At 34.7% G+C, this 70,699-nt stretch overlaps 7 protein-coding genes, 1 long non-coding RNA gene, 1 other non-coding gene and 1 pseudogene across 13 annotated transcripts in view; 4 read left to right on the top strand and 6 right to left on the bottom strand.

The window, feature by feature from the left end:
- The window catches only part of LOC144548315 (alpha-1,3-arabinosyltransferase XAT3 pseudogene), a 2,129-nt pseudogene extending 1,748 nt beyond the window's left edge, over positions 1-381 (top strand). The window contains exon 3 of the transcript XR_013509339.1: positions 1-381. This exon is cut by the window's left edge and continues 854 nt beyond it. The product of XR_013509339.1 is annotated as an alpha-1,3-arabinosyltransferase XAT3 pseudogene (transcript).
- Positions 382-1,021: 640 nt separating this feature from the next.
- On the bottom strand, positions 1,022-6,727 carry LOC144548407 (WD-40 repeat family protein / notchless protein). The gene is made up of 14 exons (XM_078297066.1): positions 6,586-6,727; positions 6,157-6,316; positions 5,885-5,966; positions 5,713-5,802; positions 5,031-5,156; positions 4,359-4,486; positions 3,500-3,699; positions 3,233-3,296; positions 2,981-3,091; positions 2,156-2,293; positions 1,833-1,975; positions 1,688-1,742; positions 1,427-1,483; positions 1,022-1,266 (listed from the first exon to the last, which is right to left on the bottom strand). The coding sequence occupies exons 2-14, from the start codon at positions 6,298-6,300 to the stop codon at positions 1,183-1,185; spliced, it is 1,422 nt and encodes a 473-aa protein (XP_078153192.1). The 5' UTR covers positions 6,301-6,316; positions 6,586-6,727; the 3' UTR covers positions 1,022-1,182.
- A 2,703-nt stretch (positions 6,728-9,430) lies between these two features.
- Positions 9,431-10,763, top strand: LOC144548406 (uncharacterized). Its single transcript, XR_013509347.1, has 2 exons — positions 9,431-9,582; positions 10,527-10,763. It is a non-coding gene; the product is annotated as an uncharacterized LOC144548406 (long non-coding RNA).
- A 5,312-nt stretch (positions 10,764-16,075) lies between these two features.
- Positions 16,076-19,203, bottom strand: LOC144548405 (uncharacterized). Its single transcript, XM_078297065.1, has 8 exons — positions 18,949-19,203; positions 18,295-18,400; positions 17,939-17,981; positions 17,740-17,812; positions 17,236-17,323; positions 16,574-16,630; positions 16,363-16,441; positions 16,076-16,229 (listed from the first exon to the last, which is right to left on the bottom strand). Exons 1-8 carry the CDS (start codon positions 19,083-19,085, stop codon positions 16,216-16,218), a joined length of 597 nt encoding a protein of 198 aa, XP_078153191.1. The 5' UTR covers positions 19,086-19,203; the 3' UTR covers positions 16,076-16,215.
- Positions 19,204-34,734: 15,531 nt separating this feature from the next.
- On the bottom strand, positions 34,735-34,806 carry TRNAN-GUU (transfer RNA asparagine (anticodon GUU)). Its single transcript has one exon. It is a non-coding gene; the product is annotated as a tRNA-Asn (tRNA).
- Positions 34,807-36,290: 1,484 nt separating this feature from the next.
- LOC144548679 (2-oxoglutarate and iron-dependent oxygenase domain-containing protein CP2-like) lies at positions 36,291-40,564 on the bottom strand. 4 transcript variants are annotated; one of them, XR_013509423.1, is made up of 10 exons: positions 40,185-40,493; positions 39,206-39,253; positions 38,613-38,789; positions 38,008-38,158; positions 37,649-37,735; positions 37,206-37,330; positions 36,899-37,017; positions 36,687-36,798; positions 36,493-36,587; positions 36,291-36,459 (listed from the first exon to the last, which is right to left on the bottom strand). XR_013509423.1 is itself a non-coding variant. In XM_078297395.1 (9 exons), the coding sequence occupies exons 1-9, from the start codon at positions 40,464-40,466 to the stop codon at positions 36,549-36,551; spliced, it is 1,137 nt and encodes a 378-aa protein (XP_078153521.1). In that variant the 5' UTR covers positions 40,467-40,564; the 3' UTR covers positions 36,291-36,548. The 4 variants fall into 4 exon arrangements, 2 of the variants coding, with proteins under 2 accessions (XP_078153521.1, XP_078153520.1); XR_013509424.1 differs by having other exon boundaries at positions 36,493-36,584; XM_078297395.1 differs by having other exon boundaries at positions 36,291-36,584; positions 40,185-40,564.
- Positions 40,565-42,238: 1,674 nt separating this feature from the next.
- LOC144548313 (uncharacterized) lies at positions 42,239-43,870 on the bottom strand. Its single transcript, XM_078296989.1, has 3 exons — positions 43,478-43,870; positions 42,554-43,370; positions 42,239-42,482 (listed from the first exon to the last, which is right to left on the bottom strand). Exons 1-3 carry the CDS (start codon positions 43,868-43,870, stop codon positions 42,295-42,297), a joined length of 1,398 nt encoding a protein of 465 aa, XP_078153115.1. The 3' UTR covers positions 42,239-42,294.
- A 2,350-nt stretch (positions 43,871-46,220) lies between these two features.
- LSM8 (Small nuclear ribonucleoprotein family protein) lies at positions 46,221-49,450 on the top strand. Its single transcript, XM_078297269.1, has 7 exons — positions 46,221-46,362; positions 46,413-46,433; positions 46,692-46,789; positions 47,102-47,142; positions 47,636-47,710; positions 48,229-48,281; positions 49,061-49,450. Exons 3-7 carry the CDS (start codon positions 46,753-46,755, stop codon positions 49,149-49,151), a joined length of 297 nt encoding a protein of 98 aa, XP_078153395.1. The 5' UTR covers positions 46,221-46,362; positions 46,413-46,433; positions 46,692-46,752; the 3' UTR covers positions 49,152-49,450.
- An 831-nt stretch (positions 49,451-50,281) lies between these two features.
- LOC144548561 (F-box/LRR-repeat protein At3g26922-like) lies at positions 50,282-59,705 on the top strand. Its single transcript, XM_078297267.1, has 5 exons — positions 50,282-50,294; positions 50,805-51,140; positions 57,811-58,347; positions 58,742-58,900; positions 59,230-59,705. Exons 2-5 carry the CDS (start codon positions 50,817-50,819, stop codon positions 59,431-59,433), a joined length of 1,224 nt encoding a protein of 407 aa, XP_078153393.1. The 5' UTR covers positions 50,282-50,294; positions 50,805-50,816; the 3' UTR covers positions 59,434-59,705.
- Positions 59,706-63,292: 3,587 nt separating this feature from the next.
- LOC144548312 (F-box/FBD/LRR-repeat protein At1g16930-like) lies at positions 63,293-64,255 on the bottom strand. The gene has a single exon (XM_078296988.1). The coding sequence runs from the start codon at positions 64,253-64,255 to the stop codon at positions 63,293-63,295; it is 963 nt and encodes a 320-aa protein (XP_078153114.1).
- Between the last annotated feature and the right edge of the window lie 6,444 nt (positions 64,256-70,699).

Raw genomic sequence — 70,699 nt, 5'->3', positions numbered from 1 at the left:
CCACAAAATGCTGTTGTGGTACAAATTATACCTTGGGGGAGACTTGAAGGGCTGTGTTGGTGTGATTATGCCTTTACGGCACCGAAAGCGAAGCTCAAGTACCTGGAGTACCAGGTGAGCTTGGAGGAGAGCACAATTTTAAACAAGTATCCAAGAGACCATCCTTATATTAAGGACCCCTTTTCGGTGCATGAGAAAGGTTTTTTTGAGATGAAGGATGTGTACATGAATCATGATGTAACAGTTGATTTGCAGAGGTTTAGGAGTACTTTAGTTGAGGCGCTCGAGCATGTCAAGAAATACAAGTGAAATTTTTGTTAGGAGGTTATAAACAAATAGGCTAGATGCCTTTGTATTCGTCTCTTTTTGTTAGAATGGTATGTTTCCCTAGTATATATTGTTTTAGAACTTTATTTCGATAGTGCATTACCAAGGTTTATCAAAAGTGGCAATCATGTACACGTTTCAGTGAAATCACTGCCACATCAAAATGAATCAGTACCTCAATGTACTACCAATCACAGTTACCCGTCCGTTATCTTTGCAAATTGCAACAGCCGGCTATACCGGTAATTTCTTCCACGATTTAAGTGACATAATGCTTCCCCTTTTCTTAACCACCCGCCGGTCGTACAATCAAAAATGCTGTTCTAGTACAAATTATACCCTGGGGGGAAATGGAAGGGTTGTCATGGTGTGAATAGGTGGGGGGGAATGGAAGGAGAGCACAATTTTAAACAAGTATCCAAGAGACCATCCTTATATTCAGGACCCCTTTTCGGTGCATGTGAAAGGTTGGTTTCTTTTGAAGGATGTGTACATGAGCCAGGATGTAATAGTTGATTTGCAGAGGTTTAAGGGTACTTTAGTTGAGGTTCTTGAACATGTGAAGAAATACAAGTAAAATTCTGTTTGGAGGTTATACAGAACAGGCTAGAAGCTTTTGTGTATCTCTATTTTTTAGAATGTATGTTTTCCGATTACTGTTTTAGAACTTTGTTTTGTTAGTATATTTCTACGGTTTATCAACAGTTGTAATTGTATAAAACTAGCAATTAAACTCTTCTATAATATAAATAGCCCTCAATAAAGCATCTTTATGTGATTCCTCTCCAAAATAATACAAATAAATTACAGAGGATGCAAATAAATAAAGCATGACAAAAAGCTTGGCCTGTTAAATTAATTCATCCACAACTTCAGAACTCTGTCCTTGCCACCAGATACAACCTTTTCGCCATCAGGACTCCAATCCACAGAAAATACCTGACAAATCAACAAATAAATTTATACTTCTCTCGAAATACCAAACTTTTATTTAGACTTGCATTAATCACCAGTCTGTGTTTCCATGTGGAATGAAATTGACTAACTATTAGATTCAAACTTCACATCCTAATAAGAACCTTGGAAAACAAAATTTTACCTCATCAGCATGGCCAGGAAGGTCTTGCTTCAATTTATGTGTCCTAATATCCCAAACCTACAAATGAAAAAAGTTGAAACAAATGAAATTGAGGAGAAAATCCATGCTGCAACTTGTATTACAATTTACAAGAAACTGTGTAGATTATGCACGGAAGTTACTTCAACAAAAAATACACTATCTAAATATCTAAATGTTATTAATAAAGAAAACCATAAGTTTGTTGTTTGAATTTTTTTTCTAAAATAAAGTACTACTAACCTTCAGTGTGGAGTCCTTGCTTCCACTCAGAAGAAGCCTACTGTCAGCAGACCAGCTAGGAACAAAAATAGAAGAGTTTAGCAAGTCGGAAAGTAGGGGGTGGTGTTTAAAAAAAGAGAGTAGGGGAATATAACAATAGGTATACCTGATTTGGTACACGGGACCCACATGACCTCTAAAAGTGGCAACAAATGCCCCAGTGATGCCATTCCATAACTTCACTGATTTGTCAAATGAGGCACTAGCCAGCCACTGGCCATCTGGTGAAAAGTAGACATGATTTACAAGCTGAAAAATCAACAACAAATTAGATAACAAATGTAAAAATATTATCAACTGATCGAGATCCTAGAATTTTGCAATTGCAAAGAAATTATAGCCAAAATAAAGGTCAAAATTATTGCAAAAGTACAGAAAAAAAGAAAGAGATTGCATGAATAATTTATTAACGAGAGAGTCAGAAATAACCTGTTGATGACCGGTCAGGCGCGCCTTATGGTTCTTATTTAAGGCTGGTTCCCAAAGAAACATAGTGAAGTCGTCAGAACCAGAAACCAACCTCTCTGGCGCATTACCTCTCATTTTATTGTATCTAGCAAGTGCTGCCTGAGAATGAGACAAATAGAATGCACATTTATTTCCTCACAGATTACTGACATGGAGAAATGTCTCCTTCTAAAAAAGATTATTTCCCATTAACATGTTTTCCTTTTGCATTCATATCACTTATCTATTTATATTTATCATAATAGAGTAGGGTTAAAATGCCCCATTGTTTTTATACCCCAATCATTGTCCCCACATCCTTATCTCCGTTTTCAAAGTTCAAACAGTCAATTCAAATGATTCAACATGATCCCTATATTAAAATGTGCTTGGAGAGCAAATTTTATATTTTTTTTACTATTTTTTTAATAGGTACAAAATAAGAACATTTTGGACCATCCACAAACTGTAATTTTGTACCTCTCTAAAAAATTAGTAAAAAAAAGTCTAAAAAAATATAAAATTTGGTCTCCAAGTACATTTTAATATGGGATCATGTTGAGCGGCTCGGATCAACCGTTTGGAGAGCATGTGGGGCATCATTGGGGCACAGAAAGATGGGGCATTTTAACCCACTCTTCTGTTTAATAGGCACAGTTTAATAAAGTGCTATTTTTTGTTTGCTATTTTTATTTTCATTTTCGCTAAGGACTAAAACGTAAGCATTTATGATAACTATGATGCCTGCAACATTGACTAAATAACATAAAGAAAAAGGCAAGGAATGAATCGAAAGAAAAAGAGCACCTCCTTCATTTCCTCGGGAGATGAATAAGTTTTCCCTGTATGGTCGTAGGCTCCTGTTCTAAGAACATACTCAGTGCTCAAAGCAAGGGAATTAACCCAGTGTCCATGCCCCTAAGTAACAATACAAAGCATCAATGAGGAAAAAAAAAATGTGACATTGTTTGCTTAGAAGATGCAGTCTGTCTAAGAAAAACACTAATCCTGGACAGATTGTATATATGAATCTAACAATATTCGGCATAACATGAATACCTTTAATTCACGAATTAATTTTCCTTGAGTAGTTTCCCAAACTTTGATTGTACAATCTTGCGAGCTGTATTAAATTAAAAAGTAAGTTCAATAGTTTATTCAATTATGAAGAGAAAACGCCACAATTAACTACATGAAAATTCAATCTTGACCACTATCTCACTTTCTTTGCTGTTCTTCGCACACGAGAGAAGAAGATGATAGCAATTTTAGTACTCAAAATAAAAAAGGCAGAAATAAAACTTATAAATTTCACAATGGACTCACCCGGTATAGATATGTCCATCACCTCCCCACTTTACACAGGTAACAGCAAGAGTGTGACCCGTAAGAGAAATCACACATTTCCTCAGTGAAATATCCCAAATTCGTGCATCACCATCCTTGCTGGCGCTTACAAAGCGTCTAGAAGGGGCTTGCAAGTGCACCGGCTCCCAAGATATGGCAGTGATCCATTTTTTGTGGCCCTAAATGAATGAAGTTTACACAACGAAGAGAAAATATCCAGGTCAACTTTTGCATCTCATACTAAGGTTTTATAAAAATGATATCCACTAGACATCTTGCAGAGTTGCAGTGAGCACATAACGTTTTTCAATATTGCACATTTCATGGTATGGATATATTAGATTTTGCTCCAAGAAACTAAAATGAGTTGCAAAGGAGAAAACATTCACTCTTTCTCTTTATTTTGCAAAAGACAACAAATATTTAGGTGTTAATAGGAAAAAAAACATTCTTAAAAGGACAGGGTCATGCCATCAGAATATTTCATTCGAATGGATTCATTTTTCTTATAGTTGCCACTGACACATTTGCAAGCTCATATTATTTAACTTTGATTTGTCTCTCATTTGATACTATAAACTAAGAAATTGATAACAAACTAAAAATTTAGTAGATTAGAGAATCGGTGATGGTGATCCTGTGTATTGGTAAAAGTGAGGGTCTATCAAATTATGCGGATTAAGTAATCAGATTTTATCTAATTTTAGATTAATTTTTTTAACATTATTTTTTCAAATAAGATGTGGGTTTTCTTTTCAAAAACAGAACTATTTTTATTGATGTCACATCAACAAAAGATACACAGAACATTTTTTGTTACTTAAAAGGAAGGCCTTACAGTTAGGGGACCACCCAATTGCTTTCCGGTTTGTGGGTCCCACGATATCAGTTCTCCTGATTTGCTCCCACTCACAAGGTGTTTTCCATCGGGTGACCATCCAATGCAAAGCACCCAATTTTTATGACCTAAAGAGATGCAATTGTATATCACCATAAAGATCTTAAGGAGCTACAACCATTGTAGAGAGAATACCTAACCAGTTAAAAAAATATTCTGGAATATACTGGTAAAAAAAATCATTTTTATCAGAAAAATGAAATTAAGAAATGGCAGAAGCTAGCAGCCAGAAATACATCTCTTGTGAACAATAGAATAAAAAGGAGATACCCAAATGAGTACTCGTCAGTGCCATGCTGGCAACAACCAGCACTCCCGTGTGCTCAGTACCGAGCAATCCACCTCTTGCTGTACAGCTTTCATGTTTTCAACTTTTGTGGTTGTTTGGGTTTTAACAAAACCCTAAAATTAAAGCTCTCAGGAATAACCACAAGCTAACTTATTTTTATACAAAGTAATCATGGCAACTGACCAAGTACCAATCAGATTCCAGTTTCAAGTAAATAAATTCACCTGAGCTTGATGCCTTCATTCCTTAGGAAATCAATTCATCAATGGATAATCCAAATTTATCTACATTTTAATATAAATATTAGAAAAGTGATATAGTACCAGTGCAAGTGAAAAGAGGGGTTTGTGTATTAAGATCCCATAATCGCACAGTGGTGTCACCAGATCCACTAGCTAAATTCTTCCCATCAGGGCTGAAAGAAACAGAAAGAACTGCTTCTGTATGACCTATTGAAATAAGGAAAACCAATAAATAGATTGTATGCTGTTACAAATTTAAAACTTCAAAGATTGGGATAAGAACAAATTTTATCTCACGGATAAAGCACATCATATTCCTTCAGGGCAGCAATACCAGTAAATTTGCACTTTTAGCCCTTCCCCATTTCATGCTGAGTTATACACTTATACTAACAGATTCAAACAGGTAATAAATTGGTCTTCTTAGCACAGTACCAGCACAAGATGGGTACAAAATGTTCTTACTAGTATATCAACAACACTTGGTGAAAAAATAAATACACTTATACAAACAGATTCAAACAGGTAATAAATTGTTCTTCTTAGCACAGTACCAGCACAAGATGGGTACAAAATGTTCTTACTAGTATATCAACAACACTTGGTGAAAAAATAAACTACTTTTGGTTCGGAAAATTTCTAAGACTATATAATGAATAAGAAAGCAAACAAAAAAGGTACAAACCAACTAATATAACATTGACTCTTGGTAGTGTAAATTTAAATCCTAATTGCATTAATAAGAAATCAAGACGAAACATACCAGCAATAGTTGCAGAGCAACGATTAACGGGCCGAATTCGAAATATTGCCTGGGGTTGGTAAACTATCTTCAGAACCTTTTCCACAGAAACTGTATACATGAAGTAATTTTACAGCAGGCATTTGAAACAAAAACAAATTGGATAAAATGTAGAATAAATATATAAACTCACCCTTCTTTGTCTCTAAGTAAGATCCAAGCTGTACCGCGAGCTCTTGGTCTGATATGTAAAATGCATAAGGAAGCTTTTCTTCCTGAAATATGACACAGAAACCCAATTGCAAATTGCAACCCATTCAATAGAAAATTATTACCTATTAAGACAGTATAAAACAAAGGTGCCAAAAAAAAAAAAAAAAAAAAAAATAGTGTGCCGAATGAGATAGCCCGAGGAGTTACCGTGATTATAGAAATTTAATAAACAAAAGACACTTAGAATAATACATTGTCAAGAAGCTTGTTGACAATTTCTTGCAGCTGAGGGGGTCCGATATTTTGCGGGAGATAAAGGGGAGCGCCAAGTGGTTCTCCCTCAGGGTTTGTCAGAAGACACATCACGCTCGCATCTCTCCCTTCCTCGACCGCCATCTCTGTCTGCAATTCTCTGTATAAAAGCGTAAGGTGAATATCTTCAGTCAGAAACAAGAAACACAAATTTTCAATTCAATTCAATAGAGATGGCTACAATAGAAACGAATTAGAACTGAAATTTTCTGATTGGAATGAATGTTTTCAACGAGAAGAATTAATTTGGTAAAACTCAAAATAAGTCAGCTTATTATTGTAATTTACCATTTGTGCCATCAACTAGGTTTATACCTTGAGCAGAAATAACAGAAAAGAAAAAAAAATATAGAACTAAACAGAGACCACCTTAGAGTAGTTTAGTCCAGTCGGCGTTTTAGTTCTTCTCTACCAACAACTAAAAGCTCTAAACAAGAAAAACAACCTAGCGGAGAACAAGAAGAAGAAGGGGTTTTCGGTCCCGTCGCTTAGTTCCGTGCGATTCTCCTCCCTGATATCGTTTCTCGTCACTTCTCTGCTTCCGATAAGCCGCACGTTTTGGCGCCGCTGCGGTGTTTATAGGGTTTATAGGGTTTAGAATGGAGATGTTTTGTTGTCTCCGGTAATGCGTATATTATGAATTCGCATTCTCTAAGATATCTCATATTTTGAGCGACTTTTTTGATAATCTCAACCGTTAAAATACGCTCTACACAAATCTCAATGCTTAAACAACACTGGCCCCGCGCTATCTGAAATCAGATCCTCGCCGTTACCGTAATAGGGAATCTTTGAGAATTATTGGATCTGGACTTTTCTTTTTAACTTGGAACGAATCATAAAGTCCAATAATACTACTCATGCGCTAATACGAATCTCAAAGTGGCTGAGAATAAAGTGAAGAGAACCTTTCACAACATTTAGAGAGAATACATGTCCGCCCGAGTTTTTTTATTAATATCCAAATTTAATATTAAATTTAAAAAAATACCCAACTCAGCAGGGATTTTCGAAAACTACCCTTTCCGAAATTTTTTTTTTCCGGAAATGGCCTCTAAATCCGGAAATTTTTTTTCCGAAAATGGCCTCTAAATCCGGAAATTTTTTTTCCGGAAATAGCATGGCGTACAAAACCCCTGCCCCCTTTACCCCGTCCCCATCTCTTCCTGAGGTAAATTTTTTTTTTAATTTAATTAATTTATTTAATTTAATTAATTTAATTTATTTTATTTTAAATGGTTTAAAATAATGTCCAAATAATTTAGAAAATACCAAAATAGTGTACAATAATTTAGAAAATATAAAAATAGTGTAGAATAATTTAGAAAATACCGAAATAGTATATAATTGTTTAGAAAATACCGAAATGGTGTAGAATAATTTAAAAAATATCAAAAATAGTCCCGAATAATTTAGAAAAATACCAAAATAGTGTAGAATAATTTAGAAAATACCAAAATAGTGTAGAATAATTTAGAAAATACCAAACGGTGTAGAATAATTTAGAAAATACCGAAATGGTCTAGAATTGTTTAGAAATTATCGAAATGGAGTAGAATAATTTAAAAAATACCAAATGGTGTCTAGAATAATTTATATTTTTTTAGGAATCTCTTTTCCTTTCGGGTCCCTTTCGGAGCTCTGATTGTCTGATCGATCGGATCTACGATTCAGGTTTTTACATTTATATTTTTTTAATTTTAATTTAAAATATAATTAATTAGTTCATTTTAATGGTTTAGAATATTGTCTGATTAATTTAGAAAATACCAAAATGATGCACAATAATTTAGAAAATACCAAAATAGTGTAGAATAATTTAGAAAATACCAAATGGTGTAGAATAATTTAGAAAATACCGAAATGGTCTAGAATTGTTTAGAAATTACCGAAATGGTGTAGAATAATTTAAAAAAATACCAAAATAGTATAGAATAATTTAGAAAATACCCAAATAGTCTAAGAATAATTTAGAAAATACCAAATGGTGTAGAAAATTACCTTAGTAATGTAGATGTCACGTTAAGAAATTTTCAAGAATAAAAAAATAAAATAAAAATTTGAATGTTAAAACATAATCAAAACTTTTATTTTCAAACTAGGAGTCAAAAATATAAAACAAACATAACCTTGGTCTGAATTCTCGAAATAGTCAGACTTAATCGAATTTTGAAATTTATATCTTGAAATTATATCTTATAACTTAAATTACATATATATATATGTGTGTGTGTGTGTGTGTGTGTGTGTGGAGTTATATATATAATTTCTTCTTTTACTAATATCAAACAATTGGAGGGTCCTTTTTGCAAATTTCCAAAAAAAGAAGAAGAAAAAAATCACACCAACTCTCTCTCTCTCTCCCTCCGTCCCTTCTCTGCCTCCCTTGTGTGTGTGTCCGCCAAAACAAAGAGAAAGAGAGGGGTCTCCCTTCTCCCTCACAAATCCATCAAAATACTTGGAAAATTTAAGAAATGAATGGAAATGATTGATCATCTCTCTCTCTAGTAGCAAGCTTGTTCTCCATTTGGTATTTCCCTTCTCTCCTCTCTTCTTAAAAATCTGAAATTTTCTCCATTGTTTAGGGTTTTGCCAAAATCCGAAATTTGTGTATAAATTGTAAGTAATCTACCTCCATTAACCGTCTATGTTGTTGATTTGGTAATTCATTCCTCGATTTCATCTCAATCTCGATTTTCTATTTTAGGGTTGGTATCAAATCTGAAAATTGGGGAAGAATTGTGATTTGTTTAGTCTAATTCAACCAAATAGAAGTGTACTCGGTAAGTTCCTCTCTCATTCTCTTAAGATCTGAAATTATTTCGATGTTGATCGATTTAGAGTTTGCACAGTTGAGAAAATTGTAAAATCTGAAATTTATTTCGGTTTTGAATAATCTAGGGTTTGGGTAATTGGAAAAATTGATTTGTTACCTCTTAAATCTTTTCTATGATTAACCACCAAATTTGTATGTGAATAAATTGATTAAATTGGTATAAGTTGACAACCCTTGATTCTCTCATGTATATTTCGGCCTTGGGATAGGCAAGGGCTAAATGGGTATTTTTGTAAATTATTTCTATGCGTGGAAATGTATATGGTTTGTAGGACCAAGTTGCAAGTTGTGTAAATTGTTATGGATGTTAAGTGGTAAAGATGAATAAAGAAAGTTGATACAAAAATATATGGTTCATGTTAAGAAAAGTATAAAGGAATTAATATAACTCAAGTAAGCATTATCAATTGTCGAACAAAGATTAAATCAATTATATATGTTGACATAGGTGTAGGCTCGGTTGAGCAAGATTTTGCGGAACCTTTCGAGACGTCCGAACCATAGGTGCGCTATACGCTTTTCGCAATCAGGTGCGAAGTTCTTGGACTTGTTTGATACTTTATTTTCATAAATTAAATTCTTTTTTTCGTTTGTCATGTTGTTTGTTTGATTGTTGCATATTTGTTGGTTGCATAATCGTAATTGTGTGAATTGTTTTCATAACTCAATTTAGTTAAGACCGAATTGTTGTGATATGGTGGATTTGTATATTTGTATGGTTGTCATTTTGATTGTTCTCTTATGCTGTGATTATGGATAAAGTCACCACAAATTGCTGTGATTATGGAATTATATGTGAATGAAATTGAATGAATTTGCAAAGTCTGGCTAGCTGACTTTGATCCCATGATCCTAATGGCCTTAGGTGAACGGCCCTCGAGGTTTCCCAGTACCGGTTGGGACGAGGGGTGGGTGACTATATATATATGTTGATTGTGATTGTGGGTGACTTATGTGTGACGTCTGTGGCTCGGGGGCATTACCCTACGTGGTAATGCATTTGGACGGTCAATTGACTATGACGACATTCTGAATTATTTCATGTGAATTTTCATTTTATGACTTGCTACCAGACTTTAGTTAATGGTTTAAGCCAAAACATTTACAGATGGGTGTCAGATAAAGGGTCCAGCTCGGTGGAACATTTGTAGGTGTCTGTAACCCTACAGATGAGGGTCAGATAAAGGGTCCAGCTCGGTGGAACATCTGTAGATGCTACCAGCCCTAATAAAATGAGTTAGGCCAAATATGTGTTTGATTGAACTTTACCTTGGAAATTCCGTAAGTTGTATTTCATTTGATTACTTGTTGTCGAGCATATGCATTCACTTATATATTGTTATAGAACTGCTAATGTGGTTTTGTATGTATTTTATTTTTGAACATGGAGTCTGATTGCAAGTCCAATAACCTTATTGTGGCAAATTCGCACTGAGAATTTTATTCTCACCCCACCCTTTGGGTTCTTTTTCAGGTTTTGGTGCGGCTGATCCTGGAAAGGCACGCGAGTAGTAGGCCATTGGTATATGACACCATATTACCTTAGTTGTTATTTTGTTATTCGACTAGAGGCATATTTTCTTTTGTGTATAGTGCTCTCTACGTCATACCTTATGGTTGGTATCCGTATGAGATACATTTTGTATGTTCTACTTTTATCAGACATTTTGTACTTGGACTATTATATATAAACTTGTTTATGTCTTTTATTGTGATGTGATGAGTATATTGTAATTGCCTTGTAAGCATACATGAAGTTGTATGCTTACGGCGGGGCCCTGTCACGCCTCGTGGCTGCGGGGTGTGACAGTAGAAAATTGTTCGATTAATTTAGAATTATTTTAGGAATCTCTTTTCCTTTCAGGTCCCTTTCGGAGCTCTGATTATCTGATCGATCGGATCTGCGATTCAGGTTTTTATATTTGTATTTTAAATAATAAAAAATTTAAATAACTTACTGTGAGAGAGCGAGCGCTGAGTGGGTGAAAGTCACAGACCAAACTTCAATGGAAGAACCGATCGATCAGACAGTCAAAACTCCGTAAGAGATTCGAAAAGGAAAAATGTTCCTAAAACAATTCTAAATCATTTTAGAATTAATAAAATTAAATAATTATATATTAAGTAATTAAAAATTAAATACTTCTAAATTTAAATTAAATTATTATATATTTAAATTATAAATTGTAAAATAAAAATTTTAATTAAAAATTTAAATAATTATAAATTTAAATAATAAAAAATTAAATAACTTACTGTGAGAGAGTGACGCTGAGTGAGTGAAAGCCACAGACCGAGCTGGGTTGTTTTTATAAACTGCAATTTCAGAAAAAAAAAATTCCGAAAATTGAATTGCTGTTTCCGGAAAAAAAAATTCCGGACTCTATTTCCGGAAAAAGAATTTCCGGAAAGGGTAGTTTTCGAAAATCCCTGCTGAGTTGGATATTTTTTTAAATTTAATATTAAATTTGGATATTAATAAAAAACTCGGTGTCCGCGCTATCTCCGAATGGGCACGGTGCCACGGTCACACAAAATATGAGATATCTCAGAGGATAGGGCACTCGTATATTACATGGTCTGATCCTGATCAGATGATCGAAATGCATTAAACTCAAAAGATTTCCTTTTGAATTAACGAGGATACGCATTCCAATCTTTGGCGATAAAAGTTTTAACAAAAAAAACTAAGCCCATTCTAGCTTCTAAACGACAAACAGATGAGTTGATAATACAAGTTAATAAAAAAAAGTTTCCTCAAATTATATTTGTTATACACACGTCAATTGTCGATCTTTTTATTAATAGAAAAATAAAAAATATCAAAAAAATATAGAATCACAAAATTTTTAAATATAGAAATAATGTTATAGAGTATAACGACTAGAGCATTATAATTGAACGTTATAGTCTATAACATCTAGTTAATCCGATCACTAATTAACTCGCATAAAAAATGTTAATAATAATTATTCAAATTATAGGAATCTTATTCAAGCATAATTCGGAATTCATATTATTCTAATTGTTATTATCGACAATTTTTCTAGAATAACAAAGTTATATCATTACATAAAAGAAATTTAAAAATTTAAACCAAAAAAATACTGTAGTTATTATGGGGACTATAATGTCCAACTACAGTGTTTTTTCGGAGTTAATTAGCGATCGGATTCACTGAACATTATAGACTATAACATTCAACTACAGTGCTTTCGACAAAATTTTTATGATTTTGTACCTCATTTTTGATATATTTTTATTTTATTATCCATTAATAAAAAGAACGGCATTAATTGACCTGGGCTGGAGTGAGGGCTGGCTAAATATATTAGATTGGGTAAACATTATGTATATCATGGTGAGATCATTTTTAAATTCAAATTTTCAATTTGAAATACGTAAGCAAGATTTTGTGTAGAAAACGGAAAATCTACTTGAGAAAAATGTATTTTGTATGATATGTGTGATATGTTGATACGTTCAATTAAAACAATGCAATTTGTGTGTTACAAAATGTATTTTGTATGAATTTTTTTTTTACTGTTTTTAAAAAATTTTCTTTCTTATATGTCGATCAAGTTCCAAAATATGGAAATTTCTTATTTAATATTATAAACCATGATATATAATATAATTCATTCAATTGTCTTCTATTAAGATATTAGAGAATATCAAATAATTGTAATTGCAATTGCACAACTTTTTTAATTACATATTATTTTAAATTAGAACTATCTTTGTTCATAATTAAATTACAACTTTTTAAATCACAATATTGCTATTGCTCGCTACTCTCCTTTACCCGACCGCTATTTCTGTCTAAAATCCTTCGTGAAATTTAAATTTTTAATTTTTAATTTTTTTTGTCTACCTAGATTTAACCACCATGGACAATTCGTTGCCGCAATCACCATTGTGGAAAATTCGCTGCTACAAGCGCCATTGTGGAGCAAAAAGAAAAGAAAGGGACGTATTTATTTAGAAACTATAAACAGAGATAATGGTTTTATCGTTTTTTGGAGCTCATCTAGCTCTAAAAATAAACTTTCTCGCATTACATCGGATGTCTCATGTGTCTTGTGTTATGTGTCATGTGCTTAATTAATAATATAAGTTAATGGAAGTTTTTTTTATTGATTCTTGTTATATAATTTGTTATTATTGAATGAAACTATGCACGTGTTTTTGATGTGAAACAAAAATAGAAAATGTACATATAATATGTAGATATGTATAATCGATAGAATATTATAAAAAGAAATAACGACATATAAGTAATAATTAGAGAGAAATATGTTAGAACGATAACTAATAATAAATTTATAATAAACATGATTAAGAAGAACATGAAATTTTAGTTTGTAATTTTTATCATACTTGAAAGACACAATAAAAAATTAGCATTAATGTAGTAGAACGCATAAGTTTAGGTGATTGAGAATAAAAAAAAAATATGATACATCAAATATTATGCACAAATTCTGCTAAATGTATTTGTAGTAGGGATGGCAAAAAAATTCATAGTTCGTGATTCGATTAGGGTTTGATTCGGGTTTGATTCGAGTTTAATTCGATTCGAAATGAGTTCGAATTGAAACAAATCAAACCAGGTTCGGTTCGAAATTAATTCAAACCAAACTCAAACCTAGCTTGGTTCGATCGAAATGGGTTCGCGAACTTTTATGGTTCGAATCTCATAATAACATCGGCCGTTCATTTACCTGGTGAAATTAAAACCTAAGATAGAGAGTCATAATTTAACTTAGCCGACGCTCCATCGCTCTCAAATTTCAATAACCTAGTTCTCTCTCCGCCTCTCCCTAACTCACTCTCCCTCTCGCTCTAAAACCTAGCCGACACTCTCGGCAACTGACTGTCTCTCCGGCCGTCACTCCTCTCTCCGGCCTAGACAGTTGTCTCTCCTCTCTCTTCGACCGTCTCTCCTCCACCTTCTCTACCTTTCAGATTCTCACTTCATTAGATGGTCCGATCGAGGGTTTGATCGAGTGAGCACTCGAGGTACAATTACTTGTTTTACTGCATATTTCAGTTCTTATACTTAATCATCTTTTTACGATTATTTGTTGTGATGTATTTTTTCATGAACAATTTTTCAACTTAAAAACACTAATTTCATACCGGTAAAAGGAAGCCATGTGAATTTTGTCCCGTGAGAAAAAATTAATGTATAAACTACTGGTATAACTAGGGCTGCTAAAAAATAATTTAGTTCGTGATTCGATTTGGTTTCGATTCGAAAAATGTGTAGTTCGCAATTAATTCGATTCGAAACGAATCAAACCAGGTTTGGTTCAAATCTAATTCAAACCAAACTCAAACCTAGGATAAGTTCGATTCGGTTCGATTCGTTGCCACCCCTAATTTGTAGTGTGCGGTGTGCCTATTTTATTTGAAACAATTTAGCCAACACAAACCAAACACATATAACATTTATTATGCCTGTCCATAATGAATTTACTGTGCATTCCTATGTGTTTGTTCATAATTTGAAACAATTTAGGTCTCTGTTGTGATCATAAAATTTTCAAAACTCATTGATATGCTCCAACTTATGTCTTTGACATGTGAATAAATTTCTTTGGCTTGAATAAAATAGATAGAACAAATATTATGTTTAATACTCTGCTAGAATGCATTTTACAGTGTGTTTGAAAATATTTGTATATGTTTATAATCAATTTATGCCTCATTGCAATTATAGTATCATCAAAACACACTCATATGCTCCAACTTGTGTCTTTACATTTGCATAAATTTACCTAGCTAAATAAATGATATGCAATAAATTTATGCATAAAATTATGACAGAATGTATGTAAAATGTGTTTGGAGTTTTCTGTTCATATTTTTAATCAATATATATAGGCCTAGTTGTAAAATCTCGAGAACTCACACCGCACGCCTCTAAAGAACAATTCACCGCTAATAAATTGCTTCCCTAAGCAAACATTTAAAGTAACTTCAGAATCATCTACATGAAAACCTATAATTGAACAATAACATACAAGAGTAAAGTCAGAGTGTGATGTGCTCATCAAGAGAGTTTGTTGAGCACAACTCCAAAAATTTATTTGATCGGCTTCAAACGACGAATCTAAACCGTTCAAATCTATCTATTTCATGAATGATGCATGTACATAATTTTTTTTTACAGTTTCGAATTCATTTAGTACAAGATGAAGCAGTAAAAAAGAAATATTTTATAAGTTATTTTATAATTTGTTCTATATATTCATTTTTCATCATTTTTTTACCGCTTAATCTTGTACCAAATGAATTCGAAACTTCAAAAAATTTGCATCTATGTGCATCACTCATGAAGTAGATGAATTTCAATAATTTAGATTCATCGTTTGCAGTCAATCTGATATACTTTTGAAGTTATACTCACCAAACCCTTAATATGCACGCCACAATTAGGTTTCCAAAAACTCTAAACCCTAAAAATAACAAGGATCTCATACATTATTTTCCTCTCAAGAACCAAAACCTTTCAAAAGCACACGATCCAATTTCATTTCGATTAAAACAAACATTTAGACAAAAACCAAGAGCAAAAAAGTTTGGACCCAAGGAAATACAAAAGAAATATAGATAAAATAAGAGCATCGTGAAGCAGCATGTGAGGCATCTTTTCACATTTAGAAGCTGAAATTTCTGGTCAAGGACGTGTCTTTTAAGACTGAAATGCTGTAATCTACATTATTTTCTTATATACGTAAAATATTTGAAAAATTCGATACTATGAATTTAATTTTTTAATGCTAGAGATAAAAATTAGGTGAAAACTTTCACAGGAATTTCTCTTAAAACTTCAAAGTTGCATATCAATATCATTTCTCCTTAATATTTCCGGTCCATTAGTGAGTGAGCTCAACTATCAATTCTTTAAAAAAAAACAGTTGCATATCAGATTTGCATAGTGATTCTAATATTATTTTTTTTCTTTATTTCCCTGGAGCAATAAAAATGTAAGTTGCATTTGTTGAAATCCAGATAGAAACGCACATTCACAAGTACAACTACTAAGAAATGAATAAATAACATACAGAAAAGGATTCAAGCTACATCGCTACAAAAAATTTATATAATTTTGTATCACATGATAAATGATAAGGCCTCTTGGTAATTCATGTCGATCACATTCTTGGTGCTGCATAAAGAAACAAATTAACACATTAAACAACAATTGTAATTTGCCATATGCTTAACATTATTTATATGCATTATCTTTGCAATAAATGAAAAACAAATACCAAAGCACAAAAATGAAACAAAACAAATACCTCCACCAATGGTCGCTTCAGGAAGTCGTTCAATAGAGTATCTGTGCCGAGTGATATACATTATAGGGATCCCAGGTATCTGTCAAACACATGAAAATAATTAGGGTCCAATTACATACTGACAATAAAGATTGATTTAAAAGAAAACGGAAACCATACTAAAGGTTGCTTTAACAAAATAAGTACATAAGATGGTCAATTTCAAGTGTACCTTTCGAATACGCCGCTTCAGATCTCTGTCGCATGTGGCAACAATGTAGCACTTGTGCTGTTTAATGAGGAATATTATTACCAATTGCAAGTAGCAGCAGATATTTTTGCATATAAGATGTTATTTTACTGTACTCGCAAACCGAATTTTTTTAATATTTACAATTGACATCCATTATTCTATGGGTTAATTAAGAACAATATACCGACCCATTGAACAAACGTTAAGTCAGAGCAAAAAATTGACATTAATATTGACATCGCTTATTAAATTAATCAAATTCATTCATGAGTCATAACACATTCATAGTTTCTTATAAACTTGTTCAACAATCAAATTCGTTTTGCACTACAAAAGTTCAATTAACAAAATATAAAAAGGCTTAGTAAAAATCGGGGCAAATTTGACAACAATTAAATGTACTTATAATTCATACTAACCAGAAGTTTAGGTCTAAGCTGCACACATGTTGGGTGTAAATATGAGAATATTCAGGAGTTTTTGTAAAGTATATGCTAATGGAAGTTATTTGAAAAAAAAGTGAAATCAATGTGAACAAAATGTCAGCAGTAGCGTCCCTTCTAAACAAATGTCATGTACATCTTTTCCTTTTCATTTACAAATAAATGCAGAGAATCAAATAGAGATAAAAAAGAATGCACCTGAGTAACACGTTCTACAATGCAATCATCAGCATAAGTTCCCTTGTGCGTGCATGGTAACCTGTCAAATCTTGGGTCCTTTGCGATCCTGCAATTAGAAAACAATAAAGTGAAATATAAACACAGAAATAATACATGTCATCAAAAAAAAAAAAACAGCCTTTTCCCATAAGGGGTTAGGACCTTCAACGATCTTCACAATAATTGTAGGCAAAATTTCAAATTCAAAATCCAATATATTGGACATGATCAAACAAAGAGCGTAAAATTGCATATCATGAAGTTTATGCAAAAGGTCTACACAACTTTTGAATTAGATTGAAAGAGTGACTGCATAACATTTTACAATCAAAAGAAGATCAGCATTTTTTGCAATAAGTCCATTCTGGTAAAATAATTATAGTAAACTGATACCGGATCTTGAAGCTTATAGGCCTTAAAAATTTCAGACAGATTTTTTTTTTTTTTTTTTATAAATAAATTTAACAAGGGCAGAAGGATAACCTCAAAGCAACACGATACTTTTGACCCAATTTCTCCAGCTCAGCCATGACACAATCAGTTATGCATGGTGTGCCTACAAAACCCAAACAAGTATGGGTAATGAAATAACTAACAAAATTAAACAAAAAGAAAATCAGATTAAATGTAAAATTAGGTGTTGAAATAAAAAGAACATCAAAAGTAATATACTAGCACTAACATTTTGCATAAAGGCAGTCCATCATTCCCTTTTCCAAATCCAACTGCATAACATAAGCAAACAGGGTTTTTAAATACACACCGTACTACATGCAAAATTTTCTTCTCATGTCATCCGAATTCTACACATAATGTTTTCATTTTTAACAATAATTATGCAACAAGGATGTGGCTAATTACTTGCACTTAACTGCAAATACCTAATAAAGAGACAATTTCAGCTAATCCATAATTCTAAAATAATCTTATATCTAAAATTGTTACCAATAATTCTTATGTAAATTTTGTCCAACAAACCCACCTCATCCTCAAAGCATCCATAATGAAATTTAAAATAAATACAAATAGTTTCAGCACCTTATTCTGAATAGAGAAGTTGATAAAGTTGGTATCCACAATGACTCTGTAAGGTGGGCCCAGTGCAGTGTTATACTTGAAGAATAATGCTGAAGAAACTTGTGGCCTACACATCAAAATCCACAAAAGAGAAAAGATAAAGTCTGGTATAAGACCTTTTTTCAGAGTAGAAAAAAGTTTTCATAGAAGGCTCAAATTTTGATACACTGTATATTTCATAATAATGTGAAAGTATCTCAGAAACAGCCGAATTTTAATGAAGCTTGATTGATCTAGTTCTCTGACCTGTACAGGAATTGGAATTTAGAAGTAATTTATATCCAGGATCAACTTGTACCGATAATCTAACACTACCTGAAATTAGTTCACTCAATCCCTCACAAAAGACCTGACTTACTAGGCTATATACCAGTCTCGAGATTTCAGAAATCAAGTGCACAACTGGAGCACATTAACAAAATTCCATAATATCTAACAATTGATTAATTAAATGGGTTATTTGGGTTTAGGAGCCAGCAATAGCCAATAAGTGGGTACAAAACTTAGCTAATTGAAATTAAGTAACTAATGCTCCAATTCACACAACAATATCCTCCAAAATTATGTATACAGCAGAAATTCTACATGGACAGAGAGAGAGAGAGAGAGACTCACACATTACGAGGCAAATTCTCCTTCTCCAGATCCTTCTTTTTAGGGTTTAAGACCTCCTCCTTGTACTTCTTTATGGTTTTCGAGCTCACAATCTTCTTCACTGTGGCAAACTTCAGCCCCTTTTTTGCCTTCCCCATAGCTGCTATTTTCAGCTAAAACATCTCAAATAAAAGAGAAAGCAGGAAGATCGAGAGAGACGCCTTAATATAATTGAAGCAGTCAGCGGTGGATGGAGTGCGAAGGAAAATTTGGAATCTGATACACATGTAGAAATCATTAGATATGCAAACTGATAGAAAGAGTGTAACAGTTCAGGAATGAACGCAAATAAAGCAGGACAAATGAATATAAAAAATAAGGATACCATCGGAAATAAAATACTAATTAAGTCCACATGACGGAGGGAATGACCGAACTGTTACACTTTTGCTATCAGTTTGCAAAAAGTGTTCTGTCATTCCCTCCCTCATCTATTGCTGCCTTTAAACTATTTCATCTATTGTTGCCTTATAAATAAATATCTATATACAATTAGATAATTGGTACCAGAGAGGTGGTACCAACAGACAATGTAATAGTTTTCATATTATGAAAATCAGTGGAATATCCCACCTTTTATCAAAAAAAAAAAAAAAAACAATTAGAAGACAACACACTTAGAAGAAGGCTTCCCAAAAATTCAGTACCATCAATTCATCATCAATACCACAAACAGAAATTCAATTGATCTTATTGGAGTAAATGACACAAATTTCACCACTTAACATCCTTATATATACTTACTGTCTCTTTATAAGGATGTTGGTACAAATTTCAGCACAATTCAATTGATATACTTACTTCATCAACAAAATTAAAATCTATACTTACTGCAGGTACCAAGACGGACCTGATGGAAGAGCCGAGAGCGAGGCAGATCGGTGCGAGGAAGAGCGAGACAGGTCGGAAGTGAAGGCGGAAGACTGATGGCACCGTGGCGGAGGTGGAAAGAGCGGCTAAGAGAGAGAGAGGGAGGGGTTTTCGGTGAGGCGGAAAGAGAGGGAGAAGGGTTTATGAGTACGATCTCCCAGAAGTATCCCACATTTTGAGTTTCGATCTGTACAGTCCGATCATAAATTCGGCCAATCCGTTCCGTGGGTGGGCACACGGAACCCAGATCAGACGGTCTAGATCGATACTAAAAAATTGCGTTACTTTAGGGAATTCGAATTCAGAGTGTTACATATGTCCCTGAGGTACATTTTATATACCCGGACCGGTCTTTTAACCTTGCACGAATCTTAAAGCTGACCGATGTAGTTTCTCAGGCATCGGATTGAGTTTAGTCCGGCTGGCATTAATCTGGGCCGTCCGTTTGTACGTGAAATAAAAATAAAAAATGTACATGACCCGTATCTTTGATTTTTTTATTATGCTGTAATGCTCTTAGAGTGCGTTAGTGTAATTTCATCAAAACTCATATATACGAGTTACGACCCAATTTACGGCTTTTACATGTTCATAGAATTATCCAACCTAAACCAAACACATATACCAAATAACATTTATTAAGCCTTAAAGTTCGTCCAGAATGCATTCAGATTTTTTTTATATATGCGAATAAATTTATCTAATTAAAATAAAAAAGATCGAACAAATATTTACATAATACTCTACTAAAATGCATTCAGATTTTCAGTGTGTGCTTGAATGTGTTTGTTCATGTTTATAATCAATTTAGCAAGGTTCTAAATAGCGTTTATCTCATCATAGCGGGGAGCCTCTAAAAAAAGCTATAGCGAATAGCGTCGCTATAGCGAAAGCTATGCCACATAGCGTTTTTTTATTTTTATAAAAATTATATTATATATTTGTACTAAATATCAACATTATCTAGTCTTATAGAATAATAAATAATACCAAATTGATTAAAAAATTATAATATTCATATTGAACCAATACAAAGTCCAAATTGCGACTCAAAATATCCATAGTAATACTAATATCATAAACTATCGATCTTTTTCTATTCAAAATATCTTCAACATCATAACATAATTTATCTTTTTTTCTATTTAAATTTCAAAATAACCTAGAAATTGAAAAGAAAAAAAAATCATACTTCTAGTAAAATAAACAGATGATCCTTGAAGAAATTATTGTTAGTCCCTAAAATTTCAATAATTTACCAATTATTTATTTGATTTATCATCAGGTAAAAAAAAAACCAAGGACAAAATGAAAAATTTATTATAGCGGACTTGAATTTGATATAATGTAATATTCATCAAAATAAAACAATATCTTCAACATCTATTTATTTTAAAGTCCATATAAATTGAAAAAAGAAGCTCATGCTGCATAGTGCGCGCTATTTGCACTATAGCATCCGTAGCTCAAATAACATGTTTTAATGCTATACCTTAGCGCCGCTATAGCGCGCTATTTAGAACACTGCAATTTAGTCATGATTGCAGTATATAAAAAAAACACATATGCTCCAACTTATTTTCTTACATGTGCATAAATTTACAGAGGTAAATAAATAAGATACAATAATTATTATGCACGTATTTATGCTAAATGAATATAAAGTGATCTTGGAGTTTTCTATTTTTTAATCAATATCATGGTGTTTGGGTGTGGCATAAGATTAATGAGGCTTAAGTTGGTTATTTCAACTTTAGCTGACAAAGTTATTCATGTTTGGTTGAGATCTAAAATTAAGTCATAACTTAAGCTATTTTTTGTTTGGTTAGAGTTTGTGGTTTAAGTTATGGCCGATCAAAATTAATCATATTACATTTTATATAATTGTTTGATTTAGTAATTTACGATAAATTTAATTTATCCAACATTTTATGCAGATTTTTAATTAGCATTTTATGACAAAATTGATTTATACAATATTTTACAACTTGCAATTGCAGATTTTTAATGCATTACAGCATATAGTATATAGTAATTGTGTTGTGATGCAATTGCAAGTCGTTTGAATAAAAGCACATTTCAAAAATTATATTGTAATGCAATTGCAAGTCGTTTGAATAACATCACGACGACTCATGGATATGCTCCAACTTATTTCTTTTACATGTGCATAAATTTATTCGAGCTAAATCATATACATACAGTAAATAATTAAATATTGACAATTCATTCAAATGTGCTTATTTATATTTTGAATAAATTTATGACTCATTCTGACCATAATATCACCAAAACTAGTAAAATGATAGATTATATCAAGGTTCATGCAAATATATATTTCTGAACATCATTAGCTCACTTTGCATATACCACCAGTAGATTTTAATTAGTAATCTGGAACTTCCAAAATTTATATTATGACAAGTATTTTGAAATGGAAAGGGGCTAATTTCTAGATTGATCTTGATCAAAACTCATGGACCAAAAACTGTTAGACTTGTTAAATCTTAAGAAATGCACTAGTTGCTAATAAAATTTCAGTTGTCCTGAGAATTAATTGTGTTAAATTAGATAAATATTATTTCAACAAATTAATAAGGTCATGAAGCCGGAAATATAAACAAGAGATAGAAGATAATTGCAGTTAATTAGTTGAATAGTTTCCTTGGACAATCCAAACATACTCGAAGAATTGCTGAATTAAATATTAATTTTGTTTGACCAATATGAAAATGAATAGTTAATTAGTTTGGTTCACTTTCAATTATTTTGGAATAGTTTATTGTTTCTTTAATTACTGAATGTGTAATTTGTGGTCACCACTACTAATACCTTTACCAATGCCACACTACTCATAATTAATTGAGATTATTTACATTACAGGCGTGCTCTCTGTCTCACTTTCTTTCTCTTTTACTTTCTTGTTTTAGCACCAAAAATCACACGTGTCTTGGAGTGTCCACCGCTTTGGAAAGTTTTGATTGCAGAGTAGGTCTTTGGCTGGGCTGGGCTGGGCTTTTGATTTTGGATTTACCATGCATTTCTTTATTTCAGAAAAGATGTATATAAAAAAAACAACGACATAATGTCAAAAATAAGCTAATTGAGAATATAAACCATTACAAAATAATTCAGGATAATAATCCCTTTTGCAAGTTAAAGAATTAGGAAATTGTTCAAAATTGATGGACAACCGGCAGCGGAGCCACATTGAACTAGAGGTAGGTTGTCTATTTTTGGATTTTAAAAATTGGTTATAGTTATTTGTATAATTCGACTGTTCCTTATTCTGAAATTTTTTTGTCTACTTTTGAACAATTTACATACAGTCTGAATTAGTTAATTAACAGTTGTTCGCACCTCATTAATTGTACCAGTAAAAACTCTACTCCTCACAAAAATCATAGCTAGGCCCCTTTGAACAACACTTCGTCGTATGGTGAAATCCATCGGCCAATGCATGAGAGAGAGAAACAACTTTAATTTTCAAAGTGAGATAATATTATATAGGAATGGAATCAGCTGCTTTTTAAATCTATGTTATTTCATGCTCTTCTTTATATCTCTCTCCTCTCTCTCTCCTATTTGAAGTGAGAGATAGACAGTAAAAATGACATCAGAGTTATTTTTCCTTTGAGAAAAGTAGCGGATTCTGATCCTACAATAAAAGCAGCGGCTTCTGATCAAATCATAGCGGATTCTAATCACAATTTTGAAAATTAGGGGCGCCTCGGATCTGGAGAATAATTTTTCGGATTTGAATTTTCGGTTAATTATTCTCCGAATTTGATTTTTTTTTTAGATTTTTTTAAATTAAAATAGAAAATGTTATGATCTATTTATTTTTGTATTAAAATATTAGAAATATTTTATATATTTCTTTGAAAATAAATGAAATACTATATATTTTGATTTATTAGAAAGACTGCGACAAATAATCCGGATCAACATTTTTTAGGTCGGATTTTTGTGGCTGTAAGAAAATTAAAATATTTTTTTTGTCTATTATTGAAAAAAAAATTGAATATGAGCTATTGATTTCGGTTCAAAAGTCACTTCTAGGTAAATAAAAAAAATATTGCGGTCCGCTCTTAGTTTAGAATCATAATTTAAAAACTGAAAAACCAATTGATTACACCACAACTCCGAAACAAACGTTTTGATATTAGCCAATCTCTTTCCCTCTTTCTCTCTCTCTCTATATATATAGAGATGGGCTATGGTGCATTGCAATGCATGGAGGGATTTGTGCATTGGACCATCAATCTAAAATTCAAAATCCAAATGGTCGATCCAAACCGTTCATCTTGTTCTCCATATTAATATGTTGTTGGGTTTTGTGGAACGGTTCAAACCCATTCAATTAGCTTAAGCTGCGGAAAGAGTAAAACAAAAATTTTTACATCTAACTTAAGCTACGGATTAAATGAATCAAGAAGATTCGTTTAATCCTATTTACAGATCTACTCCATAATTGATTTCCTAAAGCATTAAATCTATTTACAAATTAAATAGATTAATATAACAATTTATACCTTGATTCCAAATCTCAGTTGGAATGTAGACCGAGCGAGTAGAGCCTCACCAGGGATGGAATCGACTCGCAGTATCACACGTGTGACACCTCTATTGGTTATCCACCAGGACTAACCGGAGAGCGATTTACTTCTTCTGCCAGAAATACCGTAAACCACGGAATTCTGCAGAAACACTATTCATCGAGAAAATGATGAAATAAATATATTTGTGTCCCGAAGTAACTCGGTTTTGCTTAAAAGCTAAACCGCAGGATTACACAAAATATATTATTTCCTAATCTCGAAATAACCGAAATCAAGGAAGAGAGAAAAACCGATTAACGAAGTAATCAGATTAACACGTGAATTAGTGAGTCTTTCTCTCTACCCCTACCCCTCTATTTATAGAGTTTTGAGGAGGTTCGCAAAAGACCGAAATACCCCTCAAAACAAATCTATTTACCAAAAGCCCTTGACACCTTATCCTTTTATCATGTGAAATGACCAAAATACCCTTGCCACCTCACATGACACATGTCAACACATGGGAAGTCGGCACCAAGGTAAAAAGACCATTTTACCCTTGGTCCATTAAGGCATGAATAGTGTTGGGCTTTGATTTTGGGCTTTTAATTTTAATTAAGGCTTTGATTATTTTGGGCTTTTAAATCCATAATTCAAACCCATAATTAACAAATTAAAATCCAAATCAAATATATATAATTGTCATATACAATTATATTTCTTTTCGGTTGTTGTTCGGTAACTTTTATACAACGTAACGTGTACGTTTATAAATTAACCGTTGTTTCTGCTTGTCATTCTAAATGACATTTATAATTTAATTATATCATGTATAATTAATTATAACCATCTTAATATTAATTATAATCAATTTATAATTAATCAGTAAGATTCTCCGAGTAACTCCTATATGGTGTGACCCAATAGGATCTGTGTTATGTTGGTAAACAGAGTTAAAACTGTTTTAACTTCTATAATCATGGGTGGCATCTGGCAACACATCATGACCATCCAATTACACAGATGATGCTGTACTGTACAATATCACGATCCAGTAAACAATTTACTTGTGTCAGTTCTTCTGTCTCATAGCTATCAGATCAGTTTCAAGGTAGATGTGTGTCATCCTTGGTAACTGTATCTTTTCTTGATCTTGAGTAGATTATCAAATATAATTACTCTTGTAATTATACCGCATGCAGATAATCTAACTCTATCAAGGGGCCCAGTGATGCTATAGCTCGTATAGAGATACGAGGGACAAGTAGTATTCTTGGCAGACTATCACTTCCTCAGCTAAGTTATATATATGGAAATGCTACCGTTATGGCTGCTTTTTACGGACAGCGTTAGATAACACTTACTCATATATATTTCTTAGTGGGAACGATAAATACCTCATACTGTAGAACTTTGACACTGAATGAAAACATAAATGACACGAACACAATTCTATTTAATGTTTTATTCGGGGTCTGTCAAATACCATGTTCCTAGAACATGTATCCATGTGATTAAAATGACATCTCGTGTCAGGTGGTTTGTAAAACTTAACCATCTTTTAATCCACATGCTAACCTTATCGCGGTAATTAGTGTTCCTGCTAATTACCTTGGTCAGTGACTTTTAAGAGTATATATTATCTATATTATGGAGTTTCACAATTTCAGTCATGAACTCGAAATGATCCATAATTTCAATAATACTCAAGGCAACAAAATGATATATAAATAAACATTCAATTCATGAACAAAGCTTTATGATTAATTTATCGTATTATTGACTTCTAGATTATTACAAACTAACAATCTCCCACTTAAGCTAGGAGCCAATCATCGTAGGCTCTACTTATACAAATCTCTAGTATTCTAAAAATCTCGTAGATCTAAAGAAAAACTCATAGCCAGTCTCCTATGTGTCTCAGACCCATAGAGACAATATGCATCTGGTGCTTGGCTTGAGGAAGAGGTTTCGTGAGTGGATCAGCTGTGTTGCTGACTGTGTCAACTCTACATATCTTTACATCACCTCTATTTACGATCTCTCGTATCAGGTGAAAACGCCGTAGAACATGCTTGGATTTCGAGTGCGATCTCAGTTCTTTGGCCTGAGCTATAGCTCCATTGTTGTCACAGTAGAGGTCCACAGGGCCTTGAACACTGGGAACCACTCCAAGTTCGCTAAGAAACTTCTTGATCCAGAAACCTTCTTTAGCTGCCTCGGATGCAGCTATGTACTCTGCTTCGGTGGTTGAGTCTGCTGTAGTCTCTTTCTTTGAACTCTTCCAGCTCACAGCACCACCGTTGAGTATGAACACATACCCAGACTGTGATCTCGAGTCATCATGGTCAGTTTGGAAACTGGCATCAGTGTATCCATTTATTACAAGCTCGGAATCACCACCGTAGACGAGAAACATATCCTTAGTTCTTCTTAAGTACTTAAGGATATTCTTTGCAGCAATCCAGTGCTCTTGGCCTGGATTAGCCTGATATCTACTCGTCACACTCAAAGCGTACGAGACATCAGGGCGAGTGCACAACATGGCGTACATGATAGAGCCAATAGCCGAAGCATATGGTACTCTACTCATAATGCTTCGCTCATCAGTTGTCGAAGGACACTGAGTCTTGCTTAGCTGAACACAATGTGACATTGGCAGGAATCCTCTCTTAGAATCCTGCATGCTGAACCGATTCAGCACTTTGTCAATGTACGTGCTTTGACTTAAACCTATAAGTCTATTTGATCTATCTCGGTAGATCTTTATGCCTAGTATATAGACAGCCTCGCCCAAGTCTTTCATTGAAAAGACTTTCTTCAACGAAGACTTGGCTTGTTGCAAAAGAGGAATATCATTTCCCATTAGTAGTATGTCATCTACATATAGGATAAGAAAAGCGATGGCACTCCCACTAGTCTTTCTGTATACACATGGTTCTTCTTCGCATCTGACGAAGTCAAGCTTTTTGACTTCTTCGTCAAATCGAAGATTCCAACTCCGTGACGCTTGCTTTAGTCCATAAATGGACTTAAGAAGCTTGCACACCTTCCCAGCATTCTTTGAATCCTCAAAACCCTCAGGCTGTGTCATGTACACATCCTCTTCTAAATTTCCATTTAAGAAGGCGGTTTTGACATCCATTTGCCATATTTCATAATCATGAAACGCGGCAATTGCTAGGAGTATCCGAATTGACTTTATCATAGCCACGGGCGAAAAAGTTTCATCATAATCTACACCGAGAATCTGTTTGAAACCTTTCGCTACTAGCCGCGCTTTGTGTACAGTCATCTTACCATCCATGTCTGTTTTCATTTTGAAAACCCACTTGTTAGCTATGGGTTTTATCCCATCAGGTGGTATAACTAGGTTCCAGACCGTGTTGTCATACATGGACTGTATTTCGGATCTCATGGCCTCCAGCCATTTATCAGAGTCGGGCCTATCCATTGCTTCCGCATAGGTCAAAGGATCTTCAGTGTCATAGGCTGAGATCTCGTGCAGTCCCAAGTACCTTTCAGGTGCATGGACTACTCTTGTTGACCTACGTAGTACTTGTTCTTCAGGCTGTTGAACTTGATCCACAGCAGTCTGCGGATCTAGTTCTTCTTCAACTTGCGTTGAAGTACTTGAGCTCGGGACTAGAACCTCATCCACAGCTACTTGTGGATTTGGTACTTCCAGATGCTCATCAGCCGAAGTATCAAGAGGTGGGTTAATCTGATCTGGTTCAGATATTGTATTGTGTGATGTATCTTGAATTTCTTCAAGTATTACATTACTCCCACTACTTCTTTTTGCGAGAAACTCGTTCTCCAAAAATATACCATGACGAGCAACAACTATTTTGTTCTCGGATTGGTAATAGAAGTAATATCATTTCGTTTCCTTAGGATATCCTACGAAAAAGCATTTGTCAGCTTTGGGATCAAGTTTGCCAGACGTCGGACGTTTGACAAACACTTTGCAACCCCATATTTTGAGATAAGACATATTTGGGATTTTCCCAAACCATAACTCGTATGGAGTCTTTTCTACTGACTTGGATGGAACCATGTTTATTGTTCGTGCAGCAGTTTCTAGTGCGTGCCCCCAGAAGGATTTCGGCAGAGTGGCTTCACTCATCATGGATCGAACCATATCCAGTAGAGTTCGATTCCGTCTCTCAAAAACACCATTCCATTGTGGGGTCCCTGGAGGTGTGAGCTGTGAGACTATCCCACATTCCTTTAAGTATTCTTTAAACTCAAAACTCAAGTATTCGCCTCCACGGTCAGAACGTAGAGCCTTAATACTTTTGTTCAATTGATTTTCTACTTCAGTCTTGAATTCTTTGAACTTGTCAAAGGATTCAGACTTATGTCTCATCAAGTAGACATAACCGTATCTACTGTAATCATCAGTAAACGTGATAAAGTAAGAAAAACCATTTCTTGTGCAAGTACTCATAGGTCCACATACATCCGTGTGTATAAGACTTAACAAGTCACTTGCCCTTTCGCCCTTTTTGGAGAAAGGCGCTTTGGTCATTTTACCTCGTATACAAGATTCGCATGTGTCAATTGATTCCAGATCAAATTTACCAAGAAGTCCATTTTTATGCAACTTCTTGATGCGTTTCTCATTTATATGACCAAGGCGACAATGCCACATGTAAGTCGTGCTTTCATGTGATGCTTTGAGTCGTTTGTTATTTATGTTAAACACGGGTTTATTCATTTCCAGTATATATAGACCATTCATCATATAAGAAGATCCATAATATAATTCATCTTTGTATATAGAACATCTATTGTCCTTTATCACAAAAGAGAAACCATTCATCTCTAAACATGAGATTGAAATGATGTTTCTGGAAATGTTAGGAACAAAATATACATTTTCTAATTCCATTACAAGCCCGCTGGGCAAATACAACTCTATACTACCAGCTGTTACGGCTGCAACTCGTGCTCCGTTTCCAACTTGGAGTTGTATCTCCTTGTTACGTAGCTTCCTTCTATTCTTTAGTACCTGCATATTTGAACAAATATGAGCACATGATCCGGTATCCAGTACCCAATCATTAATAGAGGTAGCAACGTTAACTTCAATAACAAAAATACCTGAGGTTGAAGCCTTGGAAACCTTTCCAGACTTCAGATCCTCTAGGTACTTCAGGCAGTTCCTCTTCCAATGACCCTTGCTATTGCAGTAATAGCATTCAGAGGAAGCAGCAACCTTTATCTTGGGAGGATTCGGTTTAAGAATCTTTTTCCCCTTGCCTTGATACTTGGGAGCCACCTTCTTTGGGGCTTTCTTTATCTTTTTCCCACCAGCTTGGATCATGAGAACAGAAGACTTTTTCTTCATGTCCCCATCAGCGATCCAAAGCATCCCTTGGAGCTCTTGCAGACTTTTATCCATACCAAGCATATGGAAATTCATGATGAATCCCGAAAAGCTTGGAGGAAGTGAGTGCAGGATAATGTCCGTAGCAAATTCCTTGCTTAGCGGAGCATTCAGCTTCTCGAGCTGCTCAACATCGCTCGTCATACGGAGCATGTGAGTTCCTATAGAGCCTCCCTCGGCCAACTTGTGACCAAGTAGAGATTTTGTCACTTTAAATCTCTCGATACGCGCTTGCTCTTGAAACATGTTCTTGAGCTGATCGCATATGACATAAGTTTTGGTATCCACGAATCGGCGCTGCAATTCAGGACCCATAATACTTACTACGAGACCTTGTACATCAAGCTCATCCTCTTTGTGCTTGTTGTACTTAGTGACATCCTCTGGTTTGCCATTTGTTCCTGGCTCAGCAGGGATAGGTGAGTTTAAGACATATTCTTTCTTTTCACGTCTTAGTACAATGGTGAGAGCACGGAACCAATCAGTGAAATTGGATCCGTCCTCTTTCAGTGTTTGTTTCTCGAGCAGGGAGCGTAGAGAGAAGGATGTTTCTTTAGCCATATTACTACAGTGTTAAATGTAAAGATTTTAGCTTTGTTCATGTAACGTTTTATTCTAATAATAAAACTCCCACTTCAAATTTGTTCTATTCCCGTTTTGTAGTAGGACCAAGATCCCTATTTTCACTAACAACCAAGGCAGTGTATGCATATCTTGGCTATCAGTTATCTTAGGTAAGCAAACTTGCTAATCACATCTCTTTGCGATTCTTGGTTTCGTTAAAACATCACGTGTATTTAACGTAAACTTTGCCCCAAGCCCAAAACTGTTTTGGAAATCATTGGTAAGTAACCTCACTCTATTTGGTTTGATACGTCGGACATAACCCTCGACCACCAAAGGTAAAAGGCGATGTCTACTGAGTAGTTTAATCATCAACCAATGAACAATGGTTTGAGAAGGATAGAGTGGGAAGGGCATACTACTTAATATTTAATGGGTTGGTGTTTATGCTTAACAGTGCCAGCAGTCTCCAAAGGGGTATGTCAGAAAGAACGACTAATGTGATTTTATTCGTATCTTTATAGCGACTTCTTTCATATGCTTTATTAAGCAATTTATAGAAAGGAAGTCTTGAATACCGAATGTGATCTCCATTTCTTTTCTTAGCTTATGTCAGAAAGAACGACTAATGTGATTCTATTCGTATTTTTATAGCGACCTCTTTCATATGCTTCATTAAGCAGTCGTGGAAAGGAAGTCTAAAATATCGAATGCAATCCCCATTACTTTCTTTTCTCAGCATATTTAAGAATGACTAAATGTGATTTTATTCGTATCTTTATAACGACCTCTTTCATATGCTTCATTAAGCAGTCGTGGAAAGGAAGTCTTGAATACGAAATGTAATCTCCATTAGTTTTTGTTCTTATCAGTACCTCTTTGATACGCTTAGCTTTTGTTAAGCAGTCAGTTCTTGCAACTGACTTTGGACATTCTTACGGACACGTGAAAGTCGTCTGCCAGAAAGACAACAGTGAGTTCCTTCACAAATCTTTCTTTGACATCACGTTCTTTCACGGTTCCTTTGAAAGCAATAAATCTAATTTATTCAATTCATATCAAAGCAGTAAATCTAATTTACTTATATACGGGACCAAGTCAGGTATATATATTTATCAGTTCCTAATTCTCTATTTTGCAGCTATGCTCAGTTCTTTATTCTATACCGTTTAAAGCATATAAACAGTTTACATGTATTTAAAATAGATAATATTTTCGTTCCATAAAGCAATTTGGTAACGTGACAAAGTTCCTTTTCGGCCAGCCATTAGGACATGTAAAAGGGGCTCCCATGAAAGATTGGGGTCACGAGGACCGCTTAGACTCAATCTTTCCTAGACAGAACCATCTCTTTTACGGTGTGGAAATGACAGTTCTTACTAAGGTACTTTATTGCTTCATCACATTCTTCGATGAACTTTATTTTCCGAAGGTTTTCGAAAAGGCGAAAGATTTACACTAAATTTTGCCATTTCAAAAGCGTTAAAGCAATTTGGTAACGTGACAAAGTTCCTTTTCGGCCAGCCATTAGGACGTGTAAAAGGGGCTCCTAGGAAAGATCGGGGTCACAAGGACCGCTTAGACTCAATCTTTCCTAGACAGAACCATCTCTTTTACGGTGTGGAAATGACAGCTCTTACTAAGGTACTTTATTGCTTCATCACATTCTTCGATGAACTTTAACGCGATCAAAAGTTTTTGAAAACGAAAATATAAAGAAAGCATAAAGAAAGCGTAAATCTAATTTAACTTTCTTAGTCGGAAAAACCGAACCAAGAAAATCTCATTTCTAATCGGTTTTGGACTTGTGCTGCAAATCTAAGAATTTAAACCGATACGCGGTACATGCACATTATTTGCATAAGTTATAACTTTAGAAAATCAATCAGCGGGAGAGCCTTGTGCTCTGATACCACTGTTGGGTTTTGTGGAACGGTTCAAACCCATTCAATTAGCTTAAGCTGCGGAAAGAGTAAAACAAAAATTTTTACATCTAACTTAAGCTACGGATTAAATGAATCAAGAAGATTCGTTTAATCCTATTTACAGATCTACTCCATAATTGATTTCCTAAAACATTAAATCTATTTACAAATTAAATAGATTAATATAACAATTTATACCTTGATTCCAAATCTCAGTTGGAATGCAGACCGAGCGAGTAGAGCCTCACCAGGGATGGAATCGACTCGCAGTATCACACGTGTGACACCTCTATTGGTTATCCACCAGGACTAACCGGAGAGCGATTTACTTCTTCTGCCAGAAATACCGTAAACCACGGAATTCTGCAGAAACACTATTCACCGAGAAAATGATGAAATAAATATATTTGTGTCCCGAAGTAACTCGGTTTTGCTTAAAAGCTAAACCGCAGGATTACACAAAATATATTATTTCCTAATCTCGAAATAACCGAAATCAAGGAAGAGAGAAAAACCGATTAACGAAGTAATCAGATTAACACGTGAATTAGTGAGTCTTTCTCTCTACCCCTACCCCTCTATTTATAGAGTTTTGAGGAGGTTCGCAAAAGACCGAAATACCCCTCAAAACAAATCTATTTACCAAAAGCCCTTGACACCTTATCCTTTTATCATGTGAAATGACCAAAATACCCTTGCCACCTCACATGACACATGTCAACACATGGGAAGTCGGCACCAAGGTAAAAAGACCATTTTACCCTTGGTCCATTAAGGCATGAATAGTGTTGGGCTTTGATTTTGGGCTTTTAATTTTAATTAAGGCTTTGATTATTTTGGGCTTTTAAATCCATAATTCAAACCCATAATTAACAAATTAAAATCCAAATCAAATATATATAATTGTCATATACAATTATATTTCTTTTCGGTTGTTGTTCGGTAACTTTTATACAACGTAACGTGTACGTTTATAAATTAACCGTTGTTTCTGCTTGTCATTCTAAATGACATTTATAATTTAATTATATCATGTATAATTAATTATAACCATCTTAATATTAATTATAATCAATTTATAATTAATCAGTAAGATTCTCCGAGTAACTCCTATATGGTGTGACCCAATAGGATCTGTGTTATGTTGGTAAACAGAGTTAAAACTGTTTTAACTTCTATAATCATGGGTGGCATCTGGCAACACATCATGACCATCCAATTACACAGATGATGCTGTACTGTACAATATCACGATCCAGTAAACAATTTACTTGTGTCAGTTCTTCTGTCTCATAGCTATCAGATCAGTTTCAAGGTAGATGTGTGTCATCCTTGGTAACTGTATCTTTTCTTGATCTTGAGTAGATTATCAAATATAATTACTCTTGTAATTATACCGCATGCAGATAATCTAACTCTATCAAGGGGCCCAGTGATGCTATAGCTCGTATAGAGATACGAGGGACAAGTAGTATTCTTGGCAGACTATCACTTCCTCAGCTAAGTTATATATATGGAAATGCTACCGTTATGGCTGCTTTTTACGGACAGCGTTAGATAACACTTACTCATATATATTTCTTAGTGGGAACGATAAATACCTCATATTGTAGAACTTTGACACTGAATGAAAACATAAATGACACGAACACAATTCTATTTAATGTTTCATTCGGGGTCTGTTAAATACCATGTTCCTAGAACATGTATCCATGTGATTAAAATGACATCTCGTGTCAGGTGGTTTGTAAAACTTAACCATCTTTTAATCCACATGCTAACCTTATCGCGGTAATTAGTGTTCCTGCTAATTACCTTGGTCAATGACTTTTAAGAGTATATATTATCTATATTATGGAGTTTCACAATTTCAGTCATGAACTCGAAATGATCCATAATTTCAATAATACTCAAGGCAACAAAATGATATATAAATAAACATTCAATTCATGAACAAAGCTTTATGATTAATTTATCGTATTATTGACTTCTAGATTATTACAAACTAACATATGTGCTTGGAGACCAAATTTTATATTTTTATGAATTTTTTTACTATTTATTAAGTATTTTACAAAATTGTTGATCCAACGGTGGCTGCTGATTTTACTGTTTTGTTAAGCCACTGTTGGATCAACAATTTTGTAAAATACTTAATAAATAGTAAAAAAATTCATAAAAATATAAAATTTGGTCTCCAAGCACATATTAATATGGAGAACAAGATGAACGGTTTGGATTGACCATTTGGATTTTGAATTTTAGATTTATGGTCCAATGCACAAATCCCTCCATGCATTGCAATGCGAACGCAGAGTTCTATGGGTATAGTACAGAATTTGATAAAAGAAGCTCTTTTGCAATAGAAACAAAGATGGGGAAGGGGTTACCTCCTGCTGCAAAGCCTTTATTTAATGAAATTCTTTATTCTTTCATTAAGAACTAATCCAATCTCCCCAAGTAGGATTCGAACCTACGACCAATCAGTTAACAGCCGACCGCTCTACCACTGAGCTACTGAGGAACAACCGCAGATTCTACCTCTTAGAGTTCAACTTTTGTTCTCAACCAATAAACAATAGAAGTCCCAAGCTTACTTCGTAACTCTCGGAACTTCGTCGTAGTGTCGTCTCATTTTATATATGCAAGATAGTATTATCATATCATCAATATTTTTATATTATACTATAATATATATGCAAGATGATATTTCCATATCATCAATATATGAATAATATATGAAAACTATTGACAAAGAGTTTTTCTAATGTTATATTATAATTGTAAAAATAAATTTTTTATTTCTTTTTCATGGTTAATATATTATATAAACCCAAACATATTTTATAAAAATTAATAAATAAAATGAAAAAAAAAACGAAACTGTCTTTTGAGGGAACTGGCGATGATGACGGTGAGAAAATGGATATGAGATTGATGGCTCAACATTTGCTGGTAGCTGCAGATAGGTATGTATACGTTTTTTCTTTGTTTTTCTTAATTTCTCCATTCTACACTTCTTTTTACTAATTACGAACAATATCAAAGGTAGGTATCAACTGGAGAGGTTGAGGTTGATGTGTGAAGATGTACTGTGCAAGAATCTCTGTGTGAATAACACTGCGACTACATTAATTTTGGCTGAGCAATACAATTGCAATCAACTCAAAGCAAAGTGTCTCCAATTTATTAGCTTTCCTGAGATTTTTAAAGCTGTGGCGCAGACTGATGAGTTTTGCAATTTGATTAAAATTTGTCCATCAATTTTGAAAGATATCTAAGTCATTATTTAAAGAAATGATTATCCTTTATGAAGATTTGTCAATCAATCTTTTTTTTCATGTTAATTGTGGCTTTTAGATTACGGTTTATGGAATCAAGCGAAGCTGGTTTATGTATTTTACAGTGCGCTTGAAAAGTGTATCCCAAATCACAAGCAAGCTCCAACTTATGTATTTTACATGTGCATTACTCTATTCATGTTTTCAATCAATTATGATCCTGCGTAAATTTATTCGAACCAAAGATTTAAATAATATTTATCACGAACCAAAGATTTAAATAACGTTTATCACGTCACAGCAAAATAGCTAAAAAAACAGCACTATATCCAAATAATATTATAGTGCAAAATAACGCCGATAGCACCATAGAGCTTTCATAGTATAAAAAACCTTGATCCGAACTAAATCCAGTGTTTTGTAATATGTGCGTTTTCCGAAACATATGCACTACATGTTACGCCAACTTTTTTTTATCAATCAGTATATTCGTTTTCTTTATTTCATCTTCCTTGCTGCCTTTTTCTTAACTAATATATATTTTTTGACGCTACTTCGGAGCATTCCTTGCACTGAAGCAAGTCTAAAGAGACCGAATTGACTCTTGTAATACTAAAACCATGATGAGAATGTTATAATTACAGAATAAAAAATGCCGCAATAATTTATATAATACAACAAATTTTCTAAGGATTAAAAAAAAGAAAGTGTTTATGGGAAATACTCGGACAACAAAATATACACCATATAATTTAGAGGCAGAATACTTCTTTTACAGTGAGCCCCGGGGTCTAAAGAGATGCTAATGTTGTTGCCTTTTAACTAACTACAGCAAATACATAATTTTCAAACCATACAACATTTACATATGAACTTCCCATATCCAAACCCTAAGACTAAAAACCAACACATTTTATTACAATAACCACTGAGATGAGATGTTAGCTCAAAAGATAAAAACACGACAAATCCAAGAAAAGTATCTTCAGATAACAGATCCAGTAGAACTCCTGAGAAATGTCTGCTGAAGAATATCAGAGTAAAAAAACCAAAAATGTATCATGTTTATGCATTTATGAATGCACATTTCATCATAATTAATTAATTATAAAGGAGAAAAGACCATTTTAGTAGCAGCAATAGACTGGCGCTGTCTCTCTATCTTTTCGCGCTGGCATTCACCACACCAGGCTGAGAAATCCTTCTGGTACTTCTTCAGCTCTCGAAAGGTTGAACTACAAGTCAAATAAACCTCTTAAATGTGATACCAGCTGTGGTGACCCACAATCTGTCCTTTGTATCCAACTAGAATTTAACAGTAAATTGAGACAGTACCTTCTGCACCACAAAAGCAAATTAATTCTGTGGCCGGCTGTTATGGCCCGGGCCCCATGCCGATGGCGACCTCTGTGGAGTACCGCTTGACCAGGTATGTGACTATAGTCAAATATCTCCTGTAAAAGTAAAAATAATAACATCATGTTCTTGTAATTACCAACTGAAATTCTATTAATAACAAAGGACTTTCATTTTCAATTATGAATTTCTTTTCTTACATATTTGTTAATTTTGCAATTTCGTTACACTGTAGGGACATTGCAAATTTGCAATCTTCTCATTAATATACAACAATTGTTAGTACCTCTGGTGCTGTATCAGAATTTACATGCTTATCACACCGCACACCTCTAAAGAACAATTCACCGCCAATAAATTGCTTCCCCAAGCAAACATTTAAAGTAACTTCAGAATCATCTACATGGAAACCTACAATGGAAAAATAATACAATATGAGCACACATTAGAAAGACAACTTAAAAATAACAAGTATCTCTCATACATTTCTTTTCCTCTCAAAAAACAAAACCTTTCAACAGCACAGGATCCAATTTCATTTCGATTAAAACAAACATTCACCAAGAATAAACACCCTAAATAAAAGTTTGTTCACCTAAACAGTATGGGTTAATTCATTAGTAAGATATCACACTAGTAGTATACACAAAATTGACCAACAAAAAACTGAGAATAATCTCATTTAACAAGATTAAGGCCCAAAAAAAAAAACCTATGTCAGTCACATACCAAGATCAAGATCTCTATCTTTTCCATACTCGACCACAAAACCATGATGCGAATCCAGTGCAGTTCCTCCCACTTCAGGATAAAACACTGTAATATATCATTATTCTTGTATCAGCACTGATGGTTATAAATCAAGGAAATAGAGTCTTTTGATACAAATTAGCAAGGTTGACCATCATTTGTACTGTAACAGTTTAGCCACATTAAAAGGTAAATTGAGGTTAAATAGGGCCATGCCAAAATTTATAGTTTGCTGCACATTCAAAAAGTTCAAGCTCAACAGGGTTTTATTGGACTCAATTGCATGGATAAGGCTCTAATTGAGATATTTAAAATAGATAAAATTAATAAAATGTGACCTTTAGCAATGGGAGAAAGAAAATCCTCCATGAGCTTAGTGAGCATAGCATCAAAGCCAAAATCATCGAGAACCGCACCATATTTGTTCATGGTGTTTGGCTTCATTATCTTTGTACCACACGAACTGATTGTATTCTCAATGTGTTCAACCTAGCCACAAGCGCAAAAACAATCAAATTGGTAACATAAAATTTTTAGAGTGAGACTATGGTACTATGCATAGGTGGATTGGTCCATACTATGGATTAATTTCTCCATTTTCAAGGTCCATTCAAGAAAACTTACCTTTTTTACTATTTTTTGAGATAGGTAGAAAATATATATCTAAAAATTCTAGACCATTCAAAAGTAGTGATTTTCTACCTATCTAAGAAAATAGTAAAAAAATTCTAAAAAAATGTAAAATTTAGTCTGCAAGTACATTTTCATATGGAGATCATGTTGATCAGTTCAGATCAACTGATTGAACTTTGAAAATGAAGATATTGATCCATAGTACAGACCAATCTGTGCTATGCATAGTACCATAGCCTCACTCAAAATTTTAACTTTCAGTAACCAAGGAAAAGATCAGGCTCAAATGTAACATCAAATGCATACGTACCTCTTCTATAAGCATCTGACAAAAGCTTGGCTGAAGCATAGGGAATGTATAAATCCCAGGGGAAGGTTCCAACATTATACTTCTAATGCTCTCTTCTGTGTTGTCACTCACTGCTTTGATAAACGATTCTAAAAAGAAAGCTGCCGGATTTATTGTGAACAACTCCCTGTGCAAGGGCTGAAAGACGAAAGATTTTCATAAACTACACTAAAAAACTACATAGGAAAATGAACTTGTTGTTAGGCATGCAAAATAATAATTATACTTATTAATACATACCAAATTTTGGTTTAATATCCACCTTGTATTTATTCAGGTTAATACTACAAATTTAGGACTAAGATTTACTCCATCTCAGGTTTCGTCTACTAAAGTTGAATGAGCACAATAAACATCCCCTTTCTAGTTAGGGATAAATCCCTTCAGCTAAACTCAATATACTCTTTGACTTGGCTTAAGTATGCAAGCAATAAACTTATGTAGTTGATATATGCAATATACCGATCTAATTTATAAATCTAAATTTCATAAGATATACAATTTAATATAGATTTTTATAATTAATGATTGAAGTCACCAGTAAGAGGACAAACCTTGTATGTATTTATGATATTTTTTCTGTATTCTTTGTGCTTATGAACCTATCAAGAAGAAATTTAAGTTATGAGTGAAAACATCCCAGAATCACAATTTAGATTAAAAAAAGTAGCTCTGCAAAAACAAACTTTATTTTTTAATTGGTACCCAGAGCAATTAATAGTAAGATATATCAATTGGTTCAGTGAGCAAGCTCTTCTACAATACGTATAATTTTCTCATATCCTTGAATATTCTTAATTAAAGCAGTTCAAAAATGGAGTAGCTCAGCTGAGTTTTGTAATCTAAAACTTCAATAGATAGCTTATGTCAACAAAAAAATTTGACAATTGCAACAGCTGACATGATGCTTTTCAAAGAAAACATTAAATAATAGATATGTTCCCTATTATTTGGATAGGTCTTGTACCAATTGGTGCAATTTAAAACAAATTGAATGTGGAATAAATCTGCTGTTATTCCAATCCCAATCATTCAAAGTTTTCCATGCACAAATCTCAATAAAGAAACTTTTGAATGCACGAATCTCAACGAAGTTGAATGGTTGGGATCATTACATTGGAATATCAGCAGATTTATTTCCATTGAATGTTCATCAAGGATAGTCACATCACGGAATGGTCACGGCACGGGACATGCAAGTCACGACATGTGACCAGCACACGTGATGTGCCGTGAATGTATCCAATCACAGCGTGACTTTTTTACATCCCTGTGTGACGTGAAACCCATTTTTCCAGCCGTGCACCAGATGCACCCAAGAATATCCCATCCTCATTCCTCAATGTAAATAACTCAGATAAGACGACATAGACAAGAGAAGTCTTAAAAGCAAACAAGCTAATAATTCCCTCCATTTCCCCAAACTAGATATGTCCAGTTCTTCCAAGGGCTGGGGCTCGCTCTCTCTCAGCAGTGGACAACTGGACGTATCCATTTGAACCCCTCGGAAGGAGAACATTAAAATGCACGGACCTTAATGCGCTCTTCCTGGGGGAGGTAACGCGAGAGAACCTCCATCATGTACTGGAACTTGGCGTCACGCGGGAAGTCGAGCATGGTCGGAGGGAGGTGCCTTTCAAGAGAACTGAACACCGCCGCTTCGACCTCTCCGGTCAAGTCGTCGTACCTTTCCGGCCGATGCTCCATGTTCGGGCTTATCCTCAGCCTCCGGTCTACGAACCTCGACGACGCCGTGCCATTCCCGGCGGATGCCACTAGAGTTGGTTCTTCTCTCCTTTCAATGGCGCCGTCCATGGATGGACACTATCACAAAGAGTGACGAAGGGGGTAGTGCCGTAGTGAGGGTTACGTAGTACAGAAAATTAGGGTTAGGGTTTTGAACTTGTGGACGTTATTAGCAATTAGGGTTAGCTACTTTTAGCCCGTTAGGTCAACATGGGACATAACGGATCCTCTAGACTGAGTCCATAACTCCATATCCACTGGGAAATAAATCAGCTGTTAATTGTTATTCCAAATCAGGAATAACAGGAATTTATTATTCCAATTCTAACTCCTTACTTTTGTTGAGATTCGTGTATGAAAAACTTACTTCGTTGAAATTTGAACAGTTAGAATCAGTATAACAAGTTTCAGTTAAAATAATAACAGATTTATTTCCTTATCCACTGAGGTAACTTAATATTTTTATTTTGATTAGGATTGTATGATAAAAATTCAGACATGTAGATTTTGATCAGACATTTCGCATCTGAACAAAAAAAATTTGTTACCTTAGGTGAGATATAAATTCTCCTCTAGACTAGGGAACTGACGAGCAAAGAAAATAATTCTATCTATAAAAATTACTAAAGTAGGTTTTTATTAAGCGGAATTGTTGAAAATGCAAAATCACTTCGATATTTTACTTGAATTTTAAAACCCGGTTCAGTAACATAAATAATTATTAGGTTGGATTTTGATGTCTAGTTCCAATTTGACATTAGAGCAATACAATTATTTGGCAAACACGTTTATCTTAGTGCAATACAAATTAGTTGCAATACAATTAGAATAATACATTTAGAACAATACAATTCGGAATTTCGGATCCAGTAAATTGAGATTGGAACTATTTATCTGACGCGAATCTTAAGATAAGTCTGTTTTAATTTGACTTGACTGGAAACTAACCTCGTGCTGACACGTGTATTATCGCAAACGATATGAAAAATCGAGACTGTTAAATAAAAAGGAAAAAATAGTAGCTGGTCCAATAAAAGCATGTACATTGGTATAATTTGTAATTACTATATTAATAATTATTAATAATTCAAATAAACTTCAACTGAAATTTTGAGATACTAAATGATTTTATTAAAACTTTTGATCAAATGACTTCTGAATTATGCTATGAACACCACGCTCTATATGTCTTCGCGAGCTTTCTAAATTGAGGTCATATGTTCACCCTCTATCTCCGGCCATTTTTATTAATATCCCTGAAAAAAAAGAAAATTTTAAAAATAACCCTGTTCCTCATTTTTTTTTAAATATGCCCTGACCGCCTGGACCAGGGGCGGCCCAAAACACCAAGTGAGGCGCCCTAGGGCCCGGCGGCCCATACCCCAAGTGAGGCGCCACCCCCTGGGGCGCCCCATTAGTAATTTGGTTTTTTTTTTTTTTTTTTTGAGAAATCTTAGTATTTTGATTTGAATAATTTTGTTGAAAAAAGTGTTGGGTTTATGTATATGTGTATGTCAAAAAATAAAATATTATGTATATGTGTATGTGTATGCCAAAAAATATAATATTTGATATATTTACGAAGTGATGTCGTAAATTTTTATAACTTTAATTTTTATTTTTATTTCTTTGGTGAACTATATGTATAATATACACACATACACATACACACATGCACATACACATACACATATACACATACATATATACACATACACATACAAAAAAACTCACACATACACATACACATACACATACACATACACATACACATACACATACACATACACATACACATACACATACACATACACATACATATACATATACATACACACATACACATACACATACACATATACCAAATAAATCAATTCGCATAAGCAAAATAGCAAGTTTATCTGCCACCACGTCTGAATAAACCTAACAAACGACTAGTTCTTCTGGTACCAGTGGCAGGTGCGGCATTACTTGTAGAGGCTTGGCTACTAGATGATTGGCTTACAGGAGGAGGGGGTTGTGTTCTACCGGTTGCTTCAGCGACAACTCTGGCATTTTCTCTTTCGTTGTGTTCGTTTATTGCATCTAAATGTAACAATGCAATTCAGTTAGTAATATAATTAAAGCATAAATAAATTTTGTACAATTCTACGTACCTGCCCTGCGCCTGTCGGAAACAGAACGGCGAGCCCGATTTCCCGACGGTCGCCTACCACCCATCTCGTCCATGGTCATTACAATACGCTTGTGTCTCCTCCTTCCCTTTCTTATCCATCCTTCTGAAGGTAATATTCTATCTCCGACATATGTAGGCCACTCATGCTGATCAGGATAAGAATGGAAAGATCCACCCCAAGTGGAAGCAAGGTAATCGGTACGGTACATGTCAGCAACATAGTGATCCTCACAGTAGTTCCTCACTCGGCATACCGCCATCACGTGACTGCAGGGTATGTGACTTAGCTGGGGTCCTTGGCATGTACAGGTTACCGCCCTGGCATCTCCGAATTTAACCACGTACTTGCAAGCCCTCTTGACAAACGCCATAGTGCCGTCTGGTTTACGGGTGGTAGGAACGTACTCATTTGGATTTTGCACTTCGAATTCTGTTCCATCGTTACCCATCGGGATCACGGTCATGGTTGCACCTTTGTCTCTGTGTCGTCTTAGTTTCTCCTCCACCCTTGTTGAAAATGACTGGTTCATCCTTATTAATTCTGCGGCCTTAGCACGCCGTTCCTGAAACCAGGCATTTAACTTGTAGAATGTGTCCTCTACAACTGCAGCCACAGGCAACATCCGGCTCTGCTTGAATACTGCATTCAGCGACTCGGATCCGTTGGTGGTCATAATTCCCCAACGCCAACCTCCATCCCGGGATTGATATATTTTCTCGTATGCTGGATCTTCGTTGACATCTCGGGGATTATTTTTCCCCACCTTCATTAAGTAGAGATTTGCCTTTGGCATGTACTACATAGAAAATAAGGAAATAGAATAATGTAAGTAAACAATTGTAGTAAAAAAAAATTGTTTTCTTAAAGTACAATAATATATGTAAACAATTGAAATGCATGTACCCTTGCAAAACTGCTAGTCATCTCTACCACCCTTCTCGGCTTTTTCTTTCTGCAATTCCATCTAAATGTATCAGTAACCCACGTGTCGCCTCCGGTTGCCTTGGAAAGGTTCTCCGCAACGTGTTGCATACACAACCTGTGCACACACTGGCCAGTACGTGTTGACCAACCGTAATCTTCACGATCAAAAACATATTTTATTCCTTTGTGCTGGTCTGATATCACACAGAAAAACTTCCCTTCCCCAATCACCCGTCTTCTTAAAAACTGCATAAAGAATCCCCAGTTCTCGCCGTCCTCTTTACGAACAATTGCAAACGCCAAAGGCAACAGCTGGTTCTCAGCATCATATGCGCATGCTATGAGTAGTCTCCCCTCGTAACGGCCAGACATGAAGCATGCATCAATGCTGATAACAGGTCTGATGTATGGCACAGCCTGGATACAAGGACCAAAAGCCCATGCTATGCCCTTGAATTGTTTAGCTCCCTCTATTAGTACACCGTCTTTATCAAAAAAAGGGCCATGCCATCGCACATATTTGTATTTGTGTCTGACGGTCATAGCCACCGCCTTGATGCTCATCGATGGATCCAACTTAATGTCCTCCTCAATTGCATCGGCAATTAGTGATGCTGTCAGATTTGAATGGTCTGTCCTTGTGGACGCAGACTTGCATGTATGAGGTGGTTCGCACTTCTTAATCATCCATGCTTCCCCTGAACCCGCAGGGGTTGCAAAAAGGCGGAACTCGCAGTGCGGGTGAGTTGAACAAAGCACAACTAACCTTGTTCGGTCCCTTTTGTGTATTATACATTCCCAGTTGCCGTGAACATGAGTCTCATATATTTTCTTTACAAGCTCGTCTACGCTGGTATAAACTTGCCCTGCGGCAAGTTCTTTGTTGTATACAACACGAGGACCAAAGAAACTAATGTCTGCCTCTTCGAAAGCTGTGGTGTCGTTGAATGTGGCAACCGGATGCTTATTCCCCCGACCTCTAATCGGGAATTTTTCTGCCCTGGACAACCCTGCTACATTTGCATCACCATCTGATAAGTCATCATCTTCCCAAACCCCTTGGTATTCATCCCCCGTTTCCATTTCTCTTTCTGGTACGGCATCAATAGCATCAACATCAACATCAACATCATTTCGATTAACGGGTACCGGTCCTGACTCTGGCATAGTTGGAAATCTAGGGATTATGGGTGTCTGTCTGGGTGGTAGTGGTAACTCTTCAGTATTTTCTGGGGAGTTGTGGTACCCCTGGTTGTCATTACCGGGGCTGTGATACTCCTGGTGGTACCCCTGGTTGTCATAAGGGGATTGCTGGTGGTACTCCTGGTGGTCATAAGGGGAGTGCTGATGGTACCCCTGGTTGTCATAACCTGAAGGTCCAGCCCCAGCCGAACTTGAAGGTCCAGCCCTCGTGCGGGGAACCCTCTTCGAATATATGTCCATTACCGGGACCCCACAAGCTACAAATTGAGTATACACAACTCTCCACAAATTGGCATCTGTTATTGGAAACTTAACAAAGTAAGGTCTACCCCCCCCCCCACGTGAGTTGTCAATCCGTGTAGCCAACTCTATTTCATACCTGTTGGGGTTTACAGATGTCTTTTCGTATATTAGCTGCTTCAGTTCCTCAAATGTGGTATTTTCATTAATCTCGAAGCCAAATGCGACTTCTTTCGTGTAATGCACGCCATCTTCATCCCTTTCTAGCTTGCCGCCGACGTACAGTGCAACTAACATCTCTTCTTTAACAAACTACATTTTAAAAAAAAAATTTACAAGTATTACATGACATAATAATGGGTACATTAATAAATGACTAATTGAAAAATAAATAAACAAAATTAAAAAAAATTACAATTTTTCTACAGTAGGTGTACAGCAATTGCTACAGTAATTGTACAGTACGCTGCAGTAAATACCAACAATAATGTACAGTACGATACAGTACAGGTCAACAGTAAATGTACAGTACGCTACAGTAAATGTCAACAGTAATGTACAGTACGCTACAGTAAGTGCAACAGTAAATTTGGAACAGTAATTACTAATTATTATAATTATAATTACTAATTATTATAATTATAATTACTAATTATTATAATTAAGAAAACATACCTATTTTCCCCAGTTATCGCCTCCAGAGAAGGTCTGAGATCGGGAAGTGACAGAGGCAGAAAATGCGTTTAAATCACAGGACTAGTGGGGCGCCCCAGGGGGTGGCGCCTCACTTAAGGTATGGGCCGCCGGGCCCTGGGGCGCCTCACTAGCTGTTTTGGGCCGCCCCAGGCCCAGGCGGTCAGGGCATGTATGAAAAAAAATTAGAGAGAGGGGCATTTTTAAAATTTTCTATTTTTTTAAGAATATTAATAAAAATGGCCGCTCTATCTCCCCTCTCTTTTCATTCTAGTTTTGAATATTTTGTGAAAATTTCATTTGCAATGCTAGAGATTATAATAATTTTATAAATATAAATTTATTTTTAATGAAATTATTAAACACAATTTTGGTAAACATAAGAATTCCTATTTACTCATCTACGACAGAAATTAACTTTTGAAATGTATAAAAAATCCTTTTTTTTTTTTTTTTTTAATTTCTGAATAGTAAAAAGAAATTTCAACGGCCCAAAAAAAAAACTTCAAATTTATTTAATCATTTCTATTATAATTTGAGTGTAAAACGGCCCAAAAAATTGCTTGTTTCCTGAGCCGCCTGTGTATCAACCACAGACGGACCCCACCCGACAGGCCCATCTTCTTCTTCCTCCTCCTAATTCGAAACCTACTTCCCAGTTCCCACAAACCCCAAGCATCAGTCACATCCAGCTTTGAAGAATCAAACTCGAAGAAGAAGAAGAAGAAGAGAAGAAGAAGAAGAAGAAGAAGAAGAAGAAGAAGAAGAAGAAGAAGAATCGGTCGGCGTAACTCGGACGGTGAGCCTCTTCCAAGCGTTTACCCAAAACACGGCACAGTTGGTTTGGAAAATCGCCCAGTAATCGGATCGTGTGCAGCCGATAGATTTTCCAAACCATGGTAGCAACAATGAACTATTGCTTGCTATCTTACAAACAAACAAACAGACAATATTTTCTGTTATTGTTGTTGTGGGAATTGTTTTATTTCTTTTTATTTATCTGTATTATTTGTGCTAAAATGCTAAATTTTGTTGGATTTTCTCTCTGAGATTGCAGTGAACAAAGAATAGTTGATTGGATCAGGTGATAACTGAGCAGTATTTCTGTGTCTCCTTCAATGTCTACTGGTATTGGGCTCGAAACACTTGTTGACAGTGAGTAATCCCTTTTGTAATTTGACCTAACCTTTTCCTGTTTTAGATATCTTGTAACTTGCCACTGTCTGTTTCAAATTAAGATTTTTTTAATTTCATCTGATACTTTCTGGTACTTTGCCTGTTCTCCCCAATTTTGTTGTTAGGTGCTGGTTTAATCCTTTAGGCCCTATCTTTGAACAGTACATTCTGTTTCACAGTGATACCATGCTGGACTATTTAATTAAAATGAAAGTAAATTAAGAATATGCTTGTGTTACAAATGCCCAATCTATGTTTCAAGGATGTTGCATTGTTTTCTTTCATGTGCAGATGTGATATCTGTCATAACAAATGATGGGCGCAATATTGTGGTAAGAGCTAAGAACTTTATATAATATAACTGTATATTATTATGGATGTGTGACATTGTTAAAGCTTGGAATTTATCACCACTTATATATTTGCACATGTCCTTTTGAAACTTTATTGTCTGGATGCCTACCTGTTTCATTTATATCTTATTGCAGGGTATGGATATTTTCTTTTTGCGGACCAATTTTCCCATGAAATTGGTTGGATGTTGTAAAAAAATAATTTAATGGAAGCTTTTTACTACACACAATAACAATTGAAAGCATAAACATAATTACATCTTTTGAACAGCTGCCGGACAAAAAGTAATTTTATGCTAAATAATGTCTCTAAAGGCTTTGTTGTTGTTGTTGTAATGTCTCTAAAATATCAGATTTTGTCAAATTTGTTGAACTAAACTGCCCTTTTTACTATTAGGCATTCAGCCTTGTTCTTATATGTTTTTAAATTTTAATTAATAATAATTCATATGTTTGTCCTTTTTCTGCTTAGGGAGTGCTAAAAGGTTTTGATCAAGCTACAAATATAATATTGGACGAGTCGCATGAGAGGGTCTACTCAACAAAGGTATGCTACCTATAAAATTTTTGGTTGGAAAAGCATAGATATGAGCAGAAACAGAGACGATAATTTGTTATTTTTTTGTGTTTGGTTAGATAATGGATAGTAATTCTTCTCAGAAGTAATTTTCTTTCTGAAAAGTTGGATATTTCAATTGAGAATCTTTTTTCTTTGTCTCTTTCGAAAAATCTCATTCTCTTCTGCCTCTTCATTTTCCATTATTAAATGATAAGTAATTCAAATAACTGCCATTAAAGAATTATCTTTATAGAAAAAAAAAATTAACAGTATGCTAAGTGGCACTTTTCCTGTTTCCTTTGTCATACCTTAAATTTGTTGTAGGCAATTTATCACCTGTTGGATGCATACGGGAAGTTAGATTTAAAATTCTTAGCTATCTTTTATGGTGAAATTGCTAGTGAATAGTTCGGTAATTTAGGGAATTCTGTTTTTGTTATAACTATGCCTACATTAAATTGTAATACTATTTTGCTTCCATTAAATTTTACTGTTTGAGCATGTAGGAAGGAGTTCAACAGCTTGTCCTAGGGTTATACATCATCAGGGGTGATAACATGTATGATATTTGCTTCATCTTTCTCTTAAGTAATTGTAAATGTTGGCTCAAGGAGTTCAGCAATTTAAGGTTTAGGGCTTATACAATATAACGTGACTTTGTGCCCCAGGGCCGATATCTGGTATGATCAATTGTGCTTTTGTGGTCTAATATCATAATCTAATTAAGAAAATTAAACATGTTTTTGGGCAACTTTTATTAGAACCCTTGTAATGAAGCACCAAACTTCAATAAAAAACCCAATTAATGGAAAATAAAAATTACTAATATCTATTTTCTCGAGACTACTATCATTTTGAATTTGTACCTTATCACAAGGTATATTATATTTTGAGTGAGGCTATGGTTATATGCATATTATGGATCGATCTGTAATATGCATCCATATCTCTATTTTCAAAGTTTAAATAGTCAATCTGAAACACTAAACATGATCTCCATTTGAAAAATATACTTGAGACCAAATTTTACATTTTTTAGGATTTTTTTTTAGATAGGTAGAAAATCACTGATTTTGAATGGTCCAGAATTTTCAAATCAAGTGATTTTTACCTATCTAAAAAAATAGTAAAAAACTTAAAAAAAATGTAAATTTTGGTCTGCAAGTACATTTTCATACGAATATTATGTTGAATGGTTCAGATCAATTGTTTGGTCTTAAAATGGAGGATATATGAGTCCATAGCGCGAGTCATTGTGTAATATGCATATTACCAAAGCCTCACTTTTATATTTTTTTGTTATCTTGTGAATTTATTTTGCTTTTTAAAATTGTGTAGAAGCGTGGTTGGAGAACTAGATGAAGATCTGGATGCAAACCTGGACCTGTCAAAGGTGAGAGCGCATCCCCTAAAGCCTGTCATCCACTGATTTGGATAAATGATGCTTATTTACGTGTTAGATTTACATACAAATGTTCATTTCCATTGTTGAATGTTATGTTATGCTTTGTTTGTTGTATGCAATGGTGATGTATTATCAAGTTGTACTGCTGTAGCCGTTAGTTGTGCACATTTGGTATGACCGAATGAAGAAGAGGAATCAAATTTTTGTAGGCTGATACTGAATATTTAGTAGAATATTTTCTTTGCTAAGATTTATTGGTAGAATATTTACTTTGCTGATTCAAGTATTGTAGTTAGTGAAGTTGAGCTTGCTTTTTTTTCGGATGTCTAGTTTCAATTAAGTAAGAAGATAACTCCAATATTCAAATATTGCAGTTAGTTTCTATTCTTGGTAGGCTTCTCATCTCGTCTGTTATTCTTCAATAAATCATTATTGAACAAGCGATATTGTTTTATACATTCGTAAGCTTCCTTGTTGATAACTGTTTATAATTAATTGAGGATCACCTTTCTATTTTATTTTTACTGGAATCATCCCTTTCTCATCAGTCCCACATTTTCTGTCCTTTTTTCATTTTAGTATAAATCAGCTTGAGAGATATAAGGTTGTTAGCTTTTATTTTTGCACAGATATTATACTCATCCGTAAAAGGAGCATGGGCAGCGAAATATTAAAACAAACAAATTTAAAGAAGGATCCCGTATAAATAAAACTGACTGAGAATTTAATACCAAAATTGTAGATTTATACAGGAAAGAACTGAGAGAAGGGCCCAATAGGTAGAAATGGAGAGCAGAAAAGATTTTGGCCAGATCAGGGAAGTTTGTCCAGCACATTACTTACGTGTCACGTCGTAAGTTAATTGTAGAGGTTTTTTTTATTTTTTTTTATTTTTGCCAAATGAATTGTAGAGTTTTAATTAGTGAATTAAGATTGTTTCTTTTGTAACAGACCCTTATATGGAAAGTCATTAAAGAAGGATACAATAATTAGTTCCAATAGTTCTTAAGAAATTCTCATCGATTCTTTAGAATCTCAGTTCAGTCCACAAAGCCTCCCTCACTACAGAATCTTCTCGCATTTCTCTTCCTTAGGCCTCGCCTCTCTAGTCTCTCCGCGCAACAGCCATCTCGCCTTCATCCATGCGACCGTGCACCACCTCTTCAGGTTTTTCTCAATTCCTTCATCCCTCAATTCTTGCCTCGTCCACTCAATATTAGTTTAGTTATATTAGACCTTGGTTAAAATAAAAATCTTGTTTCCGCCAACCCTTCTCATCAGTCCCACATTTTCTTTATCGATTTTTAATTTATCTTTTCCATGAGGGCTTTGTATTGGACTGTCAAATAGTTCCTCAGCTGTGCAATTATTGGATTGGCCTTGGTTTAGCAAATTTGCATCATTTCTTGATCTTGCAACCTAGCATTGCCTATTGTTTATTTAACTTCAAATATTAATTAAGATTGACTATTTCATTTATTCAATTAAGATGTGTAGCCTCAATAAATCATCTCTATATGTATTTGCAATATTACAGAGTTCAAAGAACAAATCTTTAAAACACCACAACTAAAGTTTTGTTGCTGGCAGCGTCATGGTCTCTGAACCCTTTTCTTTAATTTGAGCAAATCATTGAAAAGATTTCGGGGGCTTTGTTTTCTTTTTTTAACATTGAAGGAGAAGAACACCATGGACTGGTTTAGTAGCTTGCCCGATGAACTATTGCCCAACATCCTGTCCTTCCTGAGTACAAAAGAGGCTGTTCAAACATGTATTCTTTCCAAACAATGGAGAGATGCTTGGACTTTTCTTCCGGTTCTAAAATTTAATGTTGCTGATTTTTGGGTGGATGAGAGTTTCGAGGATGATAAGTTCAACAATTTTCTGTCTGGTGTGTTGGATAATCGAAAGCCAGGAAAGTTGGATATGTTTGAATACACTAATGCTATTATGAACTATGATTCGAAAATTTCATGCGCCTCTATTGACCGTGTAGGGCTACAGCCTCGGAAGGCTGTTGTTGTTGTTGGTAGAGATAGAGAGGATCTGCTGGATTTGCCGGAATTTATTTTCACTTCCACAAAACTAGAAAATCTCGAGTTGCGTATGGAGCATTCTGGTTGTTGGCCTATTTTTATTAGGCCGGAATTAGTACACCTACCTGCTCTGAAATTTGTAAATCTGACGGGCGTAGCACTCAATGATGATGATATATTTACACAAAATCTTTGCTCTAAATGCCCTGTCCTTGAAACTATGGCTTTACGACTGTGTGATTTGGATATCACCGAAATTTCATCGAAGGCGTTGAAGGAATTGACTATCTTTTTATGCTCTCAATCAAGGCAAACTCGAATTTCTTGTCCCTCTCTTGCTTCTCTTGTCATTGAATCATATGAAGAAATGGAAGGCTTTGAACTTAAGAACATGACATCCCTTAAATATGCTAACATCGGTTTAGATCTGGACGATAATCATGGTGATCTTAACCTCGTCAGTAACCTTTCAAATGTTTCACATCCGAGTCTTTGTTTGGGTCCTTCGTTCAAGGTATACTTCTCTTCCCATAATAATAGTAAAAAAAAATTAGTTTCTCACATGAATTTATTGGGATCGCAGCAGTGTCCTCTCATACAGAAATACATTTCTTTTATAATGATGACAGTAGTTATACAATACAGATGCGTGCAGATAGTCGTTATAATTTAGTTTGTTGCCATGTGCTGTTTGTTTCTGTACCATCTTTTGCTAGCTGTTGCCAGCTGGATAAATCATGAAAACAAAAGGAACTAAGGAAATTCTTGCTTCATATGGAAAATTTTATGTTGGTGGGTGCTAATCATGTTGATCTATTTGTTGACATAATCTGTGTTATAAATGACAGTTTAAAATGGATTTTTGCTTATTCATTCAAATTTATGCCTCTTTCTTAATATAAAGGTCAAATTGGAGAAGGACATTTCTGAGTGCAGCACAACCTTCAGAAACTTGCGGACTTTGGGAATTTCCTACTGGTATTTGAGTTATGATATTGATTTGTTGGCTTGTTTTCTGAAGCATTCTCCTTTTCTAGAAGAGCTCACTTTTCACCTCTGTGAAGTAATCTCTCCCCACATGGTTATAGTCTAAGTCTTTTTATTTTTTCTGCATGCTTAGCATGGATTAAGGCTCCAAAGTCCAAACATCATTAAGAAACCTTAAAAGAGGCGTTGCTAAACAACCCTTGTGTACTTTTCTAATCAAAGAATGACTATTGATTGGTACGTCTGATAACATCCACATGGTTATATTAATGATTTGCTTCTGTTTTGGCTGATGAGTAAATTGTAACCAAAGCCAACCTTGCCTTATCACTCTAGTTAATAACAATTTATTTATAAACTCTTTATATATTAAGCAAGGCCAGAGCTCTTATGAATCAGCTGGTACCTATATGACAATTACCTATCTTATTAGTCTAATATGAACTTTTTTTTTACAATTATGGAAGGAGGAGGAAGGTGATCCAAAAGAAGAGATAAGCCAGGAGGAATTGGGAAATAGAAGAGAGTACCTTAAGACGCTTAGGATTGTAAAACCAATATCACGGCCTGATATGGTTGTTGATACATTGATCAACAAATTGCGTACTCACATCAAGACAATTGGTGAAGAAATTGTTATCTGATGTTATCTGAAGAAATTGATTTGTTTGTATGTCCTCAATTTGCTGGTGACAAATTTGTAAGGAGTTTTTGCTGTTCCAAAAGTTTGAGGCCTAATGTACTGTGAATGATTTATGAAATTAGATTCTTGCTAGGAGGAGAAGAAATTAATAAAGAATTAGGTTCATTTCAACAAACTTATGCTGATTAAAAAAATGGCGGAACTTTGTTTCCTGTGTAGTAGTAAAAATAGCTTCCTTTTTCCGAGAGAAGCAATGTAAAATAGTAATTTTGATTCTTGTCTTGTTAATTTAAGAATAATGAGCAAAACATAGCTGAAAACCTTTGCCCATTCTTTTTCTGAGTTTTTCAACTGTAACGAACTTAATTTCAACCAAAAAGTTTTCCAGTCTATTAGCGACTTGCTGAAATTTGTGCGTACATTCTGAAGCAGAGACAGAAAATGCAATTTATGGTCGAATCAATACTATCATTGGAGGTAATATTTTGCGAAATTTTATAAATGACTTGCTTTTTGAAAACATCAAACTTTATTGACAAAATGATCTTGTGGGGCCCAAATATTTTCCCTATTTAATCCAATTTGTTTAATTCTGATTAATTTTATACTTGTTTAATTCTTTCTATGCGCAAGATTGTGATATTGGAAAGCAATTGCTAATTCTTGTCTTGCTAATTTAAGAATAACAAGTGAAATTATGAGGTCTTGATTTGTTCGTTCAACTCTCTGGTTTTTAAGACTGAATTCTAACCTCAATAGTTTTTTTTTTAGGACTGTGAGAACACAGCCAATTTTCAGTTAGATAAGAAAGTTATTTACAAAGAAACACCTCACTATATAGAACTATTTACATCGCAAACTACACTAAACAAAACAAAAAAATGCTACGACCTTGATCAGGCAAAGGTCAGAGAGAAGAGGAATTTCACAAACACTCAAACAATTTGAACTAATTTCAAAGAAATCAGATCTTCGATACAAGAACAGTGAAGTAGAACGAAAGAGAGAAACCAGAAAATTCTTATTCTATTTCATACCGTAATCGGTTACAGTGGATGCCTATTATAGGCGAAGCTATAAAGGAAAGAAATTATAAGTCTTGCTGATCGAATCATGAGATTAACTCTCCAGATGATACGTCAGACTAACAAACTATTTATTTATCGTAACAAACTAAAAAATAGAAGTAAATGGAGATCTCCCTACTCTCCTAAACAAACTCTTTATTTCCTAAACTGGACTACTCCGTTTACTGCTAACAGCCTAACATTGACCCCTCCAATTCTGTTTTTCGGACCCCACCTGACAGCCTTTTCTAAAAGAAACCTTAACTGGACCGTTGCAAAAAATGTAAGATCACATGCTCAGTCCGGATTCCTTGGTACCGACCTAGATAGAATTTGGCACCAGTATTTCGCCTTTTCTCTGGCCCGGTACCGATTTGCGCACCCTCTTCTGGGTTGTAAACAGCCTCTGGTTTCGTTCTTTCCAGAGCACCCAATATCCTGATGTCCAAATAGAATCCCACAATTTCTTCCATGCCGGTTCCATACCCGCTCTTGCAGCCCACCATGTCGCCAATGAGAACCTAGTTGTGCTTGGGTTACCACATAGCAGTTCCCTGCACACCGAGTAGGAGCACGTGAAAAGTATATGGTCAGTTGTCTCCAATCCGACATCTTGGCATAAGTGACATCCATGAATTCTGTTTTTTTATTTTTTAACTATGCCTACATTGAATTCTAATACTATTTTGCATCAATTAAATTTTACTGTTGGAGCTTGTAGGAAGGAGTTCAACAGCTTGTCCTAGGGCTATACATCAGGGGTGATATATAACATGTATGATATTTGCTTCATCTTTCTCTTAAGTAATTGTAAATGTTGGCTTAATTAAGGAGTCCAACAGTTTAGGGTTTAGGGTTTATAATTTATGACTTGACCTTGTGCCCCATGGCCGATATCTGGTATGTTTAATTGTGCTTTCGTGGTCTGATTTCATAATGTAATTAAGAAAATAAAACATGTTTTCAGGCAACTTTTATTAGAACCCTTATATCGAAACACCAAACTTCAACAAAAAACTGAATTAATAGAAAATGATTTTTTTTGGAAGATTAGTAGCTTTAATTGTGTACTAACAATTCAATCGATAAAAAACATATTTATTGTTAAGATTACACTCGGTTCTAGCATAACTTGGAGATCAAGCCAAATCCTTTAAAAGATCTATATCTAATCAAAAGAAGGAAAAAAGAAATTGAAGGATATCAATCATATATAATGAAATAGGCAATAAATAGTATTTGATTATTTGTGATTAATTCTAAGGATTGGTTTCCATGTTTAGCATGATATACAAAATATTTCTGAATTGATAAATAGGCATGTAAGAGCTGTGTAATTCAATCAAGAAAGAAAAGAAATAAAAAATAAGGGAGGGAAGGGAGATTCACGGGAGTCTTGTGTTCTTGAGTTGTTTTATTAATTTTTAACAGTTCTATTATTATTATTTTTGACATTTACAATGAGTAAAATGACCGTAATTTCTAAATCTATTATTTTATTCTCATGAAATCCTCTAAACTAATATAGTGTACCAATCCTCTCATAATAACTCTAATACTTTAATCATCATCTCGCTCCATAAATGAATCCGCTTCTTCGACTGTTGCTATCTCCCTAGTACTTTAATCGCAATGTTGATCTCCCTAGTACTTTAATCGCCATCTCGCTCTACGATTGGATTCGTTTCTTCAACTGTCGCAGCGCTCCGACGACAATCAAATCTACTCACTGTTGCACTTTAATCGAGATGAGAACTCTATGCTTCGAACTCTGACGATACCGCACTCTCGGCTCCGATCAACTCTGTCCGGCTCCGATTCCTCCCCTCTTCCTCATTCTCCTCTACACTCGAGAAGGTAGAATCGAGAGAGGAGAGGTGTTGCTTCAAAAGAAAGACTACAAAAAATGAAAATAGTGGAGTCCAATAAAGAGAGGAGGTGAGGGGAGGCGACGGTTGAAAAACCTTAGATTTTTTTGAATCGCCCAAGCTTTCTTTCGCTCCCTTTAGAAGACCGATGGAAATTGAAAATTACTAATATCTAATTTTCTCGAGACTAATACCATTTTGAATTTGTCTTATCACAAGGTGTATTATATTTTGAGTGAGGCTATGGTTATATGCATATTTCGGATCGATCAGTGATATGCATCCATATCTCTATTTTGAAAATTAAAATAGTCAATATAAACCATTAAACATGACCTCTATGTGAAAATATACTTGAATATTAAATTTTATATTTTTTAGAATTCTTTTACTATTTTTTTAAAATAAATAGAAAATAACTGATTTTGAATCGTCCAGAATTTTCTAATCAAGTGATTTCTACCTATAAAAAAATAGTAAAAAAAATTTAAAAAAATGTAAATTTTGGTCTACAAGTAAAATTTTCATATGATATGTTGAACTATTCATATCGAATCTTTAGATCTTAAAATGGAGGATATATGAGTCCATAGCGCGGGCCACTGTGTAATATGCATATTACCAAAGCCTCACTCGTATAGTTTTTGGTTATCTTGTGAATTTATTTTGCTTTTCAAAATAGTGTAGAAGCGTGGCTGGAGAACTAGATGAAGATCTGGATGCTAAACTGTAACAGAAAAATTGATAAATGATGAAAATGATAATTAGTACCAATGAATAAGGGCCCAACTGTTGGAAATGGAAAGAAAGGCCCAACATATAGAAATGGAGAGTAGAAGAAAGTACAGAAATAGAGAGCAGAAACTGTCAAATGGAGAGTAGAAGCGGAGTTTGTCCAGCACATTGCTTACGTGTCACTTCGTAAATTAATTGTAGAGTTTTAGTGAGTTAATTAAGATTGTTTCTTTTGTAACAGTACCATCTATAAAACTTTAAAAGACAGACCCTTGTTTGGAAAGTCATTATCGAAGGAAATAATAATTTGTTCCAATTGTACACTTCCATCTCTTATTTGTCGTTACCATGCATAGTTCCACTGGTTCTTGAGAAATTCTCATCAATTCTCTTCCTTAGGCCTCCCTGTCTCCGCTAATTAGCAGCCATCTCGCCCTACCGTGCACGGTGCACCACCTCTTCAGGTTTTTCTCAGTTCCTTCCTTCATCCCTCAAAATAGTTTCTTGTTGAAATTGAGTCCGACTCCCTCTCATTTCTTGCTTCGATCACTCAAATTTTAGTTTAGTCAAATTAGACCTTGGTTAAAATACTTGTTTGTGCCAATCTGCCATCCCTTCTCGTCAGTCCCACATTTTCTTAATGGATTTTTAATTTATCTTTTCCATGAGGGGTTTGTATTGGATTGTCGGCCAAAAGTGATGTCAGCTGTGCAATTATTGGATTGACCTTGGCTTAGCAAATTTGCATCATTTCTTGATCTTGCAACCTATCATTGCCTATTCTTTATTTAATATTAATTAAGATTGAGCATTTCAAATAAGATATATATGTAGCCTCAATATATCATCTCTACATGTATTTACAGAGTTCAAAGAACAAATCTTTAAAAAATCACAACTAAAGTTTTGTTGCTGGCAGCGACATGTTGTCTGAACCCTTTTCTTTAATTTGAGCAAATCATTGAAAAGATTTCGGGGGCTTTGTTTTTTTTCTTTTTATCTTTGAAGGAGAAGCACGCCATGGACTGGTTTAGTAGCTTGCCCATTGAAATATTGGCCAAAATCCTGTCCTTCCTGAGTACAAAAGAGGCTGTTCAAACATGCATTCTTTCCAAACAATGGAGACATGCTTGGACTTTACTGCCGGTTCTAAAATTTAATATCGCTGATTATTGGGTGGATGAGAGTTTCGAGGATGATAAGTTCAACAATTTTCTGTCTGGCGTGTTGGATAAGCTAAAGACAGCAAAGTTGGACATGTTTGTATACAAGAATGCTATTCGGAACTATGATTCGAAAATTTCATGCGTCTCTATTGATGACTGTGTAGGGCTAGAGGTTTGCAAGGCTGTTGTTATTGTTGGTAGAGATAGAGTGGATCTGCTGGATTACCCTGAATTTATTTTCTCTTGCACAAAACTAGAAAAACTCAAGTTGTTTATGTGGACTGCTGTTGGTTTGCCTATTTTTATTAGGCCGGAAGTAGTACACCTACCTGCTCTGAAATTTGTAGATCTGACGGGTGTAGCACTCGATGATGATAATATATTTACACAAAATCTTTGCTCTAAATGCCCCGTCCTTGAAACTATGGTTTTACAACGGTGTGGTTTGCGTATCACCGAAATTTCATCTAAGGTGCTGAAGGAATTGACTATCTATCGTTGCTCTCAAGCAAGGCGAACTCGAATTTGTTGTCCTGCTCTTGCTTCTCTTTTCATTGAATCATATGAAGAAATGGAAGGCTTTGAACTTAAGAACATGACATCCCTTAAATATGCTAACATCAGTTTAGATCTCAACGATAATCATGGTGATCTTAACCTCATCAGTAGCCTTTCAAATGTTTCACATCTGAGTCTTGGTTTGGGTCCTTCGTTCAAGGTATAATTCTCTTCTCATAATAATAATAAAAAAATTAGTTTCTCGCATGCATTTATTTGGATTGCAACAGTGTCCTCTCAGCCAATAATACATTTCTTTTATAATGATGTACAGTAGTTATACAATACAGATGCGTGCAGATAGTCATTATAATTTAGTTTGTTGCCATGTGCTGTTTGTTTCCGTACCATCTTTTGCTAGCTGTTGCCAGCTGGTCAGCTGGATAAATTATGAAAACAAAAGAAACTAAGGAAATTCTTGCTTCATATGGAAAATTTTATTTTTGTGGGTGCTAATCATGTTCTATTTGTTGACATAATCTGGGTTATAAATGACAGTTTAAAATGAATTTTTGCTTATTCATTCAAATTTATGCCTCTTTCTTAATATAAAGGTAAAATTGGAGAAGGACATTTCTGAGTGCAACACAACCTTCAGATACTTGCGGACATTGGAAATTTTCAACTGGTATTTGAGTTATGGCATTGATTTAGTGGCTTGTTTTCTCAAGCATTCTCCTTTTCTAGAAGAGCTCACTTTTCACCTCTGTGAAGTAATCTCTCCCCACATGGTTATAGTCTCTCTCTCTTTTTTTTTTCTGCATGCTTAGCAATTAGCATGGATTAATGCTCCAAACATTATTAAGAATCCTTAAAAGAGGCGTTGATAAACGACCCTGGTGTAGTTTTCTAATCAAAGAATGATTAATGATTGGTACATCTCATAATATCCACATGGTTATGGTCTGGTTATATAATGATTTCCTTCTTTTTTGGCTGATGAGTAAATTGTGGCAAAGCCAACCTTGCCTTATCACTCTAGTACCTATATGATGATCATCTTTCTTATTAGAATAATTTGAATTTCTTACAATTATGGAAGCCGGAGGAAGATGATCCAGAAGAAGAGATAAGCCAAGAGGAATTGGGAAATAGAATAGACGTGTTATTCCAGAGAGAGCACCTTAAGACCCTTAGGATTGTAAAACCAATGGAACGGCCTGATTTGGTGGTTGATAGACTGATGAACAATTTGCGTAATCACATCAAGACAATTGATGAAGAAATTATTATGTGTGAGACATGAATGATGATGTGATATCTGTACCTGTTGTTTTGTAATGTCCTTAATTTGCCAGTGGCAAATTTGTAAGGAGTTTTGCTGTTACAAAAGTTTAGAGGCCTGATGTACTGTGAACGATTTAGTAGATGTAGTTAGCCACAGCAGCTGCTTTATGAGATTAGATTGTTGCTAGGCGGAGAAGAAATTAAGAAAGAATTAGGTTCATTTCAACAAATTTATGCTGATTAGAAAAATGAGGGAACTTTTGTTTTCCGTGCAGTAGTAAAAATAGATTCCTTTTTACGAGAGAAGCAATGCAATTCTTGTCTTGCTAATTTAAGAATAACAAGTGAAATTATGAGGTCTTGATTTGTTCATTTAACTCTCCGGTTTTTAATACTGAATTCCAACATCAAAAGTTCATTTTGGTTCTTTATATAAAGCAAAAGTTCAAACGGTAAAAAAAACAAAAAACAAAATCTTGATTAGTTGATGTAAAGTTCATATTTGATCTTAACCGACTCATCTTGATTAGTTGATGTAAAGTTCCCGAGTAAAACACGTCTTAATAAATAATGTTTTGGCAGCTGGGTTTGTAATTTATCATGAATACACAACCTCAACCTGAGAATAATAGGCACATGTAACATCCAAATATCCAAGTTGACCATACTTTATACTTTGTGTTATAAATAAAAACAGAGAGAAAGAAAGAAAGAAGTAATTATGGGCTCCATGAGAACTGTAAATATATAGACTCGGCCCAAAAAAATATTTCGGTAAGAGCACCGAAACCAAAACCAAAACCAAAACCAGCCGTTTTGTCGATTGGACACCCACGAAAGATCAGGGAATCTCTCTTTTGGTATAAAAACAATTAACTTGCAAGGTATCGAAATCCAATTTCAGAGTTTGGTATCTAGAGAGAAGAATTAGGAGATAGAAAGAGAATTAATTAATTAATCGCATAGTTGTTCAATCATAATACTCAGCTTAAATAGCTGGAAAGGAAAACACGGCAAAGAATTTACTAGAATGTACAATTCCTATAAAGACTAACATATTATAAAGAAGTATCATTCCTCTCCAGTTATAACACTACTGTGAGTCTCCCTTTTGTCGCTGTGGCTAGGGACCACTTCAATAATCTCTGTTGATGCTGAAGTGCACAATTTAGTGGACAATAGTCAATAGGTGAAAGGGGCTGAGTATATTCTTAAGAAGGCAACGGCGAATTGGGAAGGAGTGGCAGATTGGCAGCAGAATCTTATCACATAGGAAATGTGGCATGATGAGGATCATGATTTATATTATTTTGGTTTTTCTTTATCTTTTTATTTTTTATTTTTCAATCCTTTAATTAATTAAGGCACTAAAGTAAAAAAACTAGTTTTAGTTTGTTAATTAGATTACTTAAAAGATGATTGAGGATGTTGAAAGATCGAGCTTATTCAGATGATTGAGGATTGAGGATGTTGAAAGATCGAGCTTATTAAAATTTCAGTAAGTTAATATATCCTGTTGCTATATTTAGAATCATTTAATTGTGTCAGGTATGTCGAATTATATTATATATTAGTCTTGAATTAAAGAACAACATATATAGTTTTTTTTTCTCCTTTTTTTTTTGCTGAAAAAAACTTTAAATGGAAGATAGCTTGTAAGGAAGTTCTTCATTTTTTTGCATTTTATTGTGTCTTTATTTTCAAAAACTTTAATAACTTAAATTTTAATTTTAAATGTCAAAATAAAACCATTAGATACGATCTATATATCATTTTCTCTACACAAACTTAAAAATTATGATGTTTCAACTTTGTTTTGATAGTTATCAAGAGCTTGTAAAAATGCACTCCTATGGACAATTTCTGAGTGTTGATTATTTCAACTTATTGATTCATATTTTAAAAATATAAATTAAAAAGTGCTATTTTTTATGTGTAAATAGAGAAAATAATATACATTTTTTTTGACATATAAGTTTTGGAATTTTTTTGTTATTATAAAATTAAAATTGGAGACATGATGGAGGCAAGAAAAATGAAAGCATTTGAAAACTATTTAACTATCTAATTAGAAACACAAATTTTTATAATAAATTCAAAAAATAATTGGTGAAGTGTGGAAAGAGGTACCCATACGACAAGGAGAGCAACCCAAGAAAATAGTATTATACATGCGACTCCAGTAATTGCAGCACTGCCATTATTGATATCAACATATGATGCAAAATTAAATATTTCAGAATACTTCAGAATAGCTTAACAATTTTGATTGGTCAGCTCCAATCAAGGTGCAATCTGATCAACAATGGCAGACCGCGCGCTGCCATCACTGGATGAAAATGCAGACTCTTAGGGTTCAATACAAATAAAACACAAAGCAGCTCTAAAAAAAAATAACATAGAAATTAATCCATACCCAAACATAACTTGTCAGGCATTAATTAGGAGTGATGTTTGACAAACTAACTAAGATAATATATAATAGACTAATTTATGATCACATTCCCTATTTTCTTGACATATGTGCCCAAAGTCTTGATCATAGCATTGGCCATCTCGCTAGACAATTTAGCCCCATAATTACGACCCAGTTTAACTGTCTCAAGATACTCATACCGGAACAAAACAGCTCCTGAAACCTCGCCTTGGGGTTCTTGTATTTGACCTCGACTCTGTTAGAATGGTAAGAAAATCATTAGTTTGCTAACATTTTATCATCATGTTCAAACAATTGGTAGCTTCATCAACTCAGACTGTTACTGGACTTGTCTGATACGGTACGTAGAAGAGTTCAACTAGACTGGCATTTAACCTCAGCGGACTGGTACAAGAAGGAATTAGCCTCTTTTAGGTTGCAATTCACTCATATGTCCCAAATAACGACAGAATGATAGAAGTATTTAACAAAAATGAAGTTAGAATCAGGATGCTAGTTTAGAAGAAGACTGTAAAAGTGTACTACCAACTATTATTCAATACATTGAACAAAAACCCAATTGTTATTCATTTGTACGGAGCAACAAAATGGAAACAGAATGTACAAGTGTAAAACTATCTGTACGTACTGAAATCAGGCACTACTAATTATTGTTCATTATATTGAACAGAAACCTAATAGTCATTCTTTGTACCAAAATATTAATACATAATGCTATCCTTGGATAAATTTACTAAATGGTAGACATAAATAGTCTTAATTAGATAGAGAGGCAGAGAGAGAGCAAGAGCGAGATTACCTCATTGAGCAACAAATTAAGCTCTTTTAAATTAGGAGAATGCTTAAGCAAACAAGCTATCAGGTAAAAGTCATAGCTCATATCCCATGCTCCTTCCACAGCAAGCTTCCTCAAATTGTTGAAATTTCTAACATTACGTATATCCTTCTCCAGTTGATCCTTCATTTATAAAACAAGCAAGCAACGTGATTTTTACAGGGAATTACCATCATTGTATTCCGAACATGTTACATATATATAGAAGGTAAACTGGACATGCAGGCTTTCATCAAACAAAGTTACCAAGTCACACACCCACACAAATGATGTTTACAATATGCGGGTTTATTTTGGTGTCAATAATTCAAAGAAAAAAACTTGATTTAATATGTGAAGTAGAACCATGTATATAAAATGAAATCAATTGCAAGCAGTCAGAAGTAAATGATAATGTGGGAACTATAATAAACAAGTAAACTTTGTTTATCAACATCAATAAAAGGTAACCCCCCAAACTATAACCCTAGAAACATGACATTAACAATTTATCATATATACATTGAATTCATGTGTATGCAAAAAAAGGAACCAATTATTAATGAACATTTTTCTGAATCAAAAAAAAAAGTTTTGTAGTTTTTATTTTATAGAGTTGACAAAATATTATACCTTGAACACATCAATGGTCAATTCAAGCTCTAAATTTGTAACGTTTGAAAGACCACCAAAAAGATTCAGAACCGGCACATCATTACTAACATACCCATATAATTTGATGACAAAATCTACAACAGATGACATGTTCTTCAATGAAATGCCAACCCCTTTGAGATTAATGAACATGTCCAAAGATATAAGAGCAGAGCAAGAAATTTGCATTTGCTCCCATATATAACAACCGTCCAAAGTCAACTCCTTTAACACTTCAGAGCAAATACCTGAGAAATACAAATCACAATAATGTAGTTTCAACCTTTCAAGAGAAGGGCAACCCATGAAAAGCTTTTGAGCAAAATCGTCATGGAGCTTTACCCAAGTCAGCTCCAGAAATTTCAGAGAAGGTAAATTTATTGACACAGGCCTAATGATGGTATTATTGATGCCGGTGCAGACAGTCATCGAAAGATGCTGCATGTTTGAACAGGAGAAAACAAAATCAGGCATATATATCAAATTAGTACTAGAAATGAAGATATCCATAAGTAGTGGCCTAAGAAGCGCTACACGGTCAAGCCATCCAATAGAGGCATCAACTTCAAAATTACGACTCTCGCAACAAACTCTATCCAAGTTTGTTGGCGCTCGGTTATCCAGAAAACCGGTCATGAACCGCTTAAACCTAGCTGCAGATATTCTTAATACTTCATTATGGTCTCCACTACAATCATGACCGGATACCAAGAAATCATTATGTTTGATGTCTAGAACTGGCACAGTAGCCCATGTGTTTTTCCATCTTTTGGACAAAATGCAGGTCTGCACAGCCTCTTTCGTGCTCAGAAATGAGAGGATATGGGTCAATACATCATCATGCAAGCTACTTATCCTGTCAATCTCGACATTATTTTCGTTAATAGAAGAAACTCCATTTTTCATGCATGGCCACTTAGCCCCGTTCTTGTTCATCTTTGAGCGCGCTCAAACAAGAATTCTCTGAAGCACCTCTTGTGTAGGATTCGTCCACTTGTAATTTGGTTGAGAGGAGAAGTCGTATACTCGCATTGGTAGAGACGAGGGAATATATAGCATTTGCTGGTGGTGGCGTTGCTACTAATTTTGTGATGTATATTTATGATTTATTGGTAAAGTACTATAAGAAGCCACTAGTGGAAAAACAGGAATCAGGATCGGCTTATCTGGATCGGGTGTACTAACCAACCGATACTAATACTTACCTGAATCGGTTCTATCACTAAAACCGATACTAAAAGCTAATGAAAGCACAGCACATGCACTATCAGCATCGGTTCTAAGCTTAAAACCGATGCTGATACTATCAGCATCGGTTCTAAGTTTAGAACCGATTCTGATTATAAAGTATCAGCATCGGTTCTAAGCTTAAAACCGATGCTGATACTATCAGCATCGGTTTTAATATTAGAACCGATTCTGATTGTAAAGTATCAGCATCGGTTCTAAGCTTAAAACCGATGCTGATAGTATCAGCATCGGTTTTAAGCTTAGAACCGATGCTGATAGTTCATATTTAGCTTTATCCCGAAGTCTGATTCTTCACAGAATCATTTTTCTTTCTTCTTCCTCCATTGCTTGGCGCAGCAGCTATCTTACTGGGCATTGATCAGCTATCTCACTCTTCGTTCTCAGGTTCATTAATTGATTAATCATCTCTTTTCTCAAGTTTGATGTTAGATCTAGCACAATTTAGGTTCTAATTCGGCCCATTTTATAAACCCTAATCTATCTTTTAGGTTTTAATACATTTTTATATTTTAAGCTTTTCTTTATATGTGAAGATGAGCAAATTCATGATATATATGAATTTTTGATATAACTATATTTGCACATGCATGCTATATTTGAGCTTTTGATATATACCAATATATACCCTAGCATGCATCATATATATGTTATATAGTATTTGGCTAATATGCTATGGGTTGCATAGAGGCCTCCCGTGCTACGGCTCAATATTTGAGTTTTCAAAATACTCACGGTCGATCCGAACCGTTTATCTTGTTCTCCGTATTAATATGTGTTTGGAGACCAAATTTGACATTTTTTGGAAATTGTTTACTACTTTTTTATGGTCCAGATTTGTATGAAAAACAACGATTTTCAATAAATCTAAAAAAATAGTTAAAAATTTCCAAAAAATGTAAAATTTGGTCTCCAAACACATATTAATACGGATAACAAGATAAACGGTTCGGATCGACCGTGAGTATTTTGAAAACTCAAATATTGAGCCGTAGCACGGGAGGCCTCTATGCAACCCATATATAGCATCGTAGTTAAGTCCATGTTATATATATATACATCTCTTATTTAGGTTCCGATGGTTTAATTTTGTAGTTTGGCTATTATTGAGAGATTTGGTGCAGCGATCTTCATCTCACTCGGTACGGCATCTAAAAAAGTTGTAAGTACCACATAAAACTCATGTTTAATTAGTTTTGTGCATAAATGTGTATTTCGATAGCTAGACTAAATAGATTTGTAGTAAGTATGTAGCTAGAGTATTGTCTTGAGAGCCAAAACCGCATGATTAATGCCTTTAAGTCATGATACCCGTTCAAAATTAATCCATTAGGGATTAATTTTGAATAGTCCCCGTTTTGGGACTGCTCTTTGAATACTTTGTCTCAATTAGGATGTGACCACTTGTTAGTCGTGTTTTAGTATTTAAGAAAATTTCGGCAGCATTTCTCCTTATTAGTTCCCCGAATACTCGGGGAACTAAGGGGAAATGCTGCCGAAATTTTCTTAAATACTAAAACACGACTACCAAGTGGTCACTACTGAGACGAAGTATTCAAAGAGTGGGATAGGATGGTAACCAGGCCCCATGTAAGCCTTACTGTGAATATAATTTAGTACCCCAAGCTTGTTCTAAATTAATTGTGTTCTACTATAATTGCAGATGGACCGCAGTTGGATGTACGAAGCATCACGTCTATCGGATGAATATACGACAGGTGTCGAGGAATTTATCAGAGTTGCTATGGAAGATATGGCGAATAAGGGGAGTACAATGATGTCGTGTCCTTGTCGTGATTGTAACAATGGTCAAAAATTTTCCAACTCGAACCAAGTGAGGAGCCATTTAATCCGTCGTGGATTCAAGCAAGGATATAAGTGTTGGATATGGCATGGTGAGAGTTTTCCAACCGACATAGGTACTGGTACTGAGCATCAGGAATACCATACCGTTGGGGATGAGGGGAATGACTTACGGGGATTGGAAACCGACGTAGGTACTCGTACTGAGCAACAGGAGTATCATACCGAAGAAAATGATGATATAGTGGTAGATAAATGTGATAATTTTGATCAAATGTTACGTGATATAGAAGAGGATTTTGATAATGATAAGCAGTATTGTTTGTTTGAGAATTTGTACGAAGATTCTAATAAGGAATTGTATCCTGGTTGTTCTAAATTTTCAAAATTGAAAGGTGTATTAAAATTGTATAACCTTAAAGCATCTAACGGTTGGAGTGATAGAAGTTTTACTGAGCTATTACAAACTTTAAAAGAAATGCTTCCGGAAGGAAACGAGATACCACCCAATATTTACGAAGCGAAGAAAATATTGTGCCCAGTTGATTTGGGAGTTCAAAGAATACACGCGTGCCCAAATGATTGTATATTATATCGAAATGAGTATGAAGACCTTCACGAGTGTCCAAAATGTGGTGCATCACGTTACAAACCAAAGCAGATTGCCAGTGATAAAAGTGATGATTGTAAACCGAATAAAGGACCTCCTGCAAAAGCATTGTGGTACCTCCCCGTAAAACCGAGATTCAAACGTTTGTTCTCAAATGCTAAAGATGCAAAATTACTGCGTTGGCATGCCGAAAACCGGAAGAAAGACGGGAAATTACGGCACCCCGCTGATTCTCCCCAGTGGAGGAATATTGACAGAGAGTTTTCTGAATTCGGACGTGACCCTAGAAATCTAAAGCTTGGGCTGAGTGCAGATGGAATAAATCCGCACAGTAGCATGAGCAGCAAGCATAGCAGTTGGCCGGTTTTATTGTGCATTTATAATCTTCCGCCTTGGTTATGTATGAAGCGCAAATACATCATGTTGACCTTGCTCATATCAGGACCCAAACAGCCCGGGAACGACATAGATGTATATCTAGCGCCATTGATTGAGGATTTAAAAGAATTATGGCAACCCGGAGTGCAAATGTATGATGCATACAGCAAGGAGAAATTCACTTTACGGGCCATGCTTTTCTGCACCATTAATGATTTTCCGGCTTATGGAAATTTGTCGGGTTATAGTGTCAAAGGAGAGAAAGCGTGCCCTATTTGCCTGGATGATACAGTCGATGTGTGGCTACCCAACTCCTCTAAAAATGTGTACATGGGTCATCGTAGATTTCTTCCTGCCAACCACGCACACCGAAAGAGAAAAAAAGAATTCAATGGAAAGACCGAGAATACCAGAGCAAATTACCCGTTGACCGGTAAGCAAGTTTATTCGCGAGTAAAAGATTTGAAAGTTCAATTAGGTAAATTTAAAAAGAAGGTGGTGAGAAAGAAATGGGCTCCGAAAATATGTTGGAAGAAGAGGTCAATATTCTGGGATTTACCATACTGGGAGCACTTAGAGGTTCGACACTGTCTCGATGTGATGCATGTGGTTAAAAACGTGTGTGATAGCATAGTTGGAACATTATTGAATATTCCGGGTAAAACTAAGGACGGTATCAATGCTCGGAAAGACATGCAATTCTTGAACATAAGGCCAGATCTACAACCAGCAGAGAAGGAAAGAGAAAAAGGAAAAACTTGTACATATCTAAAACCCGCAATGCATACGCTATCGAAAGCAGAGAAAAAAAGCTTACTGGAATGCCTTCATGGTGTCAAAGTTCCATCTGGATATTCTTCGAATTTTAAAAACCTAGTTTCACTGGATGATTTAAAATTGACAGGAATGAAGTCTCACGACTGTCATGTTTTAATGACACAGCTTCTTCCTGTTGCAATTCGGGGCATATTGCCAAAGTGTGTTAGGCAGACCATTACGAAGCTTTGCTTTTTCTTTAACGCCATCTGTTGCAAAGTAAATGATCCTGATACGCTAGATGCTCTGCAGAAGGAGGTTGTTGTCACTCTTTGTCATCTTGAAATGTATTTTCCGCCGTCTTTTTTTGACATCATGGTTCATTTAATCGTTCACCTAATTAGAGAAATTAAGATGTGTGGACCTGTTTTCTTGCGGTACATGTATCCGTTCGAGAGATACATGGGATTGTTAAAGGGATATGTCAGGAACCGATATCGGCCTGAGGGCAGCATTGTAAGAGCTTACACTGCCGAAGAGGTTATTGAGTTTTGTACTAATTATATGGATGATGTCAAAGCCATCGGCATCCCTAAATCTCGGCACGAGGGTAGACTTCACGGGGTAGGAACAATCGGTGCGAAATTATTCGTGCCTGATAGTACAACAATGTCACTAGCACATTTTCATGTTTTGCAACACCTCACTGACGTTCATCCTTTTTGGGATGAGCATATGACTCTCTTGCGGCAACAGAATCCTAAGAAATCTAACAAGTGGTTAATCGGCGAACACAATAAAACTTTTGAAAGATGGTTTACACGTAGAGTCATGCAAGCTCCGGAGGGAGAAAACATTAAAGAAATTGTCAAATTGTTGGCTCTTGGTCCAGTTCATGTCGTGAGGACCTTCCAAGGATATGACATCAACGGGTACACATTTTACACAAGAAATCAAGATGCAAAGAGTACCGTGCAAAACAGTGGAGTGACGTTAGTAGCTGTTTCGAGTGATTTGTCAGATCTTAAAGGTGCCGGACCATCGCATGCATCGATGTCATATTACGGGTTTATTGAAGAAATTTGGGAGCTCGATTACATAAGATTTAATATCCCGTTATTTATGTGTAAATGGGTCGATAACCGTAGGGGGGTTAAAATTGACGAAGATGGTTTTATTCTGGTGGATTTCAGTAAAGCTGGATATAAGGATGATCCATTTATACTTGCAAGACAAGCCACGCAAGTGTTCTACGTAACTGATCCCGCCGATCATTCAAGACATGTTGTCCTCTCTGGTAAAAGACGTATAATCGGGATTGATAATGTGGAAGACGAAGAAGCGTACGATCATTTTGATGAGATACCACCGTTTTCTACTGGCATGGCATCTCTACCGGGCGCTGAGGATAATGAAACAGGTCATATGCGCATCGATCATGATGAAGGAGAATGGGTTGAAGAAGTTTCCATTGGCAAGTCATAATATTGGTATGTCATACATTTAATATTGGTATGTCAAAAAATATAAAAATGTGAGTTAATAATTTTTAATATTGCTGACAAAAAAGGTACCGGTTTTTTTTTTCAGAATGCATTGAAACACCCGACGATGAGAAACATGCAAGTTATTCTTCAACACTTCTTGTAGCTTATTTTTTTTCATGTTATATGTAATTTATTAGCTTATTTTTAAATTTTTAATGTTATTATTTTAGTAGCTTATTTTATTTTATATTATAAGTAATTTTTAAAATAGCTTATGTACTATCATAATTTTTAAACTAATAACACACACATAAACATCATTTTTTTAAAATTTTAAAATAACATACACCATCATAAATAAAAAGCACAATTTTAAATAAATAGCACTATCAGCATCGGTTCCTAACTTAAGAACCGATGCTGATAGTAATCCGCACAATTTTAAATATATAACACTATCAGCATCCGTTCCTAGCTGAAGAACCGATGCTGATAACACATAAACATGTTTTTTTATATTTTAAAAAAATAAATAAAATACAAAAATAAAAAATAACACATAAACATTTTTTTTTATATTTAAAATGACATACATATTCAAAAATATAAAATAACACATAAAAATCCTTTTTTTTAAATTTTAAAATACAAAAATATAAAATAACACATAAACTTCCTTTTTTTAATATTTTAAAATAACATACACATTCATAAATATAAAAGAACACATAAAAATCCTTTTTTTAAAATTTTAAAATACAAAAATATAAAATAACACATAAACATCATTTTTTTTATATTTAAAATGACATACACATTCAAAAAGCACTATCAGCATCGGTTCCTAAGCTAGGAACCGATGCTGATAGTAATCCACATTTTTTTAAATATATATCACTATCAGCATCGGTTCCTAGCTTAAGAACCGATTTTGATTTCTATTAGCATCGGTTCTTAAGCTAGGAACCGATGCTGATAGCCTTCCCTCCCCAACCGGCGCCTCTATATTTCTAAATTTCTTCTAAGTTTTCAAAACACTCAACACACATAAACACTCAAAAACTCAAAACCCTCTCCAAGCCGCCGTGCTCCGCCTTG

The sequence above is a fragment of the Carex rostrata genome, chromosome 33 (genome assembly GCF_964058835.1).
Source record: "Carex rostrata chromosome 33, lpCarRost1.2, whole genome shotgun sequence".
Classification (NCBI taxonomy): Eukaryota; Viridiplantae; Streptophyta; class Magnoliopsida; order Poales; family Cyperaceae; genus Carex; species Carex rostrata.
This window is presented reverse-complemented; position numbering and strand designations above follow the sequence as displayed.

Bases quoted from the DNA above. Each gene is read 5' to 3' on its own strand.
- LOC144548407 (XM_078297066.1), bottom strand. From the start codon at position 6,300: ATGGCGGTCGAGGAAGGGAGAGATGCGAGCGTGATGTGTCTTCTGACA. The intron at 5,803-5,884 runs GTGAGTTTATAT...TCATGTATACAG, and splicing joins TTACTTAGAGACAAAGAAGG to TTTCTGTGGAAAAGGTTCTG. The intron at 1,976-2,155 runs GTTATTTCTGAC...TTGATTTTTCAG, and splicing joins GCCTGACCGGTCATCAACAG to CTTGTAAATCATGTCTACTT.
- LOC144548405 (XM_078297065.1), bottom strand. From the start codon at position 19,085: ATGGGGAAGGCAAAAAAGGGGCTGAAGTTTGCCACAGTGAAGAAGATT. The intron at 18,401-18,948 runs GTGAGTCTCTCT...TTTGATGTGTAG, and splicing joins GAGAATTTGCCTCGTAATGT to GCCACAAGTTTCTTCAGCAT. The intron at 17,982-18,294 runs GTGCTGAAACTA...TATGTTATGCAG, and splicing joins ACTTCTCTATTCAGAATAAG to TTGGATTTGGAAAAGGGAAT.
- LOC144548679 (XM_078297394.1), bottom strand. From the start codon at position 40,466: ATGGACGGCGCCATTGAAAGGAGAGAAGAACCAACTCTAGTGGCATCC. The intron at 37,331-37,648 runs GTATGTGACTGA...TTTCCATTGTAG, and splicing joins AGATAGAGATCTTGATCTTG to GTTTCCATGTAGATGATTCT. The intron at 36,799-36,898 runs GTACTGTCTCAA...TTTGACTTGTAG, and splicing joins TTGCTTTTGTGGTGCAGAAG to TTCAACCTTTCGAGAGCTGA.
- LOC144548313 (XM_078296989.1), bottom strand. From the start codon at position 43,870: ATGTCTGGCCGTTACGAGGGGAGACTACTCATAGCATGCGCATATGAT. The intron at 43,371-43,477 runs GTACATGCATTT...TTTTCTATGTAG, and splicing joins TGACTAGCAGTTTTGCAAGG to TACATGCCAAAGGCAAATCT. The intron at 42,483-42,553 runs GTACGTAGAATT...TGTTACATTTAG, and splicing joins TTCCGACAGGCGCAGGGCAG to ATGCAATAAACGAACACAAC.
- LSM8 (XM_078297269.1), top strand. From the start codon at position 46,753: ATGTCTACTGGTATTGGGCTCGAAACACTTGTTGACA. The intron at 46,790-47,101 runs GTGAGTAATCCC...TTTCATGTGCAG, and splicing joins GCTCGAAACACTTGTTGACA to ATGTGATATCTGTCATAACA. The intron at 48,282-49,060 runs GTATGATATTTG...AAAATTGTGTAG, and splicing joins ATCATCAGGGGTGATAACAT to AAGCGTGGTTGGAGAACTAG.
- LOC144548561 (XM_078297267.1), top strand. From the start codon at position 50,817: ATGGACTGGTTTAGTAGCTTGCCCGATGAACTATTGCCCAACATCCTG. The intron at 51,141-57,810 runs GCTGTTGTTGTT...GAGGTTTGCAAG, and splicing joins TAGGGCTACAGCCTCGGAAG to GCTGTTGTTATTGTTGGTAG. The intron at 58,901-59,229 runs GTAATCTCTCCC...CAATTATGGAAG, and splicing joins TCACTTTTCACCTCTGTGAA to CCGGAGGAAGATGATCCAGA.
- LOC144548312 (XM_078296988.1), bottom strand. From the start codon at position 64,255: ATGAACAAGAACGGGGCTAAGTGGCCATGCATGAAAAATGGAGTTTCT.